The following is a 52,290-nucleotide window of genomic DNA, read 5'->3' as shown; positions in this document are numbered from 1 at the left end:
CCTCATTAGAACAGGATTTGGTGCTCGATACATCGATCAACAGTTTCCACGCACCACAGTGAAAAATCGCTCCACAGGAAATAAGCATGGGACATGACAAACTGAGTATCCTTCATCGTCCAGTACTTCCCCAGAGTGGGGAAGCTACAACATCTTCTCTGGAGTCTTCAACATGTCATCAATGAAGACAAACATCTCGCCAAGGCCATCCCCACACCTCCCCTATTTGCCTTCAAACAACCGCGCAACCTCAAACAGACCATTGTCCGCAGCAAACTACCCAGCCCCACTCTCTCCCCATAGCCTTGTATCAATCTCCAAACTAATCCCACATGCTGCCAGTAGTCTCCTATAAGTGCATTCTAATTCCGTTGCCTCACTTTGTTCCTGCCTTGGTTGCAAATATTTACCCAGTTACCTCCTTAAAAATAATTAGCCCTGCGTCAACCATTCCACAGACCAAATCATCCACTTCTCTAACCCCCATCTTTGGATGGCATTTTATTCCAGATTCTGCACCTTTGTATATTTTATAATCAGTAAAACCTTGTCAGCAAGTGGATGAGAAACCTTTGTCCCAATCCATATTTCCAAACCCTCTCCATATAAAAATATACCCTTCTTACTCTCTATTCAACGAAAGTGCCTTGTTATCTCTACCACCGATTTGTAAATATATATTTATATACGGTATATATTATATATTCTCAACAAGTTCTTACTTAGTATGCCAGCAGTTGCCAGAATTGGGTAGTAAATAGCATAAACCGCACCAGTCAGTGGCCCGTGCATACTCTGTGAGAATTGAGATGAATTCAAGAGAGCCCACGTTGGGAGACAATAAGGCAAAGTCTTATTTATACCACCTGGAAGATCCCTAGTGACCCAATTAGCAATAGCGATTGCTGCTGTTCATTGCAGTCGTCGAAAGCAATCGATTGAGTCACTCTCTTTGTCTCTGAAGTTTATTCAATGATCCCCTGTAAAGCCTGGGAGATCCAGAGGAGGAGCCCATCATTTGCAAGTTCCCTTCGCAATCTCTCCATCTTGGTTTTGAGGATTTTGAAAATGCGTCCTCTGGTTTTGGCCCAGGCTTGATGGACCCTCTAATACAAACACAAATTAGTGTGGATGCTGGAATCTTAAACAAAAACAACACATTGGTGTAAAAGCTAAGGCTGAAGCATTTGCAACAATCCTCAGCCAGATGTGCCAAGTGAACGATACATCTTGGCTTTCTCAGGAGCTCCTAGTATCACAGATATCAGTCTTCAGCCAGTTCAATTCTCTTCAAGTGATATTAAGGAACAGCTGAAGACACTGGACACTGCAAAGGACCTGACAATATCTCAGGAATAGCACTGAAGGTTGGTGCTCCAGAATGTGCTGCGCTTCTGGTCCAAACTGTTTCAGTACAACTACGATACTGGTACCTACTGGGTAATTACCACCCTATCAATGTACTGTTCATCATCAGTACAGAAGTTGTCATCATTGCACTATCAAGTGACACTTCCTTGTCATTAAGGGCGCCACAGTGGTACAGCGGTTAGCACTGCTGCCTCACAGCGCCAGGGTCCAATTTTGGCCTCAGTTACTGTCCATGTGGAGTTTCTCCCGGTGTCAAAGAACAAAGAACAAAATCAGCCCGGGAAACAGGCCCTTCGGCCCAACGAGCCCACGCCGCCATCTCAACACCACCAGTCCCCCCCGCTCCACCCACGACCCCTGTCTAATGTTTTATGGCCATCCAGATTGAGGGAAACTGATTTAGGGACAATTTATTCCTGCCAATCAGCCTAACAGCACATCTTTGGGGTGTGGGAGGAAACCGGAGCACCCGGAGAAAACCCACGCAAGCACGGGGAGAATGCACAAACTCCCAAAGACACCGGCCCAAATCCATGTGTCTGCACAGCAATCAGCGATAGTCACTGAGCTGTTGTCTTGCCCAGTATCTTGTCCAGTTTAGGCACACACTAATGACATGAAGCACTAGGCCAATCTCGAACAACCAAGCGCAGCACCAGTACGACCCATCGCGTGTATGCCCCTCGTTGGACACGAGGTGGACCGACTTAAAACCTGTGAATGGAAAGAGAAAAACATAATTATCATACCATACCCATTTACATTACCAGGGACGCCCCAATGCTAATGACCCTTATTTAAAGCAATCCCCTATATCCACCCATCTCCAACCCAGTCATGTGCCTGTCTAAGTTACTCTTAAATGACTCCAGCGTGTTTGCCTCCACCACCTTACTTGGCATTTCTTTGTGTATTTCTTCCGGGTGCTCCGGTTTCCTCCCACACTCCTAAGATGTGCGGGTTAGGTTGGTTGGCCATGCTAAATTGACCCTAGTGTCGGGGGGATTAGCAGGGTAAATGGGTGAAGTTACGGGAATAGGGCCTGGATGGGATTGTGGTTGGTGCCGACTCAATGGGCTGAATGGCCTCCTTTTGCACTGTAGGATTCTATGAAATTGACAGCAACTCTGGAGAGAATAGCGCCAGTATGTCAAGTCTGGATGACCCTTCATCAAATCTCAACGTCTAGTTGCCTTGGACCTTCTTGCTTGCTCAATGGAGAGGGTGCAGCAGAATCGGTGTGGGGCTGGAGTCACAGAGAAGGCCAGACCAGACCGGCCATAGGAGTTCCATGCAGGACCAGTCAATTGGCTTTGTGCATCATTTTCACTCAAAACTCAGCCTTTTAAATCCCAACATGTGCTTTTTCACACTGACAAAACCAGATTAGTTGAGAGGTGTCGATACGCGATTCAGACTTAGGCGCGGAGCTAACACAATCCGCTATTCAAAAATGGGGGGTAGAAAGAAAACAGGGAACTTTAGACCTGTGAGCTTAACGTCGGTACTGGGGAAGTCGCTAGAGTTACCATTATCAAGGATTTCATAGCTCTGCATCTGGAAGGCAGTGGTACAAACAGACAAAGTCAGCATGGATTTACAAAGGGGAAATTGTGCTTGATGAATCTATTGGAATTTTTTGAGGATGTAACAAATAGACTTGACTGAGGAGAACCAGTGGATGTGGCTTATTTAAACTTTCAGAAGGTTTTTGACAAGGCCTCACATAATGGATTATAATGTAAAATTAAAGCATGTGGGTAATGTCTTGAGACGGGTAGAAAGCTGATTAGCAGATAGAAAACAAAGAGTTAGTATAAATGGTCTTTTTCTGACTGGTAGTCAGTGACAAATGAAGTTCAGCAGGGATCTGCGTTAAGACTACAGATGTTCACATTATATGTTAATGGTTTGGAAGAGGGAACTGAGTGTACTATCTCCAAATGTGCAGATGATACAAAGTTGAGTGAGAGGGTGAGTTGTGAGGATAATGCAGAGATGCTTCAGTGCGATTTGGACAGGCTGATGTTGTGGGTATCTGCATGACAGATGCAGTATAATGTGGATAATTGTGAGGTTATCCACTTTCGTAGCAAGAATACGAAGACAGATTATGACTTGAATGGGTGTAAATTGAGAGAGGTGGCCACTCAACGAAACCTCGGAGTCCTTGTTCATCAGTCATTGAAAGCAAGCACGCAGGTACAGCAGGCAGTCAAGAAGGTAAATGATATGTTGGCCTTCCTAGCAAGAGCTTTTGAGTATAGGGATCGGGATGTTTTGCTGCAGTTGTATAGGGTGTTGGTCAGGCCACACCTGGAGTATTGTATGTAGTGTTGGATGTCCTTGCTATAGAGGGAGTACAGCGAAGGTTTCCCAGGCTGATTTCTGGGATGGCAGGTCTGTCATATGAGGAGAGACTAAGTCGGTTAGGATTATATTCACTGGAGTTTAGAAGAGTGAGAAATTTATAAAATTCTAACAGGGTTAGAAAGGGTGGATTCAGAAAAAGTGTTTCTAATGGTGGGGTGTGCAGAACTAGGCGTCATAGTTTGAGGATAAGAGGTAAGCCTTTTAGAACTGAGGTGAGGAGAAATTTCTTCACCCAGAGAGTGGTGAATTCACCACCACAGAAAGTAGTTGAGGCCAAAATGTTGCCTGATTTCAAGAATAAACTAGATATAGCTCTTGGGGCTAAAAGGATCAAGGGATATGGGGGGAAGGGGTTATCAAGACTTTGAATTTGATGAACAGCCATGATCAAGATGAATGGAGGAGCAGGCTCGAAGGGCCAAATGGCCTACTCCCACTTCCACTTTCTATGTTTTTAATCCACACCAAGCCAATGAAATTGTTTGTTTGTGTGTTTTCTTATTTATATGTTAAGACGTAGAGGGTTCACTAATTTCTATTGTAAATCAGTAAGGGTGACACAGCACCAGGAACTTAGATTTGATTCTGGCCCTGGGTGACCGTGTGGAGTTTGCACGTTCTCCCAGTGTCTCCATGGGCTTCCATTGGGTGTTGTGGCTTCCTCCCACAGTCCAAAAGTGTGTAGATGATGTGAACTGCCCACATTCAATTTATCTGATTTGATTTATTATTGTCACATGTGTCAGTATACAGTGAAAAGTATTGTTTCTTGCGCGCTATACAGACAAAGCATACCATTCATAGAGAAGGAAAGGAGACAGAGCGGAATGTAGTGTTATAGTTATAGCTAGGGTGTAGAGAAAGATCAACTTAATGTGAAGTCGGTCCATTCAAAAGTCTGATGGCAGCAGGGAAAAAGCTGTTCTTGAATTCGTTGGTGCGTGACCTCAGACTTCTATATATTTTTCCTGATGAAAGAAGGTGGAAGAGAGAATGTCCATGGTGTGTGGGGTCCTTAATTATATCGGCTGCTTTGCAAGGCAGCAGGAAGTTTAGACAGAGTCAACGGATTCTGTTTGTGTGTTGGACTGGGCTTTGTTCACAACCCTTTGTAGTCCCTTGCGGTCTTGGGCAGAGCAGGAGCCCGTACCAAGCTGTGATACAACCAGAAAGAATGCTTTCTACGCTGCATCTGTAAAAGTTGGTGAGAGTCGTAGCGGACATGTCAAATTTCCTCAGCCCTCTGAGAAAGTAGAGGCGTTGGTGGGCTTTCTTAACTATAATGGGGGGGACCAGGACAGGTTGTTGGCGATCTGGACACCTAGAAACTTGAAAGTCTCGACCTTTTCCCCCATTGATGGAGTCAGGGGCATGTTCTGTTCTATGCTTCCTGCAGTCGATGACAATCTCCTATGTTTTGTTGACACTGAGGGAGTGGTTATTGCCATCACACCTGTTCACCAGATTCTCTATCTTATTCCTGTATTCCATCTTATCATTGTTTGAGACCTGACCCACTACTGTGGTGTCATCTACAAACTTAAAAATCGAGTTGGGAGGGGAATTCGGCCACACAGTCATAAGCGTATAAGCAGTATAGTAGGGGGCTGAGGACACAGCCTTGTAGTGTACTGGTGTTGAGCTGGTTGTGGAGGAGGTGTTGTTGCCTATCCTTACCGATTGTTGTCTGCGGGTTAGGAAGTTCAGGATCCACTCACAGAGGGAGGCGCCAAGCCCCAGGCCACGGAGTTGAGTTTCATAGGAATAGTGGTGTTCAAGGGTGAGCTGTAGTTAATAGATAGGAGTTGACTTAGGTGTGTTTGTTATCTGGTGTTCCAGGTTTAAGTGCAGGGCGAGGGAGATGGCATCTGCTGTACAACTGTTGCAGTGGTAGAATTGTCCTGGAAGATTGGAATTGATTCATGCTATGACTAACTTTTCAAATGATGAGTGTCAGAGCCACCAGATGATAATCATTAAGGCACATTGCTTCACTTTTCGTTGGTACCCTCATCTTAAAGCAGATAGGGACCTCAGATTGTTGTAAAGAGAGGTTGACGAGGTTTGCGAATACCCAGCTGGTTCATGGGGGATCTGAGTGCTCGTACTTTAGTTGACCTTAGTGTCCAAAGGTTAAGGGAATTGGCTATTGTAAATTGGCCCTTAGAGAGAAAATGCTGGAAGATCTCAGCAGGTCTGGCAGCAACTGTAAGGAGAGGAAAGAACTGATGTTTGAGTCCATATGGTCCTTTGCAAATTGACCCTTGGTGTCCAAAGATGTGTAGGTTAGGAGGTTTGGCCGTGGTAAATTTTCCTTTCAGTCAGTTTAAGGTTTCATTTTCTGTTTGGATGCAGTTAAAGTTGAGTTTTAGAAAGGATAGCAAGCCGAAAGAAAGTTTATCTCTGTCTCTCTCTCTCTCTCTCTCTTTCTCCCTGGTTTTGGAAATTCTGCGGTTAATTGAAAGCAAGGTCTTGTCTTTCTGAAAGAGGGAATCGGCTGTTAGTGGTTTGCCAACAGTCCCTGTTGTTTTGGGAAGTGTTGTGACTTTAAAGTTTACAGTTTATTCGTCACAAGTAGGCTTACATTAACACTGCTGTAAAGTTACTGTGAAATTCTCCTGAGCGCCATGCTCCGGCGCCTGTTCGGGTAACAATGAGGGAGAATTTAGCATGGCCAATTCATCTAACCAGCACATCTTTCACACTGTGGGAGGAAACCGGAGCACCCGGAGGAAACCCACAGAGACACAGGGAGAACATGCAGACTCTACACAGACATTGACCCAAGCCAGGAGCCAAAAGCGGGTCTCTGGCGCTGTGAGACAGCAGTGCTAACCACTGTACCACCAGTCTGTAAATCAGTGCTGGTACTAAATGTGACCAGAATTGTGCACAGTACTGTATTCACATTCTGACTGCAGTTTTATACTACCAACATGTTCCGGTTCAGGTCAGAAACTTTGAAGTGTTTTATGGAACCTGCCTAGATCATATGTTTTGCATCTTGAATTTGGCTAGGATAAGCATGAGATGCTTCACTTCAGTATGATTCAAATGACCCACTAGGGAGCTTTTATCAAACAAACTTTATTTAAGAATATAGTTAACATGTATAGTAAGAAAATTGGCATGAACTTCTATCAATTACAAACAAGAAACAAAACAATCACGATAATGTATAATCCTTAACAAATATCTAATGTGTTCCAATCAAACCAATCCCCTAAACAAAAGACCCTTTTCACAGGTTTAATATCGCAAAGACTAATGCTCATGTGGTACTGGACTTCAGTCCTTGGATGAAGTCTGCACTTCTCTGGGTAGACTCAGGAGAGTTTGAAGTCCTCAGCCAGAGGGAACCACATCTTGGCAGCCAGCCTGTCCAACCTTTCAAACTTGTGCATGTTTCAATTTAATCCCCTCTCATTCTGCTAAATTCCAGCGAATACAGGCGGTTCTGCCATCCCAGGAATCAGTCTGGTGAACCTTCACTGCATTCTCTCTCTAAAGAAAGCATATCTCTTCTCAGGTGAGGAGGCCATAACCTCATGCAATACTCAGTGTGTTCTCACTAAGGCCCTGCACGATTACAGTCAGACACCCTTGTTCTTGTACTCGAGTCCTTTAGCAGCGAAGCCCAGCATCCCATGTGCCAACTGCTTGCTGTACCTGCACGCTTGCTTTCAGTGACTGAACACTCAGGTCTCTTTGTACGTCACTATTTCCCCAATCTATCACTATTTAAATAATACTCTGCCATTCTGTCGCTATGTCTGAATTTCACATTTGTCCACATTATACTGCATATGTAATGTATTTGTCCATCTCCTGTGTTGTGAAATTAGTGTTTGTGAATTTGTTTTTCATTGTTGGACATGGGCGTTGCTGGTTGGCCAGCATTTATTGCCCAGCCCTAGGTGCCCTTGACAAGGTGGTGGTCAGTTTCCTTCTTGAATCGCTGCAGTCCATGTGTTGTGTGTGGGTTGATCCACAATGCCATTAAATGATAAATACCGGTAAAATGCTAAGAGTTGTAAAAGATGGTTTAGTTTTTTTTCTGTGTACTGGGAAGCTGCAGGTGCAAGAATCCAGTACAGAATGAAACAATGCATCAAGAGAAAAACAACAGGGTTGCTTTGGTAACAGGCTTAAGGCATTTGAATCACAACAAGTTTTTGAATGTTAACCAATCAATTTAAAATAAGCATCACAATCGCATCAGCCTATCAAAATTGAATTTGGTGCTTTGATAACATGTTATACCAAAATTCGCACGATAGGATTGGTTTGTCATCGGGAGTATAAAAATTATTCCCAGCTCAGGAAAATGGCCAGAGGCCACATAAAGATCACCTGCCACAGCTAGAGAGAGAGAGAGAGGGAGACACCGACAGAAAATTCTCTGCCAGTGTCGCAGCCACATGAGAGAAAACCCAGTGCATCACGGACCAACAGAAGGACTCAACAAACAAGATACAAGATTTCCAGAAGACGTCAAACCTGATTGCATTTTGGAGAGTGATTGTGCCATTCCTCACATTATTTTTAAAAGATTATGAAAAGGAGGTACTTAGTTTTGAATGGTTGAGTTCTCTGAGAGGAGCTTGCTCTCCCCTTCACAACACTTGTGCATTCTGAGTGTTCAAAAACAGTTCCAAAGGAATTTGCAAATACATTTATTCTCTTAAAAATTAACCACTGAAATATGACTTTAGGTCAAGCTTTTGACTTCTGCATTATAAGGCATTTTGTGACATATCTGAAATTTAGTTAAAGCATTTAAGAATTTGAACTAATAAATATTATTCTTCCTCCTCCTCTGCCTTCCTGTCCAGGTATGAAGAATCGACCCCCACTTCTTCGTAATCCTTCTCGAGTGAAGCCAGGTCCTCCCGTGCATCCTGGAACTCCCCTTCCTCCAGCCCTTCCCCCACGTACCAGTGGACAAAGGCTCGCTTGGCGTACATCTTATCAAACTTGATGTTGAGGCGGGTCCAAGCGAAAGCAATGGCGGTGGTGTTGCTCAGCATACAGAGGGCCCGCTGTACCTTTGCCAGATCACCCCCTGGCACCACGGTGGGGGGCTGGTAGTTGATGCCAACCTGTGGGGAAGGAGGAATTCGACTATTAAAGCGACAAATTCAATATCAGGGAGCCCATTATTTCTAAGAAGGGCACATTTGTATGGGCGGTGCCAGTGGTCAGCAATGCTGCCTCACGGCACCAGGGACCCGGGTTCGACTCCCGGCTTGGGTCACTGTCTGTGTGGAGTTTGCACATTCTCCCCGTGTCTGCATGGGTTTCCTCCAGGTGCTCTGGTTTCCTCCCACAGTCTGAAAGACGTGCTGGTTAGGGTGCATTGACCCAAACAGGCGTCGGAGTGTGGTGACTAGGGGAATTTCACAGCGACTTCATTGCATTGTCAATACAAGCTTTACTTGTGACAAATCAACTTTTTTTTTTATTTCTGAACAAGAACCCCGTTCTGGATAGTGACTTGGTTCGTCACCCAGTTACATAGTCACAGTTTCTGACAGAATGACTGTGTTCAGAAGACAAATAAATTTATAAGAGTCGTATAATGCAGAAAAAGCCCATCGAGTCAGCACTGACAATATCTACCGTTATTGTTGCACTCATCTCATTTTCCAGCACTAATCTCATTTCCTCGAACCCTCTATGTACCCTCTACATCGTTATCCCAGGCAGCAGCCTGGCGAATCTCCCCTGTACCTCCTCCAATGCAATCACACATTCCCCATAATGTGGCAACCAGAACAACACACAGTGTTCTCGCTGTGGCCCCAAAGTTCTATACAACTCCAACATGACTTCCCTGCTTTTGTAATCTGTGCCTCGATTGATAAAGGCAATTGTCCTGTAAGCCATTTTTTACGACCCTTCCAATACGCCCTTCTACTTTTAGATCTGTGGACAAACACGCCATGGTCCCCTTGTTCCATAGAACTTCTCCGTATCCTGCTATTCACTGACTACTTTATCACTTCACACTTTTCAGAGTTAAAGTCCGTCTGCCTCTTGTCTGCCCATTTAATGATTCAATCTTTATCTTCTTGTAGGCCAAGACACTCCACCTCACTCTTAACCACCCATCCAATCTTTGTGTCACCTGCAAACTTACTAATTCTACCCTCTACATTGCCCATCAATGTCATTATATAAATGATTCATCATAAGGGGCCAGCACTGATGCCTCCAGTGCGTCACTGGACACTGACGTCCAAATGTTTCTAAAGCAACAGAGGAATTCCTCATTGGATCAGGAATGGCGGGAGTCTGTCCCTGAATGGAGAGGTTCTCCTAGGTCTCCATGAATGGAACACAAAAGCCACACTTACCTTGAACCCAGTCGGGCACCAATCAACAAACTGGATTGAGCGCTTGCCCTTGATGGTGGCAATGGAGGCATTGACATCCTTGGGCACCACGTCTCCTCGGTACAGCATGCAGCACGCCATGTACTTGCCCTGGCGGGGGTCACACTTCACCATCTGGTTGGCTGGTTCAAAGCAGGAGTTGGTGATCTCGGCCACCGAGAGTTGCTCGTGGTAAGCTTTCTCAGCTGAAATAAGGGGGGCAAAGGTCGCCAGAGGGAAGTGAATGCGGGGATAGGGGACCAGGTTGGTCTGGAACTCAGTCAGGTCCACGTTTAGGGCACCGTCGAACCGGAGTGAGGCCGTGATGGACGACACTACCTGTCCAATCAGACGGTTGAGGTTGGTGTAAGTTGGTCTCTCGATGTCAAGGTTCCGCCGACAGACATCGTAAATGGCCTCATTGTCCACCATGAAGGCACAGTCAGAGTGCTCCAGGGTGCAGTGGGTGACCAGCACGGAGTTGTACGGCTCAACCACCGCGGTGGAAATCTGGGGAGCAGGGTAAACGGAAAACTCCAGCTTGGATTTCTTGCCGTAGTCGACGGAGAGTCTCTCCATCAGGAGGGAGGTAAAACCCGAGCCAGTGCCACCCCCAAAACTGTGGAAGATGAGGAAACCCTGCAGTCCTGTGCACAGGTCAGCCTGTGGGGGGAAAAATACAGAAAACACATTAAACAGGAAACGCAATCTCTCCCCAAGTGTTTGGATGCAAAACCTGGACAGGAGGATAAGTGTTTAACTGTCAGGCTGGGATGTGGCAGTGAGAAACTGGGATCAGACAGTTTGGAGTTTAGGTGTAGAGTGACATTTGGGGAGGAAGTATATAAACCCCCATGTTTTCAGGAACAGCACATTCCCAGTGAGTGTTTACAGACCCGTCTGAAACTTGCCCACTTTCAAGAATTGAAATCAACAGTAGATACTGGGGTGACCCAGCAGGAAAAGAAGTTCAGATACAAGAGTTTACATCACACAAGGTGATGCTGGTGGTACCGTCGCAGGTCTACTAATTCGTAGAGCCAGCCTCACGTGCTGGGGACATGGTTTCTAATCCCACTACTACAGATAGTGCAATCTAGCTTCAATTAAATATCTGGAACAGGAAATGTAGGTGCACCATTGTGACCATGAGAACTATCATCAAAGATATTGAAAACATCTCGTTTACGAATGTCTATTAGTGAAGGAAACCTGCCACCCTTACCTAGTCTGGGCTCCATGTGATTCCAGGCTAACAGCAATTTAGTTTACTGTTAAAACCCCCCTCTCTCACACACGGCTGAGTAAAGCATTCAGTTCAAGGTCGTAGGGATGGGCAGTCAGTCCTGGCCCAGCCAGCGATGCCCACATCCCCTGAATGATTGTTTTTAAAATACACGGGACAGGAATGCAGAATACCCAAGTGAGAAAACTTACCACCTTCCGGACACGATCTAAGACCAGGTCCACAATCTCCTTGCCCACAGAGCAGTGGCCCCGTGCGTAGTTATTAGCCGCATCCTCCTTGCCGGTGATGAGCTGCTCGGGGTGAAAGAGCTGTCGGTAGGTGCCGGTACGGACCTCATCTGGGGGAGACAGGGAGCAGAGATTTGACCAACAAGAACTCAGAGACTGAAGGAAATATTTCAATCAGATCCCTGACTGACCAACCCGGCAACAATCTCTCATCTTACCAATCACAGTGGGCTCCAGGTCTATAAACACGGCTCGGGGAACGTGTTTACCAGCCCCTGTCTCACTGAAGAAGGTGTTGAAGGAGTCATCACCACCTCCGATGGTCTTGTCACTGGGCATCTGTCCATCCGGCTGGATCCCATGTTCCAGACAATACAGCTCCCAGCAAGCGTTACCGATCTGTACACCGGCCTGGCCAATGTGGATTGAAATGCACTCGCGCTAAAGAGGGGATAAAACAGATTACTCACACAGTATGGAGAGTTTACACATTCCGGATGCTGACGGATGGATACATTGGGATAAACTGAGGCTCCATTCTCTCTCCCATTGGATGTGCCTGCCTGGTGATTGCCCCCAGAATTTAAGAACTATTTCCTCCTTCTTGGATTGTTTGTTGGGCACTCGGTTCTGTAAACACCATAAACTCCCTTTCCCCCTTCCCCCCAGTGATTGCTCCCTATGGGTGTCACCTCCCCAAACCCCATTAATCAACCCAGTAAATGACTGGGTATCAACCAGACATCACCAATCAAACCCCATCAACCAGACATCACCAATCAAACCCTGCTGTGTGTGTGGAACACTGTTTCCCTCCAGGTTCTGTCATGTGTTCTTACCATAATGTCCTTCTATACTCGCAACTGCTGCCAACATGCTGCACACCCTGCCGCCCACCCTATTTATACCGCACCCCCTTTGGCTGATTCCACATCTGATTGGTCTGTTAGAACAATGGGCTCTTGTTGTTTGGAGACACATCACAATGAGGGCAAATGTGGACCGTGCTGATTGGGTGCTTTGTGCAAGGGGCGGGGCAGTGTCTTCATCACAATTGATTATGGGAGGATTACAGGGCGACAAAGGAGGACATTTGTCTATCAATGTCCCAGGTCAGCGGCATCAATCAGACCTCGGCCTCCAAAGCACATTAATAGCATCTCATCACAGGCATTAATCTATCCCACGCCATTAAACTGAATTCCATCAATCCAGTCTCATCTATTCCACTCAGATACACTCCAGACATCAGGCAGTGATCTAATCCATCAAAGCATCATCCAATCTACCAGTCCACTATCCAACTCAATGTGACCATCATGCAATCCAATGTGACCATCATCCAATCCATCAGACCACCGTCTAATCTATGAGCCCACAACCCAAATTTATCAGGCGTTCATTCAAAACAACTGAACATCATCTAATCCATCATCCAGTATGCCACAGAGTGTAATTTTGAGTACAGGGTGTTCTTTGAAGCCTTTCTCCTATATTTTGGTTTTATTGGCATCTCTTAAGGTTTCTGGGAATTTGTGAGCTCTGGGACTTTCATCAGAAATTGTGCAAACAATCTGAACATATTTCAATCATCAGAGCACTATCAAATCCATCATCCAATTCATCAGCCAATTATCCAATCCATCAGAAACTCATCCAATCCATCAAACAATCCATCACCCACTACTTCAAACAACTATCCAAGCCATCTAACCTTCATCCAATTCATCAGATCATCAACTAACACATCAGCCAATTAATCAGAATAGCATCCACACCATCAGATATTGTCCAATCTATCCGGTGTTCATACAACGCATCAGAGCACCATCAAAACCATCATCCAAACCATCAGATAATTATCTAATCCACCGGATCATCAACCAATCCATCATTCAATCCATCAGACCAACATTGCACATCATCAGACCATCATCCAATCTCCATCTAATTAATCAGACAATCACTAATCCGTGAGACCATCATCCAATTCATTTGCTAATCAATCAGACCATCATCCAATCCATCAGACTATCGTATAAATCCAACAGACTATTATCTAATCCAGGGAACCATCATTATGCTGTCCATCATTCAATGGATAGACCTAAAACAGTTCATCATCAAATCCATCACCCAATCCAACTTTAATTCATTGGATCAGCTTCCAATTCATCATCCAATTCAAATGACCATCTTCCAATCCAACATCCCAACATCAGACCGTCATCAATCCTCTGGACCATCAGACAATCTATCACCCAATTCAAATGACCATCATTCAATCCGTCATCCAATCCATCAAAGATTCAACAAGTCCATCAGACCAGCGTGAATGCACTAAATGATCATCCAATCCATTATCCTATTCATCAGACCTAAATAAAATCGATCTGATAACAAGCCAACACATCAGATCACCATCCAATCCGTCATCTAATCCATCAGACCATCATGCAGTCCATCATCCAACCCATAATACCACCATCCATTTCAGCATCAAGTCCACCATCTAATCCATTCTGCAAATTCATCAGACCTTCATCCAATCCATCAGATTATCATCCAATCTGCGGAACCATCATCTAATCCATCAGGCCATCATCTAATTGATTGGATCATCCTACAATCCATCATCCAATTCAAAAGGCCATCTTCTAATCTATCCTCCAATCCACCAGACCATCTGCAAATCTATCATCCATTTCAAAAGGCCATCAGCCAATAGATCACCCAATCCATCAGACCATCATCTAATCCATCCACACCATTCGATCATCATTCAATATATCATCCAATTCAATACCTGATCAATTAGAACATTACGCAAAACATCATCCATCCCATGAGACCATCATCTAATCCATCAGAGTCAACAAAACCATCAAAACCATAGATAATCTTCCAATCTATTATCCAAATTCATCAGACCTACACCCAATCTATCCAATAATGAACGAATCCATCGGATCACCATCCAAACCATTATCCATCACACCATCAAACCATCCATCAGACCACCATCTAATCCATAAACTAATCCATGAGACCATGATCCAATCCCTTTCATAATCCATCAGGTCATAACCCAATCCGTCATCCATTCCACCAGGCCATCATTCAAATCATCAGGTCATTATCCAGTCCATCAACTAATTCATAAGAACATCATTCAATCCATTGCCAAATGCATGATAACATTATCTAATCCATTATCTAATCCCTTAGACTATGATCTAATCCATTGGATTTTCATGCAATCCATCCTCTAATTTAACTGTCCCTCATCTAAAGTATCATCTAATCCATCAGATCATCAGCCAATCCACTGTCCAATCCATCAGAGAAGGAAGCAATCCATCATCCAATTAATCAGAGCACCATCTAATCGATTATCCGCTTCATCAGACTAGTATCCAATCCACCAGACTATCATCCAATCCACCATCTAATCTGTCAGACCATCTTCAAATCCATCAGAACATCAATCATCATCCAATCTATCAGATCAATATCCATAACATCAGGTCATCATACAACCCATCAGACCAACATCCATTCCATGATGGTGGCACAGTGGTTAGCACTGCAGCCTCACAGCTCCAGGAACTCTGGGTTCAATTCCTAGCTTGGGTCACTGACTGTGTGGAGTTTGTACATTCTGCATGGGTTTCCTCCAGGTGCTCCGGTTTCTTCCCACAGTCCAAAGACGTGCGGGTTGTGTGCATTGGCCATGTTCAACTGCCCCTTAGTGTCCCAGGATGGGTAGGTTAGAGGGATTAGCAGGGTAAATATGTGGGACTACAGAGTTAGGGCCTGGGTGGGACTGTTGTCAGTGCAGATCCGATGGGCCGAATAGCCTCCTTGTGCACTATAGGGTTTCTACGATAATCCAAACAATCAAACCATTATCCAATCCATCACACTATCATCCTTCCAGCAGACTGTCAATCCAAATCCAGCATGCATTCATCCACACTTTTAGTCCACCATCCAATCCATCATCGAACCAAGTTTAAAATCCATCACCTTATCCATGGAACCAGCATGCTGCTCATCATCTAATCCATTGGACCATTGACTAATCCATCACTGAATCCATTTTCTAATCCATCAGACTTTCAGACAGTGCCTTAGACCTTAGTCAGTGCCTAAGGCCTTCAGACAGTGCCTTAGACCATTATTCAATCCATCAGTCAAATATCCAATCATCCTTCCTATCAAACCATCATCCAATGCACAAAATCATCATGCGATCAGCCAAAGAATCCATGAGACCATCATCCAATCTACCATCCAAATCCATCACTGTAGAAGGGAATTTAGTCAGACAGAGTTTATAGGCATTAGCAAGCGAACACATAATCAATCTTACCCAACATGAGGACAAATAAACAGCTGAATTTATAATAAAAAGATTTAATTGAAATTAAAACATGATTTATGTTTTATATCAATGAATAACATTTAACATGTTTGAACTTGAAATGTATTAACTTAAACTTTGAAAACAGAAATGTGCAAAAAGTCAGCATCATAGAATCATAGATTCCCACAGAAGGAGGCCATTTGGCCCATCGAGTCTGCACCAACCACAATCCCACCCAGGCCCTATCCCCATTAGCCCATACATTTACCCTAGCTAGTCCCCCAGACACTAAGGGATGATTTATCATGGCCAATCCACCTAACCCACACACCTTTAGTCTAGGAGGAAACTGGAGCACCCAGAGGAAACCCACACAGACACGGGGAGAACATGCAAACTCTGCACAGACAGTGACCCAAGCCAGGAATCGAACCTGGGTCTCTGGTGCTGTGAGGCAGCAGTGCTAACCACTGTGCCAGCATGCCACCCCATTATGATCAGAAGATATCATTCAGCAAGAGAATTTTTGTATTTTGGTGTAAACTTGCATTCGAAAGATAACAAGCGCAGGCAAACTTATTGAGGTTATACCAAATGGTAGGAACATCTTATGTTGCAACATAAAAGATTTGTTTACCTAGGCCTGAAGGAACGTCAAGTGATGGGTCCTCATTTGGCCTTGTACCCAAGTCTCGGCATTTAACCAGCGCTCACTTATGCAACATAAGGTTTCCTGGACGCCACAGCAACTAGAAAGCAACTATGCCAAGAGGCGGGCTTCCACTGCATAGAGGGACTAATAGAATAACTTTATTTAAGGTGGCATATTGTAATTCAATTTAGAATACTGTTATGATTAGATAGACATGTTGAATCATAAATGAAATCATAAGCTAATTATTGGGCTGAGCTTTTGCTAACGAAAGTGTATAATTGATTAACTTTTTGAAGGTCTGATGGATTAGATGATGAGCAGCATGTTGGTTCCATGGATAAGATGATGGATTGGAAGCTGGCATGATTGATTCGATGATAGATTGGATGATGGACTAAAAGCGGGATCTTCTGAGAAAGCTCTGTCTGATGGCTCAACTGTACCATGTATCTGAGGTCTCCCTTTGGCCAAAGTTATTGTTTTGTGTATTGTATGTCATGTTTGCTTTAATAAAACTAGTTTTTAAACAAATTTATTATGCTTAATAAATGGAGTCATTTTACCTTGCGAAAGTTTGCCTTTAGAATTACCCTTTAGACTTTCTAAATCATCTGATCTATTATTCAATCCATCACATCATCATCCATTCCATCATCTTATACATCAGATCATCATGCAGTCCATTGTACAGTCCATCACACAATCCATGACATCATTCAATCCATTATCTAATTCCTCAGACCATGATCTAATCCAGTTGGATCATCATGCCATCCATCCTCTAATTTAACAGTCCATCATCCAAATTATCATCCAATTCATCAGATCATTAGTCAATCCATTGTCCAATCCATCAGATAAGAAAGCAATCCACTATCCAATCAACCTGACCATTATCCAACTCAGCAGAGCATCATCAAATCGATTGTCCACTCCCTCAGACTAGTATCCAATCATCATGCAAACGATCAGACCAAAATTCACCGTCAAATCCATTAAAGCATCACCCACTCCACCATTTTATCATGTAATCCATCACTCAGCCAATCCATCAGAGAAACATACAATCCATCATCTTATCACAGAATCCCTACAGTGCAGAAGGAGGCCATTCAGCCCATTGAGTTTGCACTGGCTCTCTGACTGAGCATTCCACCTAGACCATTTCCCCATAATTCCTCCCGAATCCCCCTGACCTACCCATCTTTGGATACCAAGGGGCAAGATGGCATGGCCAATCCACCCAACCTGCACATTTTTGGATGTGGGACAAAACCGAGGCACATGGTGGACGGTCTGATGAATGGAGGATGGTCTGATGGATTGGATGATGGTCTGATGGACTGAAAGATGGTCTGATGGATTGAAAGATGCTCTGATGGATTGGAAGATGGTCTGATGGATTGGGAGATGCTCTGATGGACGGCAAAATGGTCTGATGGATTGAAAGATGCTCTGATGGACTGAAAGATGGTCTGATGGATTAGAAGATGCTCTGATGGATTGGAAGATGGTCTGATTGGATGATGGGATGGTCTGATTGAATTAAGGGATGGTCTGATTGGATTACGGGATGGTCTGATTGTTTGGAAGATGATCTGATGTGATTGGAAGATGGTCTGATTGGATTAGGGGATGGTCCGGCTGATTGGAAGATGGTTTGATTGAATAAAGTGATTGATTACATGACCGTCTGATGCACTGGGTGTATCTGAGTGGAATAGATGAGACTGGATTGATGGAATTCAGTTTAATGGCGTGTGATAGATTAATGCCTGTGATGAGATGCTATTAATGTGCTTTGGAGGCCGAGGTCTGATTGATGCCGCTGACCTGGGACATTGATAGACAAATGTCCTCCTTTGTCGCCCTGTAATCCTCCCATAATCAATTGTGATGAAGACACTGCCCCGCCCTTTGCACAAAGCACCCAATCAGCACGGTCCACACTTGTCCTCATTGTGATGTGACGCCAAGCAACAAGAGCCCATTGTTCTAACAGACCAATCAGATGTGGAATCAGCCAAAGGGGGTGCGGTATAAATAGGGTGGGCGGCAGGGTGTGCAGCATGTTGGCAGCAGTTGCGAGTATAGAAGGACATTATGGTAAGAACACATGACAGAACCTGGAGGGAAACAGTGTTCCACACACACAGCAGGGTTTGATTGGTGATGTCTGGTTGGTGGGGTTTGATTGGTGATGTCTGGTTGATACCCAGTCATTTACTGGGTTGATTAATGGGGTTTGGGGAGGTGACACCCATAGGGAGCAATCACTGGGGGGAAGGGGGAAAGGGAGTTTATGGTGTTTACAGAACCGAGTGCCCAACAAACAATCCAAGAAGGAGGAAATAGTTCTTAAATTCTGGGGGCAATCACCAGGCAGGCACATCCAATGGGAGAGAGAATGGAGCCTCAGTTTATCCCAATGTATCCATCCGTCAGCATCCGGAATGTGTAAACTCTCCATACTGTGTGAGTAATCTGTTTTATCCCCTCTTTAGCGCGAGTGCATTTCAATCCACATTGGCCAGGCCGGTGTACAGATCGGTAACGCTTGCTGGGAGCTGTATTGTCTGGAACATGGGATCCAGCCGGATGGACAGATGCCCAGTGACAAGACCATCGGAGGTGGTGATGACTCCTTCAACACCTTCTTCAGTGAGACAGGGGCTGGTAAACACGTTCCCCGAGCCGTGTTTATAGACCTGGAGCCCACTGTGATTGGTAAGATGAGAGATTGTTACTGGGTTGGTCAGTCAGGGATCTGATTGAAATATTTCCTTCAGTCTCTGAGTTCTTGTTGGTCAAATCTCTGCTCCCTGTCTCCCCCAGATGAGGTCCGTACCGGCACCTACCGACAGCTCTTTCACCCCGAGCAGCTCATCACCGGCAAGGAGGATGCGGCTAATAACTACGCACGGGGCCACTGCTCTGTGGGCAAGGAGATTGTGGACCTGGTCTTAGATCGCGTCCGGAAGGTGGTAAGTTTTCTCACTTGGGTATTCTGCATTCCTGTCCCGTGTATTTTAAAAACAATCATTCAGGGGATGTGGGCATCGCTGGCTGGGCCAGGACTGACTGCCCATCCCTACGACCTTGAACCGAATGCTTTACTCAGCCGTGTGTGAGAAAGTGGGGTTTTAACAGTAAACTAAATTGCTGTTAGCCTGGAATCACATGGAGCCCAGACTAGGTAAGGGTGGCAGGTTTCCTTCACTAATAGACATTCGTGAACGAGATGTTTTCAATATCTTTGATGATAGTTCTCATGGTCACAATGGTGCACCTACATTTCCTGTTCCATGTATTTAATTGAAGTTAGATTGCACTATCTGTAGTAGTGGGATTAGAAACCATGTCCCCATCACGTGAGGCTGGCTCTATGAATTAGTAGACCTGCGACGGTACCACCAGCATCACCTTGTGTGATGTAAACTCTTGTATCTGAACTTCTTTTCCTGCTGGGTCACCCCAGTATCTACTGTTGATTTCAATTCTTGAAAGTGGGCAAGTTTCAGACGGGTCTGTAAACACTCACTGGGAATGTGCTGTTCCTGAAAACATGGGGGTTTATATACTTCCTCCCCAAATGTCACTCTACACCTAAACTCCAAACTGCCTGATCCCAGTTTCTCACTGCCACATCCCAGCCTGACAGTTAAACACTTATCCTCCTGTCCAGGTTTTGCATCCAAACACTTGGGGAGAGATTGCGTTTCCTGTTTAATGTGTTTTCTGTATTTTTCCCCCCACAGGCTGACCTGTGCACAGGACTGCAGGGTTTCCTCATCTTCCACAGTTTTGGGGGTGGCACTGGCTCGGGTTTTACCTCCCTCCTGATGGAGAGACTCTCCGTCGACTACGGCAAGAAATCCAAGCTGGAGTTTTCCGTTTACCCTGCTCCCCAGATTTCCACCGCGGTGGTTGAGCCGTACAACTCCGTGCTGGTCACCCACTGCACCCTGGAGCACTCTGACTGTGCCTTCATGGTGGACAATGAGGCCATTTACGATGTCTGTCGGCGTAACCTTGACATCGAGAGGCCAACTTACACCAACCTCAACCGTCTGATTGGACAGGTAGTGTCGTCCATCACGGCCTCACTCCGGTTCGACGGTGCCCTAAACGTGGACCTGACTGAGTTCCAGACCAACCTGGTCCCCTATCCCCGCATTCACTTCCCTCTGGCGACCTTTGCTCCACTTATTTCAGCTGAGAAAGCTTACCACGAGCAACTCTCGGTGGCCGAGATCACCAATGCCTGCTTTGAACCAGCCAACCAGATGGTGAAGTGTGACCCCCGCCAGGGCAAGTACATGGCATGCTGCATGCTGTACCGAGGAGACGTGGTGCCCAAAGATGTCAACGCCGCCATTGCCACCATCAAGGGCAAGCGCTCAATCCAGTTTGTTGATTGGTGTCCAACGGGATTCAAGGTAAGCGAAGGTTTTGAGTTCCATTCATGAACTCTGGGAAAATATGGGAAAACCTCACCCATCAGGCACAGTAATAGAACAGACTCCCTCGATTCCTGATCCAATGAGGATCTCCTTCGGTGTCTGTGTCTGTGGGAGTTTGCACGTTCTCCCCGTGGTTGCGTGGGTTTCCTCCGGGTGCTCCGGTTTCCTCCCACATCCCAAAGATGTGCTTTTAGGCTGATTGATTGGGTACTAAATTGTCCCTAAATTGGACCTCCCTGATTAGGCGTAGACTAAAATCATGAATAGGTCACTGAGACAGTGGGACGGCAGCGCGGGCTCGTTGGGCCGAAGGGCCTGTTTCCCGTGCTGTGTTGTTCTTTGTTCTTTGTTCCTGTTGCTTCAGGTGGAATCTGCTCAGCTTCTAATCTGAATTAGAATCCTGAAAATTCCAGGGAAACTTCTGTCTCGATATCAGTTTCTAAAAAAAAATTCCAGAAGCTCAAGGGACTCTCACGAGCGTCCATAAAATAGCAACTAAATTAACGTCTGAATTAACTCTCTGTACAAAGTGACCTTCTGTCATCCTGTGGCTTTGTAACTTGGTGAAGGGCCCAGTAAATATCCAGAGTTGGTTGTTTTTGTTCAGTGAAATAGTAATCTCACCCAGAAATGTAACTTTCTGAAAAATAGTGGGCTTCCTGATGTTGAAGTTTTGGCTTAAATAATGGAATTCCTCCTTCCCCACAGGTTGGCATCAACTACCAGCCCCCGACGGTGGTACCAGGGGGTGATCTGGCAAAGGTACAGCGGGCTGTCTGTATGCTGAGCAACACCACTGCCATTGCTTTCGCTTGGACCCGCCTCAACATCAAGTTTGATAAGATGTACGCCAAGCGAGCCTTTGTCCACTGGTACGTGGGGGAGGGGCTGGAGGAAGGGGAGTTCCAGGATGCACGGGAGGACCTGGCTTCACTCGAGAAGGACTACGAAGAAGTGGGGGTCGATTCTTCATACCTGGACAGGAAGGCAGAGGAGGAGGAAGAATAATACTTATTCAAATTTTGTAAAGGGTTTAACTAAATATCAAATATGTCACAAAACGTCTTATTAATGCAAAAGTCAAAAGCTTTGGCTTAATTAACAAAAGAGATATGAAATTATTAAAATAAATGTGTTTGGAAATCATTTTGAGTTGTTGTTTTTCAAAGCTCCGGATGCACAAGAGGTTTGGAAACATGGTGTGAAGATGTTTGAAATTCAGGGAGGGTCAATAGACCAGAACAGGAGTTAAAAGAGTTTGGAAGCCTGACCAGGTATCCAAACCCAAGCTGCAACTCTTGGTCCAACTGTGCAGGATCTGAATCTGCAGTTGACGTGTAAGTTTTTTATTTCTACGCACTGGGTTTTGTCTCTTGGGGTTTCTGTCTCACGCCAATGTCAAGAAACCCTTCTTCCATCTCTAACCATTCTTTGAATGTCGTAGTTGAGAATTCTGATTCATTCTAAATACACCAAAAACGAGGTTTGGGAACAATGCAAAATATTCAAGCAACGTATTTAATAACGTCTCTGAGAAATGAATTCGTAACATGCCAGTAAAATGAAAGATGTACTCATGAAAGATACCAACAGTACCAGCCACAAATTATGCAACAAAGTAAATTATTCAGGCCATGGGATAGTGCCAAATGATGAAGGCACCTTCAATTGGTGTAATAGTCGGTTTAAACTGGTTAGAGAAATTCTGGATCATAAGAAGGCATTTTTGGGACAGAACTTATGTAAAACGGAACGACAGATCAATATTTCAAGGTGTCAAACTATAATTGATTGAAGGATATGCCATTGTTAGATTGACAGAACAGTGAATGAATGAAATTGCTTTTAATTAAAGTGCTGGACTTATTAAATCTGATTAAAAAGTATAACCATTCTGCTTTTTGGCATGAAATCGGAGATCTTTTGAGAATGCCTCATAGCTAATTTGCTGTGCAGGTGAAATCAGAGATCTTTCTTTCGGCTGAAAGAAATTTGTCTTAATTGTATGTTTCTCTGAATATTTTTATTTTGTAATGTTTTTGGTTCTAATAAAACTAGTTTTTAAAAAAATTATTATGCTTTGAAGACTGAGATTCATTTACCTTTGCAAGAGTTTACTTATCAAAGTTGCTTTTTAGAACTTTCTGGTGTAATCTGACCAGAAAAATAGAATTTCCCACTACAATTGTACTTTAAAGCACTATCCACTGGTCATCAGCTGCTCTGCTCAAGTATACAGGTCATTCATATCTACCACGTCCAGGCACTACAATATTTTATACATGTCAATTAAATCTAACCTCTTCTAAACAAATCAAGATAGCCTTTTCCATCATTTCTCAAAGTTAAAACTCTCTATCCCTGCTTGCACACTTCTTCTGTTGGTTTTTCTCGTGAGATCTTCTCATTCCTAAACTGTGCACAGTCTGAATTGAGTTTTATACATTAGCACCGTAACTCCTCTGGTGCAGTAGTTCCCAATGTGATTCCCCACATTAATTACTTTACAACAATGTGACTTCAGTTGTCAGTATAAAGAAAATAGCAGTACAACGTTATGTACTAAGGTCAACAAACAAAAAGATGAAAATCTGTTGATTTATTATTTTGATGGTCTATCCATGACTACATGAGAGCGACTGCAGTTTGGTGTAGGAAGTAACAGAGAGAATTGATGCAGTGCTGTTCGGGAGGGAATTCCGGGATTTTGACCCAGTTAGTGAAGGAACAGGGTTTTCAAATCAGGATGGTGAGTGACTTGGAGAAATTGAGGTGATGGTGTTCCCAGGTATCGGCTGCTTTTATCTTTCTGGTCGTGTGTCTGGAACGTGCTGCCTAAGCAACCTCGGTCAGTTCCTGCCCTGCATCTTGTTGATGGTACATACGGCTGCCATTGTGCATCACTGATGGAGGGATTGAATGTTCGTGGCAGGGATCGCAAACATTCAGGCTGCCTCGTCTTGGATGATGTCAAGTTTCTGAAGTATTGTTGGAGCTGCACTCATTCAGGCATGTGGACAATATTCCATCACACTCCTTACTTACGCCTTGTAGATGGTGGACAGGCTTTGGGGGAGTCAGGAGGTGAACTACTTGCTGCAGGATTTCTAGCTTTTGACCTGCTGTCATAGGCAATAGTAGTTATATGGCTGGTCCAGTTCAGTTCCTGGTTAATGGTAATTTCCAGGCTGTTGCTAGTGGGGGGGACTCAGCAACACTAATGCCATTCGAAGTCAAAGGGTGATGGTTAGATCCTCTCTTGGTGGAGTTGGTCATTGTGTTGCGCAAATGTTACTTGCCATTTGGCCACCCAAGTCTGAATATTGTCCATGTCTTGCTGCATTTGGACAGAGAGCTGCAGTGCCTGAAGAGTCACGACTGGCGCTGAATATTGTGCAGTAATCAGCAAACATCCATCAGACACAGGAGCAAATGTAGGTCATTCAGCCCATCGAGTTTACTCTGTCATTCTGATCTGATGTATACCTCAGCTCCACTTTCCCACCTTAGCCCAAAAAGCTTGATTCCCTTACTGATCAAAAATCTATTCCAGCCTGGAACATAATTAATGATCCTGCCTCTGCAGTAAAGAATTCTGCAGATTCACTACCCTCCGATAAGAAATTCCTCCTCATCTCTATCTTCAATGTGTGATCCCTTACTCTGAAATTATGCCATCTGCTCTTAGACACTGTTAAACGCTGTTTGACTCTATGGTTCCCATAAGGGAACACGTCCTCTCAGCAATTACTTTTTGTCAAGTCCTTAATAATCCAATATGTCTCAATAGGGTCACCTCTCATGCTTCTAAACTCCAATGGCTACAAGGCCAACCTCTCCTCATAAGAAAATCCCTCCATACCCGGATCAACCTAGTGAACCATCTCCCATCTCTGGATTGTCTCCCATTTCGGCATATCTTTCCTTAAATAAGACCAAAAATGTTGACAGTTTTCCAGGTGTGATATAACTTCAGGCCTTATATAACTCAACAACTTTCCTATGTTTACGCTCCATAAATATCTGCAAAAACTCTTGCTATATGTTTGTACATTTCTAGCTACCTTCCTCATACTCTTATTTCTCCCTCATTGATATTTGATTATTGTCACATGTATTAGTATACACTGAAAAATATTGTTTCTTGCACATTATACAGATAAAACACTCTGTTCATAGAGAAGGAGAATGCTGAATGTACTGATACAGTAATAGCTAGGGTGTCGAGAAAGATCAACTTAATGTAAGGTAGATCCATTCAAAAGTCTGACAGCAGCAGGAAAGAAGCTGCTCGCGTCAGTTGGTACATGACCTCAGACTTCTGTATCTTTTCCTCGATGGAAAAAGGTGGGAGAATGTCCAGGATGTGTGTGGTCCTTAATTATGCTGGCTGCTTTGCTGCGGCAACAGGAACTGTAGATAGAGTCAATGGATGGGAGGCTGGTTTGTGAGATGGATTAGGCTACATTCATGACGATTTGTAGTATCTTGCTGACTTGGGCAGAGCTGGAGCTCATACCAAGCTGTGATACAACCTGAAAAAAATGCTTTCTATGGTGCATGTAGAAAAGTTGGTGAGAGCATACCAAATTTCCTTAGTCTTCTGAGAAAGTAGAGGCATTGATGGGCTTTAACTATAGTGTCGGCATGGGGGGGACCAGGACAGGTTGTTGGTGATATTTTAGCTGCTCTTTGACACCAACCTCCCTGTTCAAGAAGACACTATTTTGTACATTAGTTTTTTTTTTACATGCCACTTGATTGGATTCGGCTCAGTTGGCTGTGATGCAGAGTGACGCCAACAGTGCAGGTTCAATTCCCGCTCCGGCTGAGGTTAATAATGAAGGCTCACCATCTCTACCCTTCCCCTCGTCTAAGATGCGGTGATCCTCAAGGCTAAATCAACACCAGTCAATTCTCCCCTCAATGGTGAGATCAGCCTATGGCCATCTGGGACTACGGCAACTTCAGCTTTTCTTTGTCAAATGCTTTCTTAAAATCCATAGACTGCTTTCCCTTCATTAACATGGTTACTTCATCAGAAATTCCATTAGATTATTCAAGCCAAGTCTTACGCATCCATGTTAACTATCCTTAATAAACCGAAACATTTCCATATGCCAGTTGATCTTGTTCCTCCAGCCTTACCCACCACTAATATCAACCGACTGGCCATAGCCACAGCTGCCCTTGGAAAAGCATATCAAGTTTGCTGCTCTCCAACCTCTAACACCTCCTCCATATTGTGAGCAGATTGGTGATGGCAACAGCAACAATGAGAATCAAGCATGATGGGAATTTTAGTCATGTTGTCTCAAACACAGATACAGGTCAGAGAAAGCTGCATTAAGTCACGACCTGTCCTGTGAGATGTGAGCTGATACTTCCCGCAATATCGGGAATGACAAGTAGACTTGTGCCATTGTCGACAAGAAAAACACACATTTGCTGCTGGCACAGGTGTCGGTCACATTTGAAAGCCTAATGATTGTGGTGGCCAACCGTTCATAGCGACGTTGTTTTTTGATCCTTTGATGTCGGCTCTTCCGATCATCGTGGAGCAGAATTCACCAAGCGTTGGATTGTTCACCCATTAATAGGGACGTGAATTAGCTTAGGCCACCATGAGACAGGTTAGTTTTACCTTATTAATGATTACAAAGTGTTGTTGCAATAGTAATGCTGCTGAGTATGAGAGGAACCACAGGTTTGGACATTTGGTGTATATGCTTGGCTGAGGACAATAAGTCTCACAACACCAGGTTGATGTCCGAAGGTTTATTTGGCAGCACAAGCTTTCAGAGTCTCGGTCCTTCTTTAGGTGAGTGAGGAGTTGTGGTCCAGGTTTCGTGCAGGAAACACACCACATAGTTCCTGTCCCAGAGGACCGACAAGTTCTGGAATCTGCAGAATGGCTCACTGCTGCCACTGAAGTTGAGGCCAACTGTGGTCACCTTCATAGCAGCAGCTTGGTGCTCCCACCCACCCACTCCCTCACGAGGAACCCTTGCAACTGACACTGCTATTCTTCACTCCAGTCCAGTGCCGCCTGTGAGCAGTGTAGCTGAGAAAGGATATACTGGCACTGGAGGGGCTACAGAGGAGATTCACTAGGTTGACTCCAGAGTTGAGAGTCAGCTTATGAAGAGAAACTGAGTAGACTGGGGCTATGCTCATTGGAATTCAGAAGAATGATAGGAGATCTTATAGAAACATATAAGATTATGAAGGGAATAGATAAGATAGAAGCAGGGAAGTTGTTTCCACTGGGGGGTGAAACTAGAACTAGGAGGCGTGTCCTCAAAATAAGGGGAAGTAGATTTAGGACTGAGTTGAGGAGGAACTTCTTCACTTAAAGGGTTGTGAATCTGTGGAATTCCCTGCCCAGCTGAGGCTCCCTCATTGAATGTTTTTAAGGCAAGGATGGATAATTGCTTTACTGCTCAAAAATTTAAGGGTTATGGTGAGTGGGCGGGTAAGTGGAGCTGAGTCCATGAAAAGATGAATGACAGAGCAGGCTGGAAGGACAGGTTACTCCCGTTCCTAGTTCTTGTGTTCTTAAATACAATGTGTACTCCAGTACGAGTCAGCATTTTTGCCAGCAACGAGTAAAGTACAACGTGATCCCTCCAGCTTGCAACTCTTCTTACTGGCTCTGTGGCTTGAGATTCTGGATTTCATCCCACTGTCTCCCTTTAACATTCTACAAAGAGCTTCAGTGTGGACACATTGGAAAGAACACTCACCTTACACGCCTTTGGAACACATTTTAATTTTGAGATGCGCGTGGAACAGAAAGTGGGCAATTAAACTTTCCTACCAGCCAGACCAATAAAACTTACTGACCAACCGAGAGGAGTCTCATAGTCCTGCTATCCTAAGGTCCCAGACAGTCCAAAATATTCCTGCCATTAAGGCCAGTTGCCTGCTTGACCACCAAAAGCCCAGTCTCCAAGGGCTCACCCATTGAACTTTTGGCTCAGGATAAAATGTAACAGATTTGCCATTAGCTCCCCACCCGTCAGCACTTGGGCTCAGCACCCTCAGACTGCAGGGGGGCAATTTGAGGAGTTACCAGGGTGCCTGGTTACTCTCCTGAGACCCTATCTGCTGGAATGAGTGGTTGGATCTTTGTCATGGTGGCCAGGTGCCCTGCAGACAGAGACAGCTGCTTGTTTGAGGTACTGAAGATCAGTGGGTGCATCCCAGTGAGAGCCGACACCTTCTGAAGAAAGGTGGGGAGCAAAGAAATAGCCATCAGACCGATATCTAATGCTGTGCCAGGGCTCAGCTCTCATATCAAACAGTGGCAGTGGGGACCAACAATCAGCTTTACAAACACTTAACACTAACAAGTACTGGTCACCTGGTATGAGTAAGTGGTAGCTTCGGGCTAGCCGAAGGCCTGGTTTACAGCTAGTAATAACCACGGATTACCTGGTACATGTGAGCAGAGGTGCTCCAGTTAATAAAATTGTCATTTCAACAAACTCTCATTTCAAAACCTAAAAAGGTAGCCAAGACAGCCAAGAGTCCAAGCTCAACATGGTGTCAAACATTGATTGCTCCCGCCCCTTGTCCACACTAACATCAGTGATGTCATGTCTCATCTCACTCCGTGCTAAGGTATCTCCTCTTTTTGGCGGTGTTCGTATACGGATGCCAGCGCCATTCCGTGTCGGCGATGTTCTCATTCTCCAGGGTCCCCAGCTTAATCTGATACACTGCCGGAGGGGAAGACAAGAGGAAGGCAGAACTGAGTTACTGGGCTTAACAGTTCAAATGAAAGAGGGAAGAGGCACAAGACAAGGGAATAATCAATCAAATCTGCAACAATGTTTTCTCATTATAGAATACTACAGTGTAGAAGGAGGCCATTCGGTCCATCAAGTCTGCACCAGCCATAATCCTACTCAGGCCCTATACTCATAACGCCATGCATTTACCCTGCTAATTCCCCCTGGTGCTCAGACACAAGTTAGCACAGCTAATCCACATAACCCGCACGTCTCTGATCTGGGGAAGAAACACACGCAGACACATGGAGAACGTGTAGACCCCACACAGGTAGAGATACAAGCTGGGAATCGAAACCAGGTCCCTGGCGCCATGAGGCAGCAGCGCTAACCACTGTGCCGCCCCATCAAATGCTGGGGCCCACATTCTTAAATAGGCCAACTAATCTTCTCCCACTCTCCATGTCATATAGAAACAGATGTGGCCATTCTGCTAATCAATATGATCATGGATGATCTGATTGTGATCTCCAGGCAGGCAGAGAGGAATGCTGGTGGATGTGGGGTTTTGGGCACTGCTAAGCCCTGGAGGCCAGTATGTGGTGCTTGTTAAATACTTGTGGAAAATGGGCACTGCCTGCCCAGCTTTTGGGCATATTGCTTTTCAATCACATGTTCCATCCAAAACGCCAACGTGGAATTCATTACCACAGGAAGTAGTCGATGCCAAAACATGGAATGTATTCAAGAGGAGGCTGGATATGGCACTTGGGATGAACGGGATCAAAGGTTATGGGGAAAAGCAGGATTAGGCCACTGAGTTGGACGATCAGCCATGACTGTGATGATAGCAGAGCAGTCTCGAAGGGCTGAATGGCCTCCTCCTGCTCCTATCTTCTTCTGTAGATGGGAGTCTGCACCCAGCTGCCTGTCACACTGCAGTCCCAGGCCGGGACCAGGAAGTTCCGCGCCCACGGCGAGTTTCTGGAAATCTCTCACTTGTTTTGCGGATGAATTCTTTCTTTAAAAAAAAAGCAATGCCATTGAGCGAGTGTGGCCCATCCCAGAGGCTGTTTGTGAGGAGGGACTTCCGGAACATTCTGCTCAGACAGAGAGGTCTCGTGGAGGAAGAGAGACTTACGTTTCATTTCAAACCTGGGCCCCACTTCAGACAGCTCAATATTTTTGTGGTCCAGCTTTTTGTAGACATGGTGCCTGGGAAGCAGCAGACAATAGGACAAGTTACCATTTAGGAGCGGCAATCCTCGATATCTCACAGCACTGCCACCAGCATTCCCCTGCGCCCCCTCCCCAACTAGCATTCCCCCCCCTACCCCCCACCAGCATCCTTCCCCCACTGCCACCAGTGTCCCCCACCCCCAGCATATTCCCCCCCACACCACCAGCACCCCCCCAGCATCTCTCCCCCACCCGCTAGCATGCCCCACACCCCTCCAGCTTGCTCTTGCAAAAGCAGACCAACGCCCTGTTAGGGTAGACAGTTTCAGGTACACGCACTCACACTAGTGCTCCTTTATTCATGAAAGAGACAGTGAGAGTTAAAAACCAGTATGCCAAGAGCCATTCAGCTTTGAGAATGCATATCACAGCCTGATCCCCAGCCAGTAGACACTCACGCATTTTGCTTAGGAGATGGTGCAACCAAATTCATGAGCGATGCCTCCTATCATCCTCAGAAGTCCTCAAGCAAGCAGGAGTTGGCCCTTTTGCCCCTCAAGCCTACTCTGCCATTCAATAGGATCACAGCTCACCTGACATTGGTGCTTTTGCAAGAGCAATGGCAGCACGATGGACAGCACTACTGCCTCACAGTGCCAGGGACCCGGGTTCAATTCCCAGCTGGGGGTCACTATCTGTGAGGAGTCTGCACATTCTCCCTGTGTCTGCATGGGTTTCCTCAGGGTGCTCCGGTTTCCTCCCACAGTCTGAAAGACATGCTGATTAGGTGCATTGACCCAAACAGGTGCCGGAGTGTGGCAACTGCTGTATTTCCACAGTAACTACATTGCAGTGTTAATGTAAGCCTACTTGTGACACTAATAAATAAACCAAACTCAAAAAAAACCTAACATCCACTTTCCTGTTCTTCCCCATAATCCTTGGTTCCCTTATTGACCAGCCTTAAACATACATTAAGATTCTGCTCTCACAGCCCTCTGGGCAAGGAGATCCAAAGATTCACAACTCTCAGAAGAAATTCCTCCTCATTTCAGTCTTAAATTGGCCCCCCTTTATGTTGAGACTATATTCTCTGATTCTAGACTCTCCCATAAAGGGCATTTTCTCTGTCAAGCCCCTCAAGAACCCAATATGTTTCAATGAGATCACCCCTCATTTTCCTAAATTCCAATGAGAAAAGACCCAACCTGTTTACTCGTTGGAGTTTAGCAGGATGAGGGGGGGGATCTTATTGAAACTTACAGGATACTGCGAGGCCTGGATAGAGTGGACGTGGAAAGGATGTTTCCACTAGCAGGAAAAACTAGAACCAGAGGGCACAACCTCAGGCTAAAGGGACGATCCTTTAAAACAGAGATGAGGAGGAAGTTCTTCAACCAGACAGTTGTGAATCTGTGGAACTCTTTGCTGCAGAAGGCTGTGGAGGCCAGGTCATTGAGTGTCTTTAAGAGAGATAGATAGGTTCTTGATTAACAAGGTGATCGGGGGTTGTGAGGAAAAGGCAGGAGAACAGGGATGAGAAAAATATCAACCATGATCGAATGGTGGAGCAGACTCAACGGGTTGAGTGGTCTAATTCTACTCTTATGTCTTATGGTCTTTACCCTTTCTGCGTAAGACAATTCCTCCATAAAATCACTGCAGTGCAGAAAGAGGCCATTCGACCCATCAGGTCTGCACCCATTCTCCAAAAGACTCTTCCCTCTGCCCGACCCCCGTAACCCTGCGCATTCACTATTGGTAACGTACCATGCCTACCTATCTTTGGACTGTGGCAGGTAACTGGAGCACCCAGAGGAAATCCACGCAGACGCAGGGAAGAATGCGCCAACTCCACACGAGCAGTCATCCAAGGTTGGAATCAAACCAGGGTGTCTCGCACTGTGAGGCAGCAGAGCTAACCACTGTGCCACCCCTAGAAATGGATCTTGCTGCATTTTCTAAAGTTTATTTATCAGTGTCACAAGTTGGCTTAGATTAACACTGCAATGAAGTTACTGTGAAATTCCCCTATCACTTACACTCCGGCGCTCGTTCATGTACACAGTGGGAGAATTTATCATGGCCAATGCACCTAACCAGCACATCTTTCGGACTGTGGGAGGAAACTGGAGTATTTGCAAACTCCACACAGACACTGACCCAAGCCAGAAATCAAACTCAGGTTCCAGGCACCGTGAGACAGCAGCGCTAACCACTTTGCCACCGTGCACTCTCTCTGAACTCTTTAAGATAAGGATTATGGATCACTGAATTTAAGAAACACTCTTTACAAAACCACAACCAGAAGCAAGCAGAGGTCACTCACTGGAGCTATTTTTTATACCGTGTACTGACTGGTTATGAAGGACCATCTCAATACATCTCCCACAAGCACCAACTCTTCTGAGTGTGCTGACACCCTTATTGCCTCCACAGAAGACTTGGCCACCTGATCCCCTACCCCTCTGTCAGCATCAACTTTTCCAGTGAAGGGTTGCACTCCAAAGCACTAAGAGCCGGACGGCTACTGTGAAACTGATGCTCACCAGCTCAGTTGCATCTGGAGCAAGACAAGTGCCAACAGAGGCAAAAGGGGGCCAAAAACCAAATACAAAAAGTTGATTTATTAGCCATAAGGAAGGCTTACATTAACACTGCAATGAAGTTACTGAAATTCTCCTGGTTGCCACACACCCCGATGCCTGTTTGGATCACTGCAACTAACCAGCACGTCTTTTAGACAGTGGGAAGAAACCAGAACACCCGGAGGAAACCCATGCAGACAAGGGGAGAATGTGCAAACTCCTGACCCAAGCGAGGAATCGAACTTGGTTCTCCGTGCAAACTACTGTGCCACCCATACAATCACCAGAGCCACACGGCAATGCCCAGGAGTTAGCGTTTGGCAAAGCTCTCGAATGCAGCACTGACCTGGCACACAGGATGGCAGCAGCCAGCGGGAAAACATGGCACTAACAGTACAAAGCTTGTGCTTTACTAGAGTTTGCAAGGTCTGTCCAAGCACAGGGCGATAGACGGGATACAGATCAGCCCGTGGAAACCTTCATACTCTTCAATAACAGAAAGTGACAGTCCAAGACTTGGAGACTCAGGAACTCCCAATGCTAAACGATGGGTCTTGGACAGTCAGGCCCCGGAACATACCTGAAAGAGATGTAATCATCCTGGTTTGCAAACGTGATTACCCTTCTGCTGTCGTCTTTCGGAACAGGAAACAAATACTTCAGGATGCTGGAAACCTGTGAGGTAACAAGGCAGCACTCAGTTAGGAAGCAAACAGGCGAGGGATTAGCCACAGAATTAACAGGCAGCATGGTGGTGAATGGCTTCAACTGGGGGGCATAGCGCCAGGGTGAGGGTCTGATCGGCGTCCAGCAGTACTTCCTGCGCTCAACAGTTTGTGAATCACTGGAACCTCTACTCCAAACGGCTGTGCAAGCTTCATTCTTTGATATATTTCTTACACCCTTCGATTCAAATACAACTCAATGCACAACAACAGTCATTGGTCAATAAATTTTACTAATAAATAGCCCTACCAAACGCTCCTAAGAAAGATGCAGCACAGGGTTACATACAGAGTAAAGCTCCCTCTACACTGTCCCCATCAAACATTCCCAGGACAGGTACAGCACAGGGTTAGATACAGAGTAAAGCTCCTTCTACACTGTCCCCAAACACTCCCAGGACAGGTACAGCACGGGGTTAGATACAGAGTAAAGCTCCCTCTACACTGTCCCCATCAAACACTCCCAGGACAGGTACAGCACGGGGTTAGATACAGAGTAAAGCTCCCTCTACACTGTCCCCATCAAACACTCCCAGGACAGGTACAGCACGGGGTTAGATACAGAGTAAAGCTCCCTCTACACTGTCCCCCATCAAACACTCCCAGGACAGGTACAGCACGGGGTTAGATACAGAGTAAAGCTCCTTCTACACTGTCCCCAAACACTCCCAGGACAGGTACAGCACGGGGTTAGATACAGAGTAAAGCTCCCTCTACACTGTCCCCCATCAAACACTCCCAGGACAGGTACAGCACAGGGTTAGATACAGAGTAAAGCTCCCTCAACACTGTCCCCCATCAAACACTCCCAGGACAGGTACAGCACGGGGTTAGATACAGAGTAAAGCTCCCTCTACACTGTCCCCCATCAAACACTCCCAGGACAGGTACAGCACGGGGTTAGATACAGAGTAAAGCTCCCTCTACACTGTCCCCATCAAACACTCCCAGGACAGGGACAGCATGGGGTTAGATACAGAGTAAAGCTCCCTTGTACTGAATGACAAAAATGTACCTCCACCCCAGCCACGTACCAGCAGCCTTACTGCACCAGGTTAACGCTTCCCACAGTAGCCAAGAGTGGTCAAGAGTGAAACGCAAATTCATCTTGGTCAGACTAAAGCGAGATCGTTGATGGCCCACCTACTCCATTGTAAAGGTGAGGGTACTCACTCCTGAAGCAGGACTTGGGCACAGGCAGCGGGAACTCCCATTCTATCAGACAGGGATGCATTACAGCTGAACAGCTCAGTCCAACTGCACTTCAAATGGGCAAGGCTGAGCCAACCCCTCCTCCACTTCAAGAAGGGAAGAAACTTGCAATTTGATAGTGCCTTTCAGGACATCCCTTACTTTTATCACAAGCAAGAGATTGCATTACATGTGCTGGTGAGATTTTGCAGGCAAACGTGAAAGTCCTTTTTCACATAGCAAGATCCCAACAATGTTTCAAGCCCCCAAACCTCCTACCCCTCACCTTTGTTTCCCCCCCCCAATGACTGACCCCTCAAATAAGGGGAACAACTGCTCCTTATCCACTCAGTCCTTGTCTTTTATGATCTCGTACACCTCAATCAGGTTCCACGCCCCCCCGCTACCCCCAACCTCCGCAAGTCTTCCCTGCTCTAAGGAAACCGACCCAAGTCTTCCAAACCTCTCTTCATTATTTAAATGATCCACCCAAGGCAGCATCCTAGTCAATCTCCTCTGCGCCCCCTCCAGTGTAATCACATCCTTCCTACAATCTGGCAATCAGAACTGCACACAGTATTCCAGCTGTGGCCTCACCAAAGTTCTGGGCGGTGCGGTGGCACAGTGGTTAGCACTGCTGCCTCACAGCGCCAGGGAACCCGGGTTCAACTCTGGCTGTGTGGAGTTTGCACATTCTCCCCATGTCTGCATGGGTGTGCTCCAGTTTCCTCCCACAGTCCAAAGACATGTGGGTTAGGTTGATTGGCCATGCTAATTTGACCCTAGAGTCAAGGGGATCAGCAGGGTAAATATGTGGGGGTTACGAGAATAGTGCCCGGGTGAGATTGTGGTCAGTGCAGACTCAATGGGTCAAATGGCCTTGTCCTGCACCGTAAGGATTCTATGATCTCCAACATGACCTCCCTGCTTTTGCAACTGATTGAAACAGGCATGTGTCCTACATGCATTTTTCAACATCCATGCCACCCTTCTGGCTTCAGAAATCTGTGGCAAAAAGGTCCCTATGTTCCTCAGCACTTCAGTGTCATGCCATTCACTGAATACTTCCTTGTCCAGTCTCTGGTATCCTCTTGAAAAGCAAAACCTAGTGGCGGGAGAACGTTTGGGGTTTTAAAATGAGGCGCAGATCCGAGTGCGTGGGGCCAGGTTGTGGGGGAAGGGGAGGTGACCTTCGCCTGCCACACGCCGTACGTACCCTCTGGCCGAGCTTCGAGGTGAGGTTGTGGAAGATGAGGTGTGGGTGCGCCTCCGACATGGTGCCAATGTTTGGGATGTCGTGTCGCATCACCACGTTGGAGAGGGTGAAGTAGGCGGTCGGACCAAAGGGCAGGTGGCACACAATGAGTCCATCTGGAGGAAGAGGTTGGGGGAGGGGAGGCAAGAGAGAAAAGGACAAATTAGCGGACACTGAATTAGGCAGCACTCCTGGAACATTCCCAGTTTATCCCTCAGACCATTCCGGAGCACCACATTACCAGTTTATCCCTCAGATCCACAGAAGCTTCACCACAGGCTCATCTCCCTGAGGTATGAGCTCCAAGCTCTCTCACATTCTCATCCACAGCATCTTTAACTAACGCAGGTGGGTAGCTTCAACATTGTTCAAGAACCCAAGGGGCTGGACGCAGAATTGGCCCAGAATTGGCAGGGAAGACACTGCCCAACTCCGCAGGGACCGGAGCTTTGCACTGTTCTGGAGAAATGGTTCTGACGAGGCAGAGCATGTGCGATTCAGTGCATCTTTGTCTCCTTCCTATTTACTCACTTCCCACAAAAGTTAGAGAACATTATTCATAGAAACATAGACGATAGGAACAGGAGGAGGCCATTTGGCCCTTCGAGCCTACTCTACCATTCATTACAATCATGGCTGCTCATCCAACTCAATAGCCTAATCCTGCCTTTCCCCCCCTCATAAGACATGGGAGCAGGATTAGGCCACTCGGTCCATCGGGCCTGCTCTGCCATTCAACAATGGCTGATATTTTTCTCATCTCCACAACCTTTGATCCCATTCACCCCAAGTGCTAAATCCAGCTGCCTCTTGAATACATCCAGTGTTTTAGCATCAACTACTTCCTGTGGTAATGAATGCCACAGGCTCACCACTCTTCGGGTGGAGAAATTTCTCCTCACCTGCATCCTAAATGGTCTACCCCGAATCCTCAGACTGTGACCCCTGGTTCCGGACACTCCCACCATCAGGATTATCCTCCCTGCGTCCACACTGTCTAGTCCTGTTAGAATTATAAGTCTCTCTGAGATTTCCCCCCTGCCCCGGTCCCGGTCCAACTCAATCATCTGAACTCCACTGAAAACAATCCTAACCTAGTCAATCTCTCCTCATACATCAGTCCCGCCATCCCTGGAAAACAAGAAGGTACACGAACACAGTTATCCCAGTTTTCAGTGAGGGAAGTGTTGCCAGTAAAAGGGGACAGTTTTAACAAAGTTATCCGACCTGCACCCTCTATGGAAAGAGCTAGGTCTCCCCACGGCCGCAGAACTGAGACTGAAATCAGGAGTTTGCAATACGTGACAAAACGCACATGTATTGCTCTTCCACACAAACATTCTGCTGTCTGACCTGGTACGCCCCAGTGCTCCCAATACGCCCCCAGACCCAGTGCATCTCACTGCAGTGCTCCTGTTCTCACACAAGCTGCGCCATCTGACCTGGTACGCCCCTGTGCTCGTGCACAATCAACAGATCGGTGACAGCGTTTGCTTTGGATGCCCGGACCAGGGCGCCAACATCGTGCCTCCCTCGGTTCATCCGCTGGCCGTTCGGGAAAATCAGCTTGACCTCCTGGAAAAAAAAAACCAAAGGGGCCATTCACAGGCAGCGACTCAAGAGCAGGGAGAACCTCAAATCATCCCCACCACCCTCTCAGAGAGATTTCACCAAGACGCCACACTCATTCCTCAGTAACAAAAGGAGTGATCATTTCACATGGCGCTGCACAAATATTTCAACAGCCGGTTTCTAAAGACAAACTGCTTAGACCTCACTACTAACATATAATGGAAAACTACCCCATTAATCCTCCATTGGAGCGACCGTTCTCACCTTAGCAAACTGTTTGAGCTTGGAACTCGGATCCCGGGATGTTGTGATCATGATTTTTGGATCCTCCACCCCGGCCCACTTGTATTCGTCATCCATCTGACTGCTGATTCCTGGGGATAAGCCGCATGTTAATGAATGAGAGAATTGTACAGCTCCGGAAATTATAATTTGCCCCAACACTGATCCGCACTAGAACCTGCCCCGAAACTGATCACCCTCCCCGCATCATAACCCACCCCAACACCGATCCACCCAGCACTGCACCCACCCCCAACACTGATACCCCCGGCACCACACCCACCCTGACACCGGACCTCCACACAGTAACCCACTCCAACACCAGTCTCCCTGTACAAGTCACCCACCCTGAGACTGATCCCCCCACCTTCCCCCGCACCGTAACCCACCGACACCCAACCACCCTGCACCATAACCCACCCTGACATCGATGCACCGGAACCTGCCCCGTCACGGACCCCCAACACGCCGTAACTGACCACAACACCAACCCCTCCTGCGCACCGAAACTCACGCTGATGTAGATCTCTCCACCCCGGCACCCGCCTCCGCGCCGCAACCCACGTGAACCATAATCCAACCGGACACTGATGCTCTTTCCTGCACTATAACCCACCCAATATCGTCCCCCTCCTGCCCACACCGTAACCCATCCGACACCGTAACCCCACCCCGACACCGACCCCCTCCTCACTGTAACCCACCCCGACACCGACCCCCTCCTCACTGTAACCCACCCCGACACCGACCCCCTCCTCACTGTAACCCACCCCGACACCGGCCTCCTCCTCACTGTAACCCACCCCGACACCGACCCCCTCCTCACTGTAACCCACCCCGACACCGACCCCCTCCTCACTGTAACCCACCCCGACACCGGCCTCCTCCTCACTGTAACCCACCCCGACACCGACCCCCTCCTCACTGTAACCCACCCCGACACCGACCCCCTCCTCGCTGTAACCCACCCCGACACCGACCCCCTCCTCGCTGTAACCCACCCCGACACCGACCCCCTCCTCGCTGTAACCCACCCCGACACCGACCCCCTCCTCGCTGTAACCCACCCCGACACCGACCCCCTCCTCACTGTAACCCACCCCGACACCGACCCCCTCCTCACTGTAACCCACCCCGACACCGACCCCATCCGACACCGTAACCCACCCCGACACCGACCCCCTCCTCACTGTAACCCACCCCGACACCGACCCCCTCCTCACTGTAACCCACCCCGACACCGACCCCCTCCTCACTGTAACCCACCCCGACACCGACCCCCTCCTCACTGTAACCCACCCCGACACCGACCCCCTCCTCACTGTAACCCACCCCGACACCGACCCCCTCCTCACTGTAACCCACCCCGACACCGACCCCCTCCTCACTGTAACCCACCCCGACACCGACCCCCTCCTCACTGTAACCCACCCCGACACCGACCCCCTCCTCGCTGTAACCCACCCCGACACCGACCCCCTCCTCACTGTAACCCACCCCGACACAGACATCACACTCTGCTCCAGCACTGAGCCACTGTGGTGGAGTCAGCGAATTTAAGCAGTCTAACCTCCTACCGACCCACAAACTGTCTGACCTACACATACTTCCCACATTACTGAATCTGCACAATGTTTGAGCAAGTCTCGCCTCCCCTCCCTCACATTCCCCTGGTCCACATTCTGTGACGCTCAGTATTGTTTGCTTCTCTCAGCCCTGTACTGCGGCCCTCGCGCTTTCACCACTTTTTCGAGAAGACGACTCATTCTCACCCTCGCCTCCTTTGTCGTCATATTCCAGCTCCTTCTGCAGCTCCAGCGCTTCCCGCCGCAGCTCTGTGGGAATCAGCATGTTTTCTGCAAGAGGAAAGAGGAAACAAGAAAGAAGGTAAAACCCGCATAACAGCGAAGAAACCTCTGCTCGATAGGAGTAGGCCTCTTTCACAATCGTCCATGTCAACAAGAGCGGAAGGGGTGATCAGACAGTGGGGAGAGCTGGACGTGCGAACACCAGACAACAGTAACACTGGTTTCAGTCACTGTCGGCACGGTGGCTCAGTGGTTAGCACTGCTGCCTCTCAGCACCAGGGACCCGGGTTCGACTCCCGGCTTGGGTCACTGTGTGGAGCTTGCACATTCTCCCCATGTCTGCGTGGGTTTCCTCCGGGTGCTCCGGTTTCCTCCCAAAGTCCGAACGGTGTACTGGTTAGGTGTGTTGGCCATGCTAAATTCTCCCTCAGTGTACCTGAACAGGTGCCAGAGTGTGGCGACAAGGGGATTTTCACAGTAACTTCATTGCAGTGTAAACGTAAGCCTTACTTGTGACAAATAAAGTTTAACTTTGTCCTTCTCCTCCTGAAAGTGGGACTTTCTATCTGCAATGAGGACTATTCCCTGAGAGGAGGAGCACTGTCTAACTCAACTCAGCTGGCATGCAGAGCTGGTGAATAGCTAGTCCACCCACCGGTCACTGGGTTCTGGTGGTGGCACGGTAGTTAGCACTGCTGCCTTACAGCGTCACAGACCGAGGTTTGGTTCTGGCCTTTGGTGACTGTGTCGGTTCTCTCCACGTCTGCGAGGGTTTCCTCCGGGTGCTCCAGTTTCCTTCCACAGTCCAAAGATCTGCAGATTAGGTTGATTGGCCATGCCAAATTGACCCTTAGCATCCAAAGACGCTTAGGTTAGATGGACTGTCCATGGTAACTTCACAGGATCACTGTGTCTACTGGGGTCAATTTAGCACGTCAATCAATCAAACCACACATCTTTGGACTGGGGGAAAGGAAAGAGGGACCCGATGGGCTAAATGGCCTCCTTCTGCATTGTAGGGAGTCTATTAACTCTGAAGTCCCCATGAGGATCTAGTTCTGGACCCGCCTATTTCTTATTCACATGCGATCCTCTCATGATATCTGAAAGATATCAAGTTTCATGTGTACACTAACGCCACTCTGCCTCACCACCACTTTGCAGGATCCCTCCACTGTCTGACTGATGCACTACTTTCTTGACATCCAACACAAGTTCATTCCAAATTCCCTCCCACTAATGGGCAGTAAAACTAAAGCCTTTGTCTCTGGCCTCCAACACAAACCCCAATTCATGTAAACTGCTTCCAACCTTCTTGCTTGAATCGGTGCCAGGCTGCTCATAAACCTTCCACCCCATCTGAAATTCCAACCGCATATTTACTTTATCACCTGCTTCAACCTTCGTAACATCTGCCGGCTCTCCCTCCAATCCCCACCTCTGCTCAACTGCAACTTACAACTCTCACTGTCATCCCTAGACCCGATGATAGAAAACTTTGCTATCATGTTCTGAACTTGCTCCAAGTTACATTCCCTCCATGCTCCTCTGCTCTCGGACCGACACCGTCTTCTGATCTGACAAACATTCAATTCTAAAAATCCTCCTCCATGTTTGCAGGTGCTTGTCTGACCCAGTCCCTCCCTATCTCTGCCCTGTCCTCCCGTCCGTGCACCTCCAAGTCTGGTATCCAGGGTATCCCCAATTTCCAATAGTTTCACAAGTGCCAATTTTCCCCTGTTCATTCTTGGGGTGTGATTGTTGCTGGCAAGGCCAGCATGAATGACCATTCTAAACTGTCCTTGAACTAAATGTATTTCAGGGGCCAGTTAAGAGTCAACCACATTGCTGTTGGTCTGAAGTCACATGTAGGGCAAGACCAAGGAAGGGCTAGATTGCCTCCCCTAAAGGACATTAGTGAACCAGATGGGTTCACGACAATTGGCAATAGTTTCCCGGTCAACATTAGATTTTTAATTGAATTCAAATTTCACTCTCTGCTTTGGCTCTTTACCATGGATGCCCTTCCCAAATTCGTCTCAGACACTCCTGAAGAGTTCTTTGACCAACGCCTCACATTTTATTGCCACATTGAAAGCAGCGATTTTGAGCAAGATTTGGATTAGCTGTCCTGACACATCCTGCGACAGCAGCTCGATGCTTTCACTGGCATCATTCTTGTCAAATGCTTTGGACCAGGTGTTTGCTATGTTGAAGTCACAGTGTAAACGTGGGTGGCGCGGTGGCATTGCTGCCTTTTAGCTCTAGGGACTCAGGTTCGATTCCCGGCTTGGGTCACTGTGTGGAGTCTGCATGTTCTCCCCTTATCGGTGTGGGTTTCCTCCCGCAATCTGAAAGATGTGCTGGTTAGGTGAATTGGCCACACTAAATTCTCCTTCAGTGTGCTCAAACAGGTGCAGGAGTGTGGCGACTAGGGGATTTTCACACTAACATCATTGCAGCGTTAATATAAGCTGACTTGTGGCTAACAAATAAACATTTTTTTTTTAAAATGGCCACATTGTTTTAGCCCAGAGCGCATCTTGCACCAACAAACTGAACCCATCAAAATTTGTCTCTGCTTAATTTTCCAGTTAAGTGTTCTGACTTTGATATATAACATCACAGTTGGAACCCAAATTGATGTGGGGAGGTGCTGACGACCTGTGGGAGATGGGTGCACAAAGAGAGGGAGAGGGTGGATAGGTGTGCTTACACTGAATACAGTCTCCACACTGAAGAAGTGGTGGATTTTCCAACCAACGTTTCTCAATCCCACTTCAGTATTAACTCAGCTCTCCCTGGATCAGAAATTCAAGGCCCATTCTGGAGATGACGATTGTACTGGGAAATGCTACACCTCGAAAGATGCTGAGTTCTGACTGAAATGTTAAACCAAGCGCCATTCAGACCTCCAGGATAGGTGCAACATTTGAGGCCACAGCTCAGAGAGGAGGGAGTCTACCTGGGGGCCCGGGGCTGAGGTTTAACCCTTCAGCAGGAGCTGGCATTCTGCGGACTGACTGTTGCATTCCCTTACATTACAATCCTCACTACATTTCAAAACAGATGCTATGGGTTGGAAGGTACTCTGTGACATCCGGATGTTTTGAAATACATCATTATTATCTCAATATAGTCTCAATTTACTTCCACTGAATAATCTGTTTCTGTCAATCACAACTTTGATCTCAAACTTTCAACTGCAAAGTGACATCTTCGGAGACACCAGAAACTGAATGTTCCTTCCCCACAAGGTTTGGCCTAGCTAAAGAAGTTTGCCAATTTTTCAGTGAATGAACTATAGGAGCATTTGGTAATGGATTATATAAAAAAAACAGTTCAGGAGGCCATGTTCAAGTTGTCAGAAAATATTCCTGGATAAGGTGTACCAGAGGATAAAGCTGCCTCTGTTCTGTACCCATCAAACACTCCCAGGACAGGTACAGCACATGGTTAGAGAGTAAAGCTCCCTCTACACTGTCCCCATCAAACAGTCCCAGGACAAGTACAGCACAGGGTTAGATACAGAATAAAGCTCCCTCTACACTGTCCCCATCAAACATTCCCAGGACAGGTACAGCACAGGGTTAGATAATACATTGCCAGGATTCAGAAGCCAACGAGGGGCACAAGACAGAGACGTACCTTCAAGGGCAGATTTGAGTTTCTGTTTCTTCTCCTCGATGGCCCGCAGTTTATCCTCCTGTGCCCTATGGTACAGGTACTCCCTCCGCAGTCGAGCTTCCCGACGTAACTAAATAGTTGAATAGAGTACTGAATGAATGGGATTCAATGGACTCAGCCTACAAGCTGGACACATGCACAGGCAAAAGCGCACGCACGCACGCGCACACACACACAGACAGCAGCAACTGGTTAGGTGGATTGGCCATGCTAAATTCTCCCTCAGTCTATCCGATCATGCACTAGAGTGGGATTTTCACAGTAACTTTGTCGCAGTGTTAATGTAAGCCTACTTGAGACACTATTAGAATCATAGAGGTTTACAGCATGCAAACAAGCCCTTTGGCCCAACTTGTCCATGCCACCCCTTTGTTTTTAATCACTAAGTTAGCCCCAATTGCCCACATTTGGCCCATATTCCTCTATACTAATCTTAACCATATAACTGTCCAAACGCTTTGTAAAAGGCAAAATATTACCCATCTCCATTACTACCTCTGGCAGCTTGTTCCACTCACTACACTCTGTAAAAAGAATTCCCCTTCCGGACCCTTTTGTATCTCTCCCCTCTCACCTTAAACTTATGTCCTCTAGTTTTAGACTCCCCTGCCTTTAGGAAAAGATATTGACTATCTAGCTGGTGTACGCCCCTCATTATTTTTATAGAGCTCTACAAGATCACCCCTAAGCCTCCTGCACTCCAGGGAGAAAAGTCCCAGTCTATCCAGCCTCTCCTCTTAACTCAAACCATCATGTCCCGGTAGCGGCCTAGTAAATCTTTTCTGCACTTTATCCAGTTTAGTAACATTCTTTCTATAATAGGGTGACCAGAAATGTACACAGTTAATTAATAAATAACTGTATACAGTTATTAATAAACTTAAAAACCAGAAAGACAGGAAAAACAGAAACATAAATCCATAGTTCGCTCTCCATCCAATCTCCAAACTGCTCCAGCATTAAAGGGAGGGAGAATTAAACTGAACCCTCTCCCTCCCCACCCCTCACACACACACACACCTCCCCCCCAATAAAGGGGGTACAGCATGAGGGGGAATTAAATTGAACTCCTCCTCTCACACACACCATGAAGGGGGTACAGCATAAAACCATAAGATATAGGAGCAGAATTAGGCCACTCGGCCCATTGAATAGTGGAGCAGAATCAATCATGATTGATATTTTTCTCATCCCTATTCTTCTGGCTTTTCCACAAAACCCCTAATCTCCCAATTAATCAAGAACTGATCTATCTCTGTCTTAAAGACTCTCAATGACCTGGTCTCCACAGCCTTCTGCAACAAAGAGTTAAACAGATTCCCCACTCTCTGGCAGAAGAAATTCCTCCTCATCTCTGTTTTAAAGGATCGTCCCTTTAGCCTGAGATTGTGCCCCTCTGGTTCGAGTTTTTCCAACTAGTGGAAACATCCTCTCCAGGTCCACTCCACCCAGGCCTCGCAGTCTCCTGTAAGTTTCAATAAGATCCCCCCCTCATCCTTCTAAACTCCAATGAGTACAGACCCAGAGTCCTCAACCATTCCTCATACGACAAGCTCTTCATTCCAGGGATGAAGGAGAATTAAACTTACCACCACCCCCCTTCCCATCACTCACTCTCTCCCCCTCCCTCTCCCCCTCACTCCCTCACCCTCCCCCTCACTCTCCCTTTCCCTCTCCCCCCTCACTCTCCCTCTCCCCCCTCACTCTCCCTCTCCCCCCTCACTCTCCCTCTCCCCCCTCACTCTCTCACTCTCCCTCTCCCCCCTCACTCTCCCACTCCCCCTCTCCCCCCTCACTCTCCCACTCCCCCCCACTCTCCCTCTCCCCCCTCACTCTCCCTCTCCCCGCCACTCTCCCACTCTCCCTCTCCCCCCTCACTCTCCCTCTCCCCCCTCACTCTCTCACTCTCCCTCTCCCCCCTCACTCTCCCTCTCTCTCCCACTCTCCCTCTCCCCCCTCACTCTCCCTCTCTCTCCCACTCTCCCTCTCCCCCCTCACTCTCCCTCTCTCTCCCACTCTCCCTCTCCCCCCTCACTCTCCCTCTCTCTCCCACTCTCCCTCTCCCCCCTCACTCTCCCTCCCACTCTCCCTCTCCCTCTCCCCCCTCACTCTCCCACTCTCCCTCTCCCCCCCACACTCTCCCTCTCCCCCCACACTCTCCCTCTCCCCCCTCACTCTCCCTCTCCCTCCCTCCCCTCTCACTCACTCACCATGCTTGCAACCCTGGCGCTTCCTCAGCCCCGGCCTTCCGTAGAGGCTGATACGTCACAGCCAATCGCAGCTCGCCGTTCTCCTCGAAGCGCTATTGGTTGTCGCACAGAGAGACGGACAGCGCGATTGGCGGGACGGCCGGAGGCCCCGCCTTTCATTGGTGGAAACTGCTGTCCATCAAAGCGTGAGGGCGGGAGGAGGTGTGTGACTGGTTAGCGTCATTTCCGGACTCGGCGTCAAGGCCATATGATTGGTCAAAGGGGCGAGGGGGCACGTCACCTGGGATAAGGATCGCCGGTTCCTATTGGTTGATTAGGATGTCAATCTGAAGGCGTTGTCTTCGATTGGCGGATTGGGAAGGGGGCGGAGCTGTGTCTGAATTGGCCGAGTGGCGTGAAGAACTGTGTGCGGATTGGTGGAGACGACAACGCATTGTCAATACCCCATCTATTCATGGTGAATACCCCATCCGCCCATTGTCAATACCCCATCCATCCATGGTGAATACCCCATCCGCCCATTGTCAATACCCAATCTACCAATTGTTAATATCCCATCCACCCATTGCTAATACCCCCTTCACCCATTGTCAATACCCCATCCATCCATGGTCAATACCCCATCCACCCATGGTCCATACCCATTCTACCAATTGTTAATATCCCATCCATCCATCCACCCATTGCTAATACCCCATCCACCCATTGCTAATACCCCATTCACCCATTGCTAATACCCCATCCACTCATTGTTAATACCCCATCCACCCAATGCTAATACCCCATCCACCCATTGTTAATACTCTATCCACCCATTGTCAATACCCCATCCACCCATTGTTAATACTTCATCCACCTACAGTTAATACTCCATTCTCTTTGATATAAACTGTCGAGTGACAGGAGGCAGAGGGTGCTGGTCAAAAGTTGTTTTTGAGAGTGGAAGCCTGCATTGTGAGTGTTCAGTGGTCATAGAGTTAGAGGTTTACAGCATGCAAACAGGCTCTTCCACCCATCTTGTCCATGTCGCCCCTTTACCTTATTCTTGCGGGTCGAACCAAGTAAACAAACTTAAATTACGTTCGGACAAAGGAAAAGGGGGCGGCTCCCCAAAAGGAGGGGGAACGGCCCAAACGGAAACAAAAAGTACAAAGGAAGCTTAAAATGAGTCAAATCAAAATGTGATTATTGGGGTCTATAAGGCACCTCAGCCCCTCGCCCCTTTATCTTAACCACTTAGCTAGTCCCAATTGCCCATACTCCTCTATACCCACCTTATCCATGTAATTGTCTAAATGCTTTTTAAAATACAAAATTGTACCTGCCTCTACTACTACCTGTAGCAGCTTGTTCCAGACACTCACCACCTTCTGTGTGGAAAAAATAGCCCCTCTGGACCCTTTTGTATCTCTCCCCTCTCACATTAAACTCTAGTTTTAAATTCCCCTAACTTTGGGAAAAGATGTTGACTGTCTAGCTGATCTATATTCCTCATCATTTTATAGATGTATATAAGATCACCCCTCAGCCTCCTACGCTCCAAAGAAAAAAGTCACAGTCTAACCATCTTCTCCTTATAACATCAAGCCTCAGTCGCATCCTAGTGGTGTACCGCAGGGATCTGTGCTGGGTCCCTTGCTGTTTGTAATATTCATTCTGCTCCAGATGTAAATGTGGGAGGTATGAACAGTAAGTTCACAGATTATACAAAGTTTGGTGATGTGGCAAATAGCGAGGAGGAAAGTCTTCGATTACAGAATGATACTGGATAGACTGGTCAAATGGATAGAACAGTGGTGCATGGAATTTAACCCTGAAAAGTATGATGTTTGGCTGATTGCAGTAACAACCATAACCTCCTGGGAACAAACCTTCTAGATCAGCCTTTTAATGCCTTCTGGAAGTCTAGATATCAACAGGATTCCCATTAACCACCTTGCTGGTTACATTCTCAAAGATGTCCAGCAAGAGAAATGCTTTCAGGGAGCCAAACCGATCACTTCATAAGCTAGTCATCAATCTGCGCCTGTTGCCTCAAACAATCAGCCATACCAAGCCAATCCACACCCTTTCACAAGGATTGTGGTTCAAGATGCCATCTGTCTTTCTTGTCATATGCTGCTCCTGCATACCCACTTACTGCGATTCATGCTCAAAGACATCCGGATCCCTCTGCACTGACGCACTTTGAATCCGTTTCCCATTTAAATAATAATTTGCCTTTTTATTTTTCAGGTCAAAATAGATAACCTCGCACTTAAAGTTTATTTATTAGTCACAAGCAAGACTTACATTAACACTGCAATGAAGTTACTGTGAAATTCCCCTGGTCACCACATCTGGCACCTGTTCGGGTCAATGCACCCAGCCAGTACATCTGTCAGATTGTGGGAGGAAACCAGAGCACCCGAAGCGAACTCACGCAGACTCGGGGAATCGTGCAAATTCCAGGCAGACAGCAACCCTGGTGCCATGAGGCAGCAATGCTAATCACTGTGTCACCATGCCGCCCACATTAAACTCCATCTGCCAGATTCAAACCCATTCTCATAGCCTATCAATATCACTCTGTAAACACCTTATTTCCCAATTACGGCCTGTTTCTCCACCTATCTTAGCATCATCTGTAAATTTTGCTGTGTTACAATCTGTCCCTCAAACTAATTAAACTGGGACTTTTTTGCTTCAAAGAAAGAGTACGTTTAAATGCTACATAGCTAACTCCCCAGTCTTATTAACCACACCTTAAAGTTTCACATGGGTGGCATTTTCCGCCAGTGCTTCCCTAAAACCGAAAAATCCTATCCGTGGTCAATGGACGTTTGAATGGTCTGCCCCCTCCATCACCCCCGCCCATCCGCCACGATTCCAGTGGGGAGGGGAGGAGAAAATCCCTCCAGAGTCTAACAATGTAGCCTCAAAACACTGACTCAAGACTTTCTCCTTGACCAGTTTGAGTGACCCTCCTATCAGATATCAAATTGATATTAAGGTTGAATGATACAATTTAATGGTTATTACAGAGACATGGCTGCAGACCAAGACTGGGAACTAATATCGTCATGTTCGAAGGATAGGGAAAAAGCTCGAGGATGTTGTTTCTTGACAAGAGGCGGTCTCGGTTTATTGGTAAGTTGGAGGAGCGAAGAATCAGGATGTCAAATCGGTTTAACAGAAGAAATAACAAGGAGCAGCACACATTGGTTGGAGCTGTTTCAAGATCACCAAGGAGGTTGTGGTAATGTTGAGTGCGGCATAAAGCAAGAAATGGAGCTACCAGTTAGATTGAGAATGGAGTACTAATAACTAGCAAGTTCAATTGACTGGAGAAAGTCCAATCAGCACCATTGCTCTGGAGGTTGCCCCTTTTGGAATGTGCATAAGATGGGTGTCTGGTGCAGGCAGTTGAAAATGTAACCAGGGATCAGTTATTTGATATTTAGTGTTAGTTGTTCGTCCATCATCACCGATAAGGACCTCGACACCATTAGTCACTTTGAGGCTGGTTGCCGTGTGTCCGAAGATGACTGATCAGGCCAATTCGGGCACAGAATGTCCTGGCACGTATTGGGCAGACTTGTGTAGACACTGTAGTTGTTGCGCTGGTGGCACTGGACTTGCACAGTTAAGTTGTGCTTCAGCAATACACCTTGCTTTGTAAGCTTGACAGCCTTTCTGAATGAGGCAGCGCCAGGTAGGGTGGTTTTGTGCCCGCGTTTCCCAGGTGATCGTGCCTATGTCAAGGGACTTCAGGGAGGCCTTGAGTGTGTCTTTGAAGTGTTTCTTCTGCCCCCCCATGCGAGCGCCTTCCAGCAGAGAGTTCCCCAGAAAGGAGCTGCTTGGGTACGCGCTCGTCTGACATACGGATGGCCTGACCAGCCCACCGGGTCTGCACTCTCATCAGCAGTGTGTGGACTGATGGTAGACTTGCTCTAGAGAGAACTTCAGCACCTGGTACTTTGTCTTGCCATTGGATGTGTAATGTTCTGCGAAGACAAGTCATGTGGAAATGACTGGTGCATGACTTTGGTCTTTTTAATGTTGACAACTTTGGACTCATATATAATGGGGAAACACCAAGTAATAACGTTACACTAAGGAAGACTTTGGGAAATAACCAATTAAATGGTATAGTTTCAGTTCATGTTACCTCCAGCACTAGCATAATTCAGCAGTAATGTGTACCATCCAAATGTCAGTGTAGGAACTCAGCAAAGTTCCCGAGGTGGTACCTTTCAAGCATCCGCTCATTGCCAACTAGAAGGGCAAGGGTAGACACATGGTAACATCACCACCCTGCAGATTCCCCACTAAAACTCTCATCACCGTGACTTAGAATTGTATCGTCATTCACTCACTGTCACTGGGTCAAAATCCTGGACCTCCTTACACCACAGTGACTGCAGCAGTCAGCTCCCCATCACCGTCTCAAGGGCAACTAGACAATAAACACAGACCTAGCCGCAGAAGCCCATGTTACGGACATGAATGAGGAAAAGAGAAAGGATGTTGCCAGTCGGATTGCACAGGAAGCAGCAAATTGGGGGTTTAAAGCAGAGATTGTAGAGATCAGGAAGAAAGTCGCGAGCTGGTCAGATGGACACGAGCGTTGATGATCGGCATTAACCCGAGTTGCGAGGCCAAACAAGGCAAGGCAATACACAATTGCTGCATCGGGGGGGAGCGGACAGTCAGTGTAAATTGTTGTCTTATAATAATGGAAACGTTTCCAAGTTATTTCATTGTATCAGGGGACCGCCATCTCCCACAACAAACAAAGATCAGTGATGGCAAAGTGTGAGAGAATGTGGGAATTATAGTTTGGAAATGTTACACCAATTGATTTGCATCCAAAAACAATCGACTTGAATGTTACTACAATGGGAAGGATTTATCCGATTGATTTTTAGAACTTTCTCCATATTATTTGTGCACGACTTTAGCTGAACACATCGAATATGTACTTTACATTATTCAACACATGTGTTATCACATTCTGGCTGTTCATGTGGTTCCTGAAATTTCCCATTATTAGTTCGGCAAACCATGTTTTATTTTATTACATTTCTTATTATTTAAGGTTCACCTTCACTCTTCTGAACTGCAACAAACTTAATACGACCAGCTCAATCTCAGCCCATACATCAGTGTCACCATCCCTGGGATTAATCTGCTAAACACTGTCTCTGGAGCAAGAACATCCTTCCACAGATAGGGAGACCAACACTGTACACAATATTCCAGGTGTGGCCTAGAATATCCCCGCTCCTGTTCGTGAATCATCTCGTTGTCTTGTTTGCTGCCTGCTGCACATGAAAGCTTATCTTCAAAGGACTGGTGTGTGAGGACGCTCAAACCTTGTGGCAACATTCCCCTCTCTCAACGTATAGCCGTTCCGACAATGATCTGCTTTCGGCTACCAAAGTGGATAACCTCACATTTGCTATAAAATGTGAGGGGGCGGCACGGTAGCACAGTGGTTAGCACTGCTGCTTCACTAGCTCCAGGGACCTGGGTTCGATTCCCGGCTTGGGTCACTGCCTTTGTGGAGTTTGTGCATTCTCCCCGTGTCTGCGTGGGTTTCCGCCAGGTGCTTTCCTCCCACAGTCCAAAGATGTGCGGGTGAGGTTGATTGGCCATGCTAAAATAAAAAATTGCTCCTTAGAGTTGTGAGATGCGTAGGTTAGAGGGATTAATGGATGGATATGGGGGTAGGGCCTGGGTGGGATTGTGGTCGGCGCAGACTCGATGGGCCAAATGGCCTCCTCCTGCACTGTAGGGTTTCTATGATTTCTAAAGTTTTAACATAGATTAATGCAGTCTAAGAACAAGGATGTATGCATCACTCGTTCAGCCTCTGTCACAGTGTTGCAACCAATTTTGTGAACCACACATCAGGAAGTATGGGAACATGTTGACGCTGAGTGTAGAAATGGCTGTGTGATTGTTACTTGGGATACGGAACTTCAATTATGAATTGGAGAAATTAGGAATTATTGCAGTTGGAAAATTAAGAGGAGATTTGATTAAAACGGATAAGTGGTGTAGTCTAGACAGGAAAGATGTGTTCATATTGTGAAATGATTGAGGATTAAGAGGCACAAATGTAAAGTTATTGGGAAAAGAAGAAATACTAATATAAATTTTACTCCTGTCACACTTCATGTGGTTAGGATTTTCAATATACAGCCCTCAGATTGTGGTGAAGGCAGGTTCAATTCAAACATTCAAAAGTGCATTTGTTTAGTGTCTGGAAAATAAGCATAATAAGCAGATTGTTAAAGTTAAAAGTTTATTTAATTGTAAGGCTTACATTAACACCGCAATGAAGTTACTGTGAAAATCCCCTAGTCGCCACACTCTGGTGCCTGTTCAGGTCAATGCACCTAACCAGCACTTCTTTCAGAATGTGGGAGGAAACCGGAGCACCCGGAAGATACCCGCGCAGACATGGGGACAATGTGCAAACTCCACACAGACAGTGACCCAAGGCTGGAATCAAACCCGGGTTCCTGGCGCTGTGAGGCAGCAGTGCTAACCACTGTGCCACTGTGCCGCCTTGAACGGACTGGCTGTCAGCCACTGTGATTGGCTAAGGCTGCTGAGCCAAAGAGGGAAGCTCACTCTTTGGCTCAGATGTCTATCAGTCGCAGGGCGAAATTGCACAATTGCTCTCAATCTAACCAGTTTCAGTCTGCACTTGCAGTACTCGTCTTTTACCTGATGACAAAGTATTTTTTACTGTGTGTCTATTGGGAATGTGTGGGTAAATATTTCATGTACAAACACTGGGATGCCCCTCATGGCTCTCCTCAGTTGTTTTGTGTTGTCATTAATTGAGTATGTGTTGTACTGGATATTTCAACAGGATTTTGACCTGCTCCCTGAACTTGGACTGAGTCACCACATAAATAAATGTATTTGTGCAGCAATTTAAATTCAACAGCATGTATCCGACTTGTCGAAATATGAA

The 52,290-nt window shown here is 46.6% G+C and overlaps 3 protein-coding genes across 3 annotated transcripts; 1 reads left to right on the top strand and 2 right to left on the bottom strand.

The window, feature by feature from the left end:
- Positions 1-8,385: 8,385 nt before the first annotated feature.
- LOC145338082 (tubulin alpha-3 chain-like) lies at positions 8,386-15,089 on the bottom strand. The gene is made up of 5 exons (XM_080182864.1): positions 15,060-15,089; positions 11,816-12,038; positions 11,559-11,707; positions 10,104-10,784; positions 8,386-8,846 (listed from the first exon to the last, which is right to left on the bottom strand). Exons 1-5 carry the CDS (start codon positions 15,087-15,089, stop codon positions 8,547-8,549), a joined length of 1,383 nt encoding a protein of 460 aa, XP_080038990.1. The 3' UTR covers positions 8,386-8,546.
- A 3,961-nt stretch (positions 15,090-19,050) lies between these two features.
- On the top strand, positions 19,051-22,092 carry LOC145338079 (tubulin alpha-3 chain-like). Its single transcript, XM_080182861.1, has 4 exons — positions 19,051-19,348; positions 19,457-19,605; positions 20,380-21,060; positions 21,793-22,092. Exons 1-4 carry the CDS (start codon positions 19,228-19,230, stop codon positions 22,090-22,092), a joined length of 1,251 nt encoding a protein of 416 aa, XP_080038987.1. The 5' UTR covers positions 19,051-19,227.
- A 5,744-nt stretch (positions 22,093-27,836) lies between these two features.
- Positions 27,837-45,395, bottom strand: imp4 (IMP U3 small nucleolar ribonucleoprotein 4). Its single transcript, XM_080182837.1, has 9 exons — positions 45,318-45,395; positions 43,069-43,177; positions 39,385-39,468; positions 37,595-37,704; positions 37,201-37,333; positions 35,720-35,874; positions 33,168-33,262; positions 29,962-30,035; positions 27,837-28,808 (listed from the first exon to the last, which is right to left on the bottom strand). The coding sequence occupies exons 1-9, from the start codon at positions 45,318-45,320 to the stop codon at positions 28,696-28,698; spliced, it is 876 nt and encodes a 291-aa protein (XP_080038963.1). The 5' UTR covers positions 45,321-45,395; the 3' UTR covers positions 27,837-28,695.
- Positions 45,396-52,290: the final 6,895 nt, after the last annotated feature.

Source organism: Carcharhinus amblyrhynchos, unplaced genomic scaffold (genome assembly GCF_965287045.1).
Source record: "Carcharhinus amblyrhynchos unplaced genomic scaffold, sCarAmb.v2.hapA scaffold_92, whole genome shotgun sequence".
Lineage (NCBI taxonomy): Eukaryota > Metazoa > Chordata > Chondrichthyes > Carcharhiniformes > Carcharhinidae > Carcharhinus > Carcharhinus amblyrhynchos.
The sequence above is the reverse complement of the archived record's forward strand: the minus strand, read 5'-3'. Positions and strand labels throughout refer to the sequence as shown.

Coding starts and splice junctions, on each gene's coding strand:
- LOC145338082 (XM_080182864.1), bottom strand. CDS start 15,089: ATGATTGATGTTCTGATGGATTTGAAGATG. Junction 12,039..15,059: donor TTCTGATGGATTTGAAGATG/GTCTGACAGATT, acceptor TCCCCTCTTTAG/CGCGAGTGCATTTCAATCCA. Junction 10,785..11,558: donor TAGATCGTGTCCGGAAGGTG/GTAAGTTTTCTC, acceptor TTCCCCCCACAG/GCTGACCTGTGCACAGGACT.
- LOC145338079 (XM_080182861.1), top strand. CDS start 19,228: ATGCCCAGTGACAAGACCATCGGAGGTGGTGATGACTCCTTCAACACC. Junction 19,606..20,379: donor TAGATCGCGTCCGGAAGGTG/GTAAGTTTTCTC, acceptor TTCCCCCCACAG/GCTGACCTGTGCACAGGACT. Junction 21,061..21,792: donor GGTGTCCAACGGGATTCAAG/GTAAGCGAAGGT, acceptor CCTTCCCCACAG/GTTGGCATCAACTACCAGCC.
- imp4 (XM_080182837.1), bottom strand. Junction 35,875..37,200: donor CGAGCACAGGGGCGTACCAG/GTCAGATGGCGC, acceptor CTCTTCCTCCAG/ATGGACTCATTGTGTGCCAC. Junction 33,263..35,719: donor CCTCGAAGCTCGGCCAGAGG/GTACGTACGGCG, acceptor GTTACCTCACAG/GTTTCCAGCATCCTGAAGTA.